Source organism: Nelumbo nucifera, chromosome 1 (genome assembly GCF_055504915.1).
Source record: "Nelumbo nucifera cultivar China Antique chromosome 1, China Antique-T2T, whole genome shotgun sequence".
NCBI classification, from domain to species: Eukaryota; Viridiplantae; Streptophyta; class Magnoliopsida; order Proteales; family Nelumbonaceae; genus Nelumbo; species Nelumbo nucifera.
In genome coordinates this window covers 63205325-63277413 of record NC_142649.1, presented here as the reverse complement: position 1 = coordinate 63277413, position 72089 = coordinate 63205325, and the positions used below count along the sequence as shown (strand labels likewise).

General features: G+C 34.8%; 3 protein-coding genes across 7 annotated transcripts in view; 1 reads left to right on the top strand and 2 right to left on the bottom strand.

Annotated features, from left to right (window-relative positions):
- The window catches only part of LOC104594284 (RNA-binding (RRM/RBD/RNP motifs) family protein), a 3154-nt gene extending 1244 nt beyond the window's left edge, over window positions 1-1910 (bottom strand). Inside the window, exons 1-5 of the mRNA XM_010254516.3 lie at window positions 1648-1910; window positions 1488-1528; window positions 971-1134; window positions 395-494; window positions 72-241 (exon numbers count right to left, since the gene is read on the bottom strand). Coding sequence (XP_010252818.1) covers window positions 72-241; window positions 395-494; window positions 971-1134; window positions 1488-1528; window positions 1648-1733 — 561 coding nt within the window. The 5' untranslated portion in view covers window positions 1734-1910. The remainder of the gene's footprint in view (window positions 1-71; window positions 242-394; window positions 495-970; window positions 1135-1487; window positions 1529-1647) is intronic.
- A 20220-nt stretch (window positions 1911-22130) lies between these two features.
- LOC104594285 (uncharacterized) lies at window positions 22131-52060 on the top strand. Of its 5 annotated transcripts, none has more exons than XM_088896691.1 (10): window positions 22131-22531; window positions 24077-24120; window positions 26185-26290; window positions 26737-26875; window positions 27060-27733; window positions 34584-34968; window positions 36000-36267; window positions 36997-37152; window positions 40828-41331; window positions 51238-52060. In XM_088896691.1, the coding sequence occupies exons 1-10, from the start codon at window positions 22372-22374 to the stop codon at window positions 51529-51531; spliced, it is 2730 nt and encodes a 909-aa protein (XP_088752817.1). In that variant the 5' UTR covers window positions 22131-22371; the 3' UTR covers window positions 51532-52060. The 5 variants fall into 5 exon arrangements, with proteins under 5 accessions (XP_088752817.1, XP_010252821.1, XP_010252822.1 ...); XM_010254519.3 differs by having other exon boundaries at window positions 36988-37152; XM_010254520.3 differs by having other exon boundaries at window positions 22137-22531; window positions 34581-34968.
- A 3230-nt stretch (window positions 52061-55290) lies between these two features.
- LOC104594286 (Nucleotide/sugar transporter family protein) lies at window positions 55291-58566 on the bottom strand. The gene is made up of 7 exons (XM_010254522.3): window positions 58408-58566; window positions 57241-57392; window positions 56744-56952; window positions 56517-56610; window positions 56208-56374; window positions 55935-56105; window positions 55291-55769 (listed from the first exon to the last, which is right to left on the bottom strand). The coding sequence occupies exons 1-7, from the start codon at window positions 58490-58492 to the stop codon at window positions 55478-55480; spliced, it is 1170 nt and encodes a 389-aa protein (XP_010252824.2). The 5' UTR covers window positions 58493-58566; the 3' UTR covers window positions 55291-55477.
- Between the last annotated feature and the right edge of the window lie 13523 nt (window positions 58567-72089).

Below are 72089 nucleotides of genomic sequence, written 5' to 3'. Positions count from 1 at the left end.
TGTTGCAATATGAAGTAAAACCATATAGGTGTACATAACAATTTCCTGAATAACTTTTTCATTAAACTCACCTTGGTGCCTGCCATATCAATCATATTACCCTTGGATAATATATCATCTACAACTTGTTCAATGTCAAATATTATGAATCCAAAGCCTCGAGAACGATTGGTTGCATGATCTCGAATGATCTGATGATCCACCACCTTCCCATACTTGGAGAAGAAATTTTTGAACTCATCTAATATATTGCAAATGCAAAAAAAAAAAAAAACTAAATTAATATATTATTGCCATCTAACAAAAGAAACTACATGCATATGCAAGACAGATGCATTTAAAATGCAAAAAAAGAATAACATATGACTGGGGTATTGATGAGAAGAAATTATACCTTCAGTAACAGTTGTTGGCACCCCACCAACAAAGATCTTCTTTGTTTTAAAATCCTTAGATTGTACAGAGCCCTTAGGTATGGTTCTTTTAATTTCAACCTGTCAGCTCCAAAAACAATAGCATAAATTAACATTTTTCATTGTTTATCCATGTAAGTTGACAACTATGAAATACTCAAGTCTTCTCAGGTATGTACTTTTCATTCAGCATTTCATGAAGTTTCAGCCGTAACATAGAAAAAAACACCGTCGAAATAATAATTCCAAGCTATAAAATGTTAGGTAAAACAAACAACATACAGGTTACATCTCCAAAAGCTCTTAAAATTCAGAAAGCATCAGGCTTGCAAATAGTTAATATATTTTCTTACCAATGAAAGAGACCTGTTTAAGTTATTAATCTCATGGGTAAAGAGAACCCCACTTTTAATGGTCCATCTAACAGAATTCCCATGTTATTTCACCATCTCCCAAAATAACGAACCCCATAACCATACTAACGTGAATATAACACATTAACATAAAATATAAAACAATAACAAAATGAAGAAAAAGAAGCATAACAAGATACTTACTTGTTTTCCATTGATAACATGGGTCTCTTCGATAACCTTGTCAACAACTGATGGATCAGCATAGGTAATAAACCCAAAACCCCTTGGTTGCCCGGTGTATCGATCTTTCATTATAACTGAATCGGTTATCTCTCCATATTTTCCGAAATACTTTGTGAATGTAGCTAATTTCATCACAAAAACAAATCGAAAAGCAACGGAGGTTAAGACGAATGGTGGGCAAGTATAAAATAACCTTATCTGCTCAATCCCTAGCCCTCAAAATTAACTCTCTAGCCAAATTCACTAAGCATTAGAAGATGACAGAAATAAATACTACTAGGATTGTAGAAACTTAATAGCAGCAATAAGGACATATTCACTACAGCTAATGAGCTGAGAAACTGAACAACTTTTTTTTTAAATAAGCAACGACATTCAAATTATTTAAAGGAAAAGATATAGACAAAACCCAAGTGAGAAGAAAAATAACCAAAAAAAAAACTACGAGACAAGAAATAGCAATTTGAAAGCTCACCTAAGCTCGTGTCTTTCGCTAATCCACCGATAAAAATCTTTCTGTGGTGGATATGACATACAACTCAAAATCAGAAAAGACACATTTAAATAGCAAAGAAAAAAATAGATCCAACTATGAAAGAAAAATGAATATCAATGAAAACATCAGCAAAACAAACCCAGGACTCGCTCCCTCTCCCGTGTGCTGGCCGTCGGAGGGCTTTGAATCGTTTTCCAATGATGCACCCTTAGATTTCGAACCCATAACCTTTTACCTTTCCGGAATATCTAACGACCCAGAGATCTGATAGAGAACAAAGATCAGGAAATTAAGTTAAGTAAAATGGGGTTTAGGACTTGCAAAGACTTTGCGACCGCAGAAAAACGATAAAACTAGGGTTAGGGTTTCGCAGATGCAGAATAGAAGGGGGAGGCAACAATTAGAGAATCACGGATATATATAGATGGCACGGCACGAGAGGGAAAGGAACAAAGAAAGAAATAAAAAGATAAAAAATAAAAAACTAAAAAAAAGTCACGTGCTTAGCGAGATCGAGATGTTTTCGGAACAGAGAGAATTCGAGTTGCAACTTGGACTGGTCCAACCCAAATTCTAATGGGCCAAAACATGGTCCAGACTCCCATCTTTTGGCGTGGTAATTTCAGCCCGGCCCGGGCCATCATCACCCCTACAGTCTTGCACCGGAATTCCAGGCTAGGTTGAACATTGAACACGCTCTAACCTATGTTTCCGGAACTGAGAAAGCAATTTGGACTGGCCCAGCCTAAATTCCAATGGACCAAAACCAGATGCAGACGCCATCTTTTGCCCTTGAATTCATTTCAAGCTGGGTATGAATATTGAATATGCTATGGCCTATCTGAAATCTGACCTGATTTAATTAACATGGTGTTTGGAAGTGTAGGTGCTTTTTGGCACCAATTTTTAAGAAAAAATGTTGATGCTTCCAACACTTGTTTTCCAAAAAAAAAATGCTTCTAGTGAACAACACTATGTTGTTTGGTAAGGTGATTTTCATCATTGTTTTTCATGTATGTGCTAACGAGTAAGCACCACATAGGATATATATCAATCAACCGTTGGGGAAACGGTTCATCGATGCATGAAAATATCAAATTTTTGAGGCTTGAAACGCCTCAATGGGATCCCGATTTTCAAGGCATGTCCGATTTTTTATTAATCGGCTGAACCAAACAATGAGATACATGGGCATTTGTTGAAACACCTATGTGGATTTGACGTGGCACCGTTTTTTTTGAAAAACGGCCATGGTTCCAAACATCTCCTATAATTTTGGGTCATTTTGGTTTGCAGTTGGAATCGGAATCAAAATCATAATGGTTTATTTCTCTTACCTGTCCGATTCACATGGGAATTGGAATTGGAGTCCGAATCAATTCAAATGGCTTCTCATTCCCAAGTGAGGGGGAGGGAATCGTCATTTCTTCGAATCGGAATCAAGTGTAATTCCACCATAAATGGGAATGGGACTTCGATCTGCCCAACCAAATGGTTAGAATATAATTGGACATTTTCATATATTCTATATTTATATCTATATATCTCTACAAAGTGTATATTTAACTTGGTTTTGGTGTAGATCATAAAATTAAATTTGAATATATAATGTGAATTTGTATCTTTATGCTTTCCTTGAACATGTATATAGCATAACGTTTTAAAAAAATGACCCGGACGGTCCATTCTAATAGCAAAATTAAAAAAATAAATAAATAAATAAATAATTGTCAAAAACCATTGAACGGGTCAACGGGTAGACTTTTTCAACGGTTTTTTATCAGATTTTGGGTTTATGGAAAAATGGAACCAGTTGCCTAGACAGTTCCCGGGCCAAACAGCCCGACTGTTCGAATCAATGGCGGTTCAAAAACGTTGATATAGCACATACCCATATATGTAAGTATAAAAATGAAAACTGTTAGCATGAATATTATTTTAATTTTCAAGAAAAAAACCTTGACCACAGGTGTAGACACCCCATTTTTGCATCCATTCATACTTTCTACAGCACTCCAAGCTTCAGGCTTGCTTTAGCTAACCTCTCAATCGACTTGGGGTATTTTGGAAATTTTACAAAAGTTGGGGCCTCAAGGATCCAAGAACATGGGTACATAACCAAACCCCACAACACTAACATTACTCAAATTTGACACTATTTACCCATTCATCCTAAGACCCAAAATCTAAATCGATTCCAATCGTCCGATCGTAGTCATTTTGATCATAAAACTCATTTAACGTCAAATCAGAAATCCAAGACCATAAGTATGTAAAGCCTAAAAAACCAAACCCAATGGCACCAAGATCACCCGAATCCGACACCGTCTATCCCTTCATCTTAACACTCGGAGCCGAAACTGGTTCCAGTTGTCCGATCGGAATCATTTTGATCCTAAACATCATTTCACATCAAATAAAAAATCAGAGACCATAGGTACGTAAATCCAAACCTTTCTCTCAAGCTTTAGAACCTAGGGCATCCCACGACCAAACATTTCTCCCAAGCTTTAGAACCATCTTAAAATCCAAGACTTTGCCAACTAAGAGCATCCAATCAATCAAGCCAATCACTTAAATTTGGAAAGTCCAATTTAAGGTAAATTGGTGAAATCTTCCTTTCATTGTCTTAATTGATTGAGAGGATCTATTCTAAAGCTGTCTTGATAACCCATCAATCTCCCTTCAAAAACCCTTTCAATCTCATCCATTGATCTCCCTTGTCTCCTATCTCAGCCCTTTATACCCCCCTCTCAAAAAATCTATAAATACCCCCCCCCCCTTCTCACATTCTAGACACATAACCTAACATAGGGAGAGAACTCTACTCCCATTAGCCTATAGAATAACCACCTTCAGCCCCAAGCTTCCCTAACTCACGCCCCTCTTTCCCCACCATCTCTCACGTCCTTAGAGTCCCCCATACCGATATTACGGTCAAAGAATCCCTAAGTCATGATTACATCCAATGTAGTGGTTATGAAGCACTCTCAAAGTCAATATGTTGCAACAGAAAAATTACCATCAAACACCACGATTAGCCTCAAAAGAAATTGTTCAAGACATCATACTATCATAAGTGAGAATACATCGGCAAAGGGACAAGATGATTAGGTTAATTAAACTGTAGTGTTAAAGTCTTCAATAAGAATTCAAACGTTGTTGAATGTATTGAGGAAGGAATAAGGCATTATAAATCTATCATGAAATTGTCTTTGGCAGAATTCTGAATTCCAGCCCCCCCCCCTATAAGTAGCCCTGTCCCCCCCTATAAACCACATCCTGCCCGTGAATTTGGCATCAATTCACGGTCAGGATGCATTCCCCCTGTACTTTGGGCCTAGTAAATTCTGAGCTGGGCTGATTTGTACTTCTCCCTTGATTTTATCTTAAATTCAATTAGCAAATAATTGGCCCCACCATTCTCTTATTCAGTTTTGACTGTTTTGATTTTGTTGTTTTTTTGTACTACTTGTGTTGTTTTTCTTATACAATTACTCCATCGATACATTCATCCATTCTACTCTTTTCTAATGACAACATCCTCCACTTTAATTTTCACTTGTTAGATTAGGAGATTGCCGTGTCTTTACCATTATGCATAATAGGATACTTAACTTTTTGGTATACTTTAAATTCTATCTTTTTTGTGCCTTTACATTTCAACATCCAAAAGCATGTTGTTTTATGAAAGAAAATTTCTGTTTCAGTTAGTTTTTCTAGTCTAAGTAACACCGATGTAACCAGTAGTCAAACATCTTTCTCATCCCACTTTTTATTTGCATCCCTAATTCAATAAACAAATTCATGACTTAGGATGTGATTAATCTTTTTTTTTTTTTTGATAACCTTTCGGGTTTACTTTCTCAGATATCATCCCTCACTTCACACCACCAAACCATCTTCTATTAGATTCTCCATAGCACCTTTCATCAACACCAAACTCGGCTCATACCCCAACCACCTAGGCATTGGCCAATCTTTAGATCGCACCGTTTTAGTTATTTTTTTTCTTTTTCTATTTTTATTTGCATTCTCAATTTAGTTAAATTATTAATCATCATGAGTGTTATTTGTTAGTGGGTCATTTAATTTATTTATTGTTTCAGCTTTTTAGTTGCATTAATCATTGCCTTAAATCCCTTTAATATAATGTTTGACTATCCTAGTCTCTCTTTGATTTTCTATGTTTAATCCTTGATCTTATGCATTATTCTTTTCGTCTTTAATGATTTATCTTGCCTAGTTGTTAATTAAATACTTAGATTTTTTTTTTCTCTTGTTATTAGTGTGGTATTTATCTCTTTTGAGCCAAAAAAAAAAAAACTAAATGTTCCTTGGAATATTGGTGAAGTAGAGGCCGGTTTAACCGGGCATGTGTAAGGTGCCTAACACCTTCCCGCACCGTACCTTGGTCTTCAGACCTTAAGAATCTCTATCCCATTGGGAAATGAGTCACCAAGAAAACAAATTATATTTTCCTGAAATTTCTTAGGTTTTCCTAAATTCCCATTTCCCAAAAATTTAGGTGGTGACTCCAATCCATTCCGTCCTCCCTTTAAGTCAGGTAGCCACGGATAGCAACTCCAATGGGGATTTTCTAAGAGGACCAAACTCTAAAAACCGAGTTCCAAGGATATTTAATTAATTTTGGGCCTATACACATGTTGCACACACCTCACTCATGTTGCATTGCATTTTGTCCTTCCGACTCGACTATACTACTATATGCGGTCATTGGTATAATTGCTTAGGAATAACCGTCCTAAAAAGATGATGACCCTTCTCTCTTATCTCCGGTATATCCAGCCATTGCTTGAATAAGGTTGGTGGCTCTGAATTGATGAGGTAAGGCCTCAATAACATACCCAAAACTTGTTTTAAGGTATATGGACAGTCTGACCCGACTGAGTTTCCCCTACACCCCTTAAGAGCTTATAGAAACAAAGCCAAGCCCTTGCATCTAGAGCCTTAACAACTATCCTTAAGAGTCCCAATTAGGCATTTTAGAGCATTTGTCTTTTACTTGCACTTACTAGTCTTATTGTCTTGCATCTCTTTTTGTTTGCATTTGTATTCTTGTTTTTGCCTTTGCTTAAGCAAGCGGGTAGGAGTAGTTGCGGGTCCATGCAGGTACAATTCTTCATTTCTTTTAAATAAAAGTCTATATAACTGAAACCCATGGTTACAGCCCAAGGTCAACCTAACCCAAGTATGGACTTCTCCCAATATATAAGGGTTATCGAGCAAATGTGCCAGAACCAAATGGATAAATTCCAAAATCAAATAGATTTGTTCAAGAGTCAAGTCAAATAGCTCTAACCCAATGACCAAACCCAACCCAACCAGGGGCAATACAACCAAGCCCAAACTTCATGATCCACATGCTTGTCAATTCAGCCCAGCTAGGGGGTAAATCACTCAAGCCCAACCTTCATGGGCCTTATCTATGCCAATCCAGCCAGGCCCAGCCATCATAGGCCACATCTATACTTGTCCAGCCCAACCAAGGGCAATACAACTAGGCCCAACCATTATGGGCCACATCTATGCTAGTTCAGTCCAACCAAGGACAAAATACACAGGTTCAACCATCATGGACCTAAGTTTAGCCAAACCGAGGGTAACACACCCAAGTCCAAACTTCATGGACCATAACCATGCCAACTTAGCCCAACCAGGGGCAATATAATCAAGTTCAACCTTCATAAGCCCCTCATATGCTAGTGCAGTCCATTCAAGGCCACCCAAGATAGGCCTAAGTATCAAGGGCCACAGTTCCAATGCAACCCATCCAATGGTGTTCTTGCCCAACCCAACCCTCACCAATGCTAGTCTAGTCAACCCAAGCTCAGTTCAATCAAGCTTAGGTCCCTATGCAAGGGGCAACAATAGCCCAACCAATCCAAACCCAAACACCTTGGTCCTCTACACTGACACACCCATCAACCCAAAAATTCCATGCAAGGGGCAACGTTCTTGCCCGTAACTCCAATTGATCCAAGGTTTGACCAACAGTTAGACCACCTAGAGCAAATTGCAAGGCAAAAACTTGAGCTTAGCAAACCTTAACTCGACTATTGGACATAGGTTACCCCAGGCTTCAAGTGGCTTGACATGGACAAATATGATGAGACAAGATGTCCAAGGGCCCAAATCAGAATGTATGAACAAATACTAAGGCCCATGGGCTTAACTAATGAGATTTTAGCTCAATTGTTCTTAAAGAACCCAATTGGACATGTTGCGACTTGGTTAATGAACACCGGCCCTAGCCAAGTGCAGACTTGGCCAATTCTAGTTGACGCATTTGTAATCACTATTCATATAACACAGACATCTTATTGTTAAGACGTAAACTAGAATTGGTCAAGTAAGGACCAGAAGAATCATTCATAGACTTCACAACTAAGTGGAGGGCGCAAGTAGCCCAAATCCTTAAGAGGCCTAGTGAGGAAGACCAAATTTCAATGGTCTTAAAGAGAATGAATATAGAACATGCTAGCAGATTGGCATTATTTTATCATCCTACTTTTCAAGCCCTAGTTTGTGCAAGTTGCTAAGTGAAAGACTCCTTGATAATTGATAATACATTCACCCTCGAAGTACCATCAACAACAAACATCTCATCTAATAACAAACACATTACGGGGGTCAAATCTTTAGAAATCGAGGTGGACCAACTAGGAAATTAGCTTCAAATATAAGCAATGATCTACAATGCAATCAATCAAACTCAATAAGAACTTTGTGAGAATTAGTTGATCCAAGCTCTATAAGAGCAACATCAAATCAATCCTTAAGGCCCTGAGAAAGAGAAAAAAGCCCTACCAAATTATCAAGTCAACACCATGCAACAAAAGAACCAATCATTTGGCCCCACTAAGTACATTAAGCCCATCCAATCTGTGAAGGTATTATCAACAACTAAGAAAGATAAAGCTTTTGATCCAATTCGACTCACTAAGTCGATCCAAAGGTCAGGAAAGGAGCCCCCAAAATGGCAATGCACATTATCACTATGGTAGCCGAAGACCGAAGAAGATTAGCCCTTCGGTCCAACTTAGTTCATCAAGCCCATAAAGAAAATACACATCAATGAACTGGTTCAAAAAGAATATCATAATGTGCAAACCAAGCATCTAGACTTAAAACGGGATTCTATTTCCTCAAGTCAAGTGATTCCCTTAAACCAAGGGCAAGAAAACCCTAGTATAGGTCTAGGCTAGAGGCAAAGTTAGGGGTGTAAATGGTATTCGAAAATTTGAATTCGAGATTCGACATAATCGAATTGAATTCGAATTATTCGAATGCCATTGGCGGTCGAATTTGAATGAAGTGCTTTTTCTGATTAATTAATCGAATCGAATTCAAATAGGAGTCGATTCGATTCGATAATATATATTATATGTATATATCGATTTTAGTGATGCAATTATATTCATATTAAATAAATATATTAATATATTATTTTGTTGGAGTACAATGAATGATGACTTTTGAAGTTTTCTTTTATAATATTATTTTAATAATAAAGAATTGAATGAAGAAAGAAACGCTATGATTATTTTCGATCAAATAAAGTAATATTTTAATACTTGTTATATTTGAATAACAAAAAGTTGAACAAATACAGATGTCATGATGATTTTTGGAACAAACAAAATAATATTTTAATATTTTCTATCAAAAGGCCTACATTTCATTAATTATTTTGTACTTTTCATTTATTATTCATCTTTTCTTCCTCAATTCTTATATGCAACATTTCTTCTTCGCAAGTTCTCTTGTTTTGGTCTGCAATTTGTAAGTTTTAACATTAATCTCGCTTTCTTCATTCCATTTTTTTAATTTTTTACATACAAGTGTTTTTTTATTCTTCGTTCCTTAGTCGCTTTCTCTCTCTTCCTCTCTCCCTATTTCTTACTCTCTTTCTCTCTTGATGTTGCAGAGCACATGAACATGGTGGACAATCTCTCCGTTGCAGACCACACTAATGGCGACGCTTGTTGCAGTGACACCAAATAGATGGCTATGATTCAACAAAATTTTTAATTTCTTCTTTTTTCTTTGTTTTTTGAATATTAGATGACAGGGAATAAAAAAACAACTTCAAACCAAGTTTCTTCTTCTTCCCCTGGTGAAGAGGTTGGTGTTAAAAATGTATTTTGAATTCGAATATTCGATTATTTAGATGAATTCAAATTCGATATATTGCTTTAAGAATCCCCCATATATCAAACCGAATTTGAATATTCATCTATTTAATCGGTTTCGAATTCGAACCAAGCATGATTCAATTCTAATTTGCTCCGCTTATAGCCCTAGGCAAAGTTATACCCTAGAATTTCTACAACCCACCTATGGATTTGACTAAGAAGACTAACATGGTACATGGTAGGAAAAGCTAGAGCCTAAGCAAGTTGACCTAGAGCTCATCTTAAACACATGAACAAAAGACTGGCATGACACAAGGCAGGTAAAACAAGAGCATTGACATAACAATCTAGAGCCAACCCCATCACTGAATTAGAAGTCTGGCATGACACAAGGATTGCCAAACAAGGTCAAAACTAGGTTGGTGCAGACCCCATCATTGGTATAGAACCAAAAAATAAGCAACATCAAGAGCAAATTAACTATGACTTTGGTCGACCCAACTTAGGGGTAACGTTCAACTAGAGTCTATGGATGCATAATGGAACCTATCGGGATGCAGAACGGGTTGGCCAAGACTTGGATTGGCCCAATATCGAGCCCATTTTATGACTCAGATGTAGAAGAAATGACCCCATATCTTCTACAAGAAATTAAGCAGATCAAGCTTCTCCTAGGTTGGACCGATTCAAGTCTTGTCATGAACTTGGACATCAAGATAGAACTCTTAAACCTCCAACAAGGTATGCCTCTTGAACCTCCTGACCCACCATGGGTGACTCCTAAGTTCATCTTTGATTAAGGCCCAAATCTGAGACATCAAAACTCTTTACAATTATTTGAGCAAGACCCAACTTTGGATAACCTTTCATTAAGCACCAATCTACTATGGACTGGTCTTAAGCTCACATTTGGCATTTGCTCAATCAAAAGGCTTCACAATATTTCACAATTGCTTGACCCACCATGGCTAATCTCCAGCCCATCTCTAGCATAGGCCCAAATCCAAGGCTACGTAGCTTTCAACTACATCAAACTTCGAGCTATACTCCTTTTGTTCAAACATGAAGCAGTTCAACCAAGGGCCCGTTACTAACTTAGGCCCAAGCTTGGAGCCTTTACACTTTTTACAAGATGAAAACACTACCAGTCAAAGAGAAGATCATGGTCTAACGAGATTACCATCACCCAATAAAAATATATCAACACTTTCAATCAAGCAAAATACAAAATCATGCATGATTCTTTTTTTTTTGTGGTTGTTTCTCATCTTATTTTCATCCCTTTATGTGGCCTAGTCAACAACTTTCATATTCAATTTGTTTTTGCATTTCTTTACTTTTTTTTTCTCTATCCCCTATGCATTTATGTCAACCTTGACCCCCATTGGATATAATGAGTCAATTATTCCTCCAACTACATTCATCTTCAACCATAGAGACTCATTTCTTAATTCAAAGTGCCTAAACTTTCTCAAGCATCCCCCAACAGGATTCTTTATCTTAATCTTTGATCCAAGTGGTTACCATGTTTCAAAATGGGATAGCTTTTCTTTGCATTAGTTTTTTCTTTATCAAAAAAATCAAATATTTTTCTTAAAAACAAAACAAAATAAAAAGTTTCATAATACAAAAATATCAGAAATTTTCAAAATACAAAAAAATCCTAAGAAACAAAAAATAAAAAACTCCATAAATTCAAAAAAAAAAGAGTTTTCATTCATGCATCTATTCTCAAAAAAGAAGTTGGCATTTCATTGTCTCTAAAAGCAAGGTTCGAATAAGGCTATGTTTTGTTTAAAGGAAAAGGTAGATAAAGGAAGGGAAAGATATGGAAACTTTTACAACCCTTGTATTGGTTTCCCTATCTTTCCCTTCTTTTCCCTACATTTTCCTTCAAACCAAACATAGCTTAAAGGAATTCATTAGCATTGAAATACATTGAAAATGATTCAACCTATTGACATGGGAAGATAAACTACATAATAAGATCAAAGGGATCCTAGAAATGTTGAACTCTATGACTCTCTACCATGGAAAGTTGGTCAAGTGTTGGAATCATGACAAGAACAAAAGTGCATCATCATCAATCACCATTAGCACACTCATCATCTGATCAACACTTGACATATTGTCAATCATTAGTCTAGACCACAACATGGCAAGTCACTAGCATGACAAGGCACCATGATCCGCATCGTGCCAAGACATTTGATCAGAATGACAAAATCAACATCGTGAGATCTTTAATGTGACAAGTCAACCTATCAACTCTTAGTGTAATTGCTCAGCATGACATCTAAATAGAGCCATATTCAACAAGTGCTAAGTGTGTTATCAATTGTGGTACGAATAGGCTTCTTAAGCTCAAAGTGCCTAAAAAAAGAAAAGTAAAAAGAGCAAAAAAAAAAGAATGGAACATGTCATTTCCATCCATTCCCAACTCTTTTGAGACTAGGAGCAAAGTTGTTGATTAAGGTTCATCAAAAGACCACCTTTGGCCAATTGTCACCCCACTGAACCACTTATGTTCACACATTCATTACTTGAAACCCACAAATGGACCATGAAATTTGACCCCTAAACCCTTTCCTAAGTGAATAACTCACATTTTCAATTTCTTTGAGTAATATGAAAAAAAATAAAAAAAAAAAACAAAAATTAAGTGAGACAAGGATTCTTAAAGCTAACCACCTATCTCTAGACAATGGGCAACGAAAGCCCCAAGGGATCCACAAAAAAGGAGGCCATCTTTGCACAACACTTACTCCAAACCACCCATGATCACGTCTTAATTCCTTGCAAGTCACTTTGGACCTCACCTTTCATTTCTAAAACCTCAAAATTTTCAAAAGAAAATCCAAAAAGTATTTCCCTTTCTACACCCTTCCTTAGGGTCCTTTTGAGGATTATTCACCCACCTCCATCCAAAATAGGGGAAACATGGTCATGAAAAAAATAATAATTTTGACAACAATTTACTAAAAAAGCTAAAAATTCAAAGAAAAAGAAGAAAAATCCAAACAAAAAGCTAAATCAAAAGTTGTAATCCATCATGACCCCAACCATCCAGTCACTCAAGTGAGGTAATACAATTTGCTCATAACCCCTCAATAGGCCCTTAGGTGACACATTCAATTATAGCCATTTATCCCTTCCTTTCTTCACCCAATATTTGAGTCACATTTCGTCCTAAGGAAAAGTCCTCCTCAGTCCCATAGGCGATGAAAGCCTCAAATCAAAGGAGATAGGTGGTACAACTTTGAAAAACTCCTTTACTCGAAGAAAAAAATTGGCCCTACAATTCTCAACAAAAAGGTGACCCTTGAACACTTACACCCTATTGTCCTTTTCACAAATCCACAAACCATCAAAGCAACCTTATGTCCCCTATTTTTGAGGCCTTTTATCCTTCATTTTCCTATTCTAATTGCCAAACCAAATTTTGTCCCAAACAAAGTCCTCTCTGAATCTTAAAAAGCTACCAAGCACCTATTATTAGAATCAACTTCCTAGAACTATGCTGACTTGATCCCACGTTGGGTATGTAAGCAATCTAGACCCTTGATCTATATGCAACCATTTTAAATGAAGGACATATCCCTACCCTGTTAAGTTGAAAACCCGAATGGGTGATTCAGGCAAAAAATAGGGCACAAAAATTAACAAAAATAAGAAGCAATGAAAAAGAAAAATATGCCTACAAAATCAAAAAATAAATGGCATGAGCAATGAATCCCATATCCTTTCAAGTTGAGCTTACAAGCTACACATATATGAGAATAAAGGAAATTCAAGCCAAGGGCATGACTTATGTTGAGTTTTGCTACAAAACCCAAAATTGGAGAGATCTTGAATGATTAGTTTGATGACAAGGCCTAGACCTAGGTAGGTTTGGGTGACATGTATATCTTGAGAAAATGGCTAAGCTTTTAAGTCAGTAGTTTGGATCAATTGTTTATGTACAATGTGTCGATAACAACTCAATAACTCAAGTAATGCTTTTAAGGCAAGAAAGTTCCAACAACAAAAAAAGTGTTTTCACCAAGTTATGTATTAACATTTCTCTAAACAAAAAAGGTGTTTTCATCATCTCATATAGTCCATTACCTATCTACTCCATCATACATCTCCAAGGCATATCGGTTATAGTCAACAACATTAACACCAACCATTGAGCTTCAACACAGGTAAGCACCAGGTATGTAATCATCAATTCAAGCATCTCCTCATTGCAATCACGTTGTTTCATCTTACATCATCATCATCAACATCATTATCATTATAGCAATGCATCCACTAGGGGAGCTCTGAGTCCCATACGATCCTAATCCTCATATTAGGTGGCTAACCCAACTCCCAACATTAGAGCATATTTTGGACTTCAAATCCAAATGCCCAAAGATCCATACATATTGACTTGCCCATGTCAAACATGCATGGCTCAGGTGTAATAACCTATTGGATATCTTTCAATTGTTCTTAACAAGGAAATACACTAGAATGACTTTCCCACACTCAACATTTTTTTGCAAAAAAGATTTTCTCATTGACAAAGGTTATCTTTCTTTTTTTCATCACCTATTTATCAAATCATGCATCTCGAAAAATCTCAGGGAATTGGCCAATAAGAGATTCCACAATTCCTCTGTTGCAGGGCCGACCATAGTCCTAGATAGCCATAGAAATGTTGTGGGTGAGAGATTTCATTTCAAAAACCCCTTCGGGAAGATCCGATGATTGGCCTATGTATGAAAATCCTTTTGTCAACAATCGAACGAGTACTAGACAGATATGGGAGCATACCATAGGAGGAAATTCTAGAATAATCATTTTCAGTAAAAAACAATCACCTTCTTTCAATCATTAGCACTTTTGTCGTGAAAAAGTTTTTCAAATAGCATTCTTTTGAACATGACAGTCATTCCATCGCATTTTTGCACAAAAATGGGTCGTCTCCTCAAGCTTTGTTGTTCGAATTATCATCTTCGAACAAAGGGGAGCAATATGTAGACACCCCATTTTTGTGCCTCTTCATACTTTCTGTAGCACATCGAGCTTCAAGCATTGTTCAACTAACCCCTCAACCGACTTGGGGGTATTTTTGGAATTTTACACAAGTTGAGGCCTCAAGGATCCAAGACCATGGGTACGTAGAGCCCAAAAAATCAAACCCAATAACACTAAAATCATTCAAATCTAACATTGTTTACCCATTCATCCTAAGACCCAAAGTCAGAACCGATTTCGATCATCCAATCGGAGTCATTTTGATCCTAAAGCTCATTTGACATCAAATCAGAAATCTAAACCATAGGTACGTAGAGCCTAGAAAACCAAACCCAATGACACCAAGATCACTCGACTTCGACACCGTTTACCCTTTCATCTTAAGACTCGAAGCCGGAACCGATTCTAATTGTTCGGTTGAAGTCATTTTGATCATAAACCTCATTTCAAATAAAATCAGAAACTTGAGACTAGAGGTGGCCACGAGCCAAGCTTCTCATGAGCTATTCGATCTCGGCTCGACTCTATTTAAACTAAGCTTATATAGGTTCGTTTTCTAATCGAGCCAAGTTCGAGCCCAATGAAGCTCGACTCGTGAGGCAAAGGAGACTAGTATAATAAATAGATAATTTTTTATTATATACATAATACATGCATAGATATACATATACATATAAATATATAATAAATATTTTTTATTATATATAATAATATTTTTATTTTTTATGTATAATAGTAAATAATTTGTATAACTCTTATTATTTGTATGTAAAATAAAACATTTTTATATGTATGTTTTTTTATTTTTTATATGCATAATATTAAATACTTTTTATAATTCTTAATTTTTATATATAAAATAAAAAACTATTTTTATATGTATACTTTTTTATTTTTTAGAAAACAACTTGGCTTGCAGTCAAGCTCAAGCCAAGCCGAGCTCGAGCTCAAGTCTCTAGCTAGAATCGAGCTCGAGCTCGAGCTCGAGCCTAACACAGTTTCGTCGAGCCGAGCTCAAATAGCCAAGTATTCGGCTCAGCTCGGCTTGAATCCACCCCTAACCGAGACCATAGGTACGTAGATCCCGAAAATCCAAATCCGATGACACCAAATATATATTATATATATAACCCAAATCTGACACCATTTAACACTTCATCTTATCACTCAAAGTTGGAACCGATTTCGAACGTCCATTCAAGTTATTTTGATCCTGAATCTCATTTCACATCAAATCAGAAATCCAACACCATAGGTATGAAAAACCCAAAAATCCAAGTCTAACGACACAAAGATCACCTGAATCCAACACCATTACCCCTTCATCTCAAGACTTGAAAATAGAACTAATTATAATCGTCTGATTATGATCAATTTTGATCTTGAACCATATACCATATGAAATTTGAAATCCAACCTCATATATGGATAGAGGTCAAAATTCCGAGTCCAACGGTACCAAGATTGTCCAATTCCGATATCGTTAACCCCTTCATCTTGGGACCCGAAGCTTGACTCAATCTGGGCTTTCCATTTGGGATCCTCTTCACTACAACTTCAAACCTAGGGCATCCCACGACCAAACTTTTCTCCCATGCTCTACCATCTTAAAATCCAAGATTTGACCAGCTAAGAGCATCCAATCAATCAAGACGATCACCTAAACTTGGAAAGTCCAATCACCGGGCCAAAGCTATTTATTTTAAAAAAATGAAAAAAAACTTAAAATTTTAATTTTATATGAATTTTGATGTATGCAATTGCTTATGTATACAATAATTAAATAAATTAGTATAATAAAATTGAAAGCAATTGTTTATTTTATTAATATATTATATACTATAGTATTATATAATTATAATTTATTTAATATATTATATGTTATATATATAAATTATATATATGGGTTGTGTTGCAGGCCATGGATGGCATGGCCCGCTAGCGGCACGGCTTGATTTACACATCTAGAACCCATCCTAGGAGCGTCTCCAAGGAGAAGAAATTGTTTGTTTTAATTTCAAATTCAATTAGAAATAGTTGTCCCCACCATTCTCTTAATCGTTTTTGAATGTTTTGATTTTGTTTTTTTTTTGTACTAGTTGTGTTCTTTGATTTTTTGTATTACTTGCGCCAGGGTGACCCAGGGGAGCCATAGCCCCCCCTATGGTTAAAAAAATATTTGCAGTAAAACAACTTTTTATGTAAATTTTCTCCTCCCCTACTCTCCACCTCAATGGTTGGCCCCCTTATGGGTTCATCCGTACTTCATTTAGGTTTTGGCCCCCCGTATAAAAATTTTCTGACTCTACCCCTATCCATGGATACATTCATCCATTCTATTCTTTTCTAATCCATTTTAATTTTTAGTAGTCTTTTCGTTTTTTTTTTTTCTTACACTCATTAGATTAGGAGATTGGCGTGTCTTTACCATTATGCATAATAAGATACTTAGCTTTTTTGGTACACTTCTAAGATTTCCTCCAAGAGAGCTTTAATCAACACTAAGGAATCCCTTCAACTTGCAGGTCATTGATTTCTAAACATTGGGTCAAGTAAAGCAAGAAATTACGTCCCAATTGAGGATACGTCCAAAGCAAAAGGCTCCAGAAGAATTGCAAAAAACAATCCCTATACTTGAGGCATCACTTGACGTGGCACCATCGAAGTTAAGTTTTAACGTATCGCCCAAAGGTCTTGACTACCGCACTCTTTTAGCCTACATATCCTTTCCATTAGTTCTTAACAGACCCCACCTTCTATTTGATTTTGAGTTGATATAGTGATAGAGTGTGCATTTGCTAAAACTCCTTTTAAGTGTTATCTTACACCGAGCTTTCCAAATGTGCTATAAAACTATAGCTCTTGCTACTTCTGGGTTGTAAATGCAAATAGGACAAATATTTTCTATCTTTTTGGATCTTTTAAGGGCCTCCCTTGTAGGGAGCATGTTATGGATGCACTGCCAAATTAACATGTGGGTTATTGGTGGTAAACGATAAATTCGCCAGAATTTGCTCCAAGACATTCATAAAAAAGCATTACCCACTGAAAGAAGATTGAGATTTAGCAAGTCTTAATGCCATATAAGCCCCGATTGTCGTTAAAATTCCTTTATCCAAACGAGCTTGTCTTTTAAGCAATTTTCATACGATAGGACTCGAATACGACGAATGGCTTCACACATCTAGTTCCATCAAAATAGAATCTTACCACCTCCTTATTCCAATGCCCATTCTGTAAATCCATTAATTAGCCACTTTCAAATGAGAATTTTGTGAAGAAACACCACCTAACTAAGGTGGTGTTTGATAAATCTAAAAATTCAGATCTGAAAAGTTAAAAAGATATTAAAAGTGTCTGAAATCTGAAAAGAGACATAGATGTTTTTTTTACTTTTTTAGAGGCTCTGAATCCATAAGCTTGTTTGTGTTGGATCAACCCTTTAACATAAGAGATTTACTAATTTTACTATTTTACCCCTACATCATACTATTTGTAAATATTGAGTTCAATTTGCATTATCTCATGAAAAATAATTTTCAACCTCAAAATAACATTGAAACAATATAAATAAAAAATAATTAATTAATAATTAATAATTAATAATTACTAATTAATAAATGAAACGATTAAAATTAAAAAATAATTAATAATTTACACAAATAAAAATAAAATAATTTTTAAAAACTAATGAAATAATTAAAAATTACTATTTAATAAAAATAATTAATAACTAGTAATGTTTAATAAAGAATAATTATTAAATATTAATAATTAATAAAAATAATTTACAATTAATAATAATATTATTATTTCTACTCATTGAACCGTCACCGCTACAACTTGCAACAACGATGGCGAGAAGACAGGGGAGAGAGAGAGAGAGAAAGAGAAAAAGCGAAAGAGAGAAGGAACTGCCGCCTTTGCAACTTGTAGTGGTGGTGGTAGGAAGACATGGGAGGGAGATAGAGATAGAGATAGAGAGAGAGAGAGAGAGAGTGAGAGAGATAGAAGGAACCGCCACCGCTGCAAGTTGCAACGGCGGTGACGGGATGACAAGGGGAGAGAGAGAGAGAGTGAGAGAGAACCACCATCGCTGCAACTTGTAGTGACGGTGACGGGAAGATAGGAGGGGAGAGAGAGAGAGAGCGAAAGCGAGAGAGAAGGAACCGTTGCCGCTGCAATTGACAGGGGGGAGAGAGAGCGAGAGCGAGAGAGAAGGAACCGTTGCACTGCAACTTGCAGCGGTAGTGGCGAGAATATAGGAGAGAGAGGAGAGACAGAGGGAGTGCAACGACGATGGTGGCGGTGGAGCTTCGTAGGTCGCAATGAGGGTTCGATTCAAGTTACATGAAGGACAAAAACATGTAATAGTAAAAAATTTTTTAGGGCATTTATGTCTTTTACGCACCTCTCAATTACGTCTGAACGCATAAGTGTCAGGCTACTAACTTAAAATTTCAGATCTGAAAAAATATTTCAGATCGATTTTCAGACGCAACACCAAATGAGTATGGTGTCTAAAAAGCAAGTTTTTCAGACACTAGACCTCTAAAAAGTGTTATCAAACGAAGCCTAAGAGTCTCCCTTATCACATGTGTTTACATGTAAAATATTCTAAATTTTTCATACTATTTCCTACCCAACATTTTTGCTACCATATTTATGATGCATGTATATTTAATAATAACAAAATGGGGCCAAAGAAAATGGATAAACATCATTAAAGTTTGAATTATTTTATGTAATAAATGTTTGAAAATGAACTCACTTAATAAATGACAGCGAGTCCTAATTTTTATGTAACCATCATGTGTCATATGCACTTATATCCAAGAAGTTCCATTTATTTTTAATGTCATTATATCTTTTCATATAATACTTGATACTTATTTATTTTCAATGGCATTGCATTGTTGGTATATGATGATGCGCAATCCGGCCGGTCTTAGCTGTCAACGACCTTGCCTCTGAGTTGAGTAGTAGGGAACCTGAAACGGAGGGGATGAGGAAGCTTCGGGGAGAACCCGGTGTAAAGGCTCTGAAGCTTAAGTTAGAATCCTTTAAAGGCAAGATAAAACCAGATAGTGCAAAGTTTGCATCCCTCCTCTTTGGGGGAGTGGAGAGCCTTTTATAACCACCTCGCGCACTCACTCCTAGACTTCTGTCAAGTCGGGAATGATTACTTCCGTGCTTCTGCCAGTTCGGGCGTCGTTGCCTCTGCTGGGGCAGAACCGTCACTGCTGTTTTTGTCGGAGCCATCTCTGTAACTGGAGATGGCGATGGCAGGTGACGGTGGCAGGTGGCCGTTGAAGTGCGGCCGTCAAGTGTTAGATCCCAAGTCAGTCAGGTGCGCCGCCCCTGGATACGGACTCCTTCGGTGTCAAGTACGGTGTGGTTCGTCCAGTTCAATGCTTTGGAGGCGAAGTGCCTGGAGCGGTGCGCGAGGCGAAGTCTTGAGTTCGGATAGGGGGGTGTCCCGAACTATCATGAGACGGGCCAGTTCGGGTTTTTGCTTTGTGTGACGGGGCCAAAGGGAGAGTTCGGGCTCCCCGTAGGGAGTTCGAGCTCTAAGTAGGGAGTTCGGGCCCTAAGTGGAGAGTTCGGGCTCCCCGTAGGGAGTTTGAGCTCTAAGTAGGGAGTTCGGGCTCTAAGTAGGGAGTTCGGACCGCTGGTCTCTCCCCTTTGGTGTTTTGTACCCTCGGTACGCTGTTTTAAATGCTGAATTGCTTGTTTTTTTGCCACGTGGCGTGATTTGCGAGATCGGGCCAAATCTTCCTTCATCAGTATATAATGGCAATATTTGCCTTGGGCCTCATGTCCAAACCATCAATTTAAACATTTAACCCCCTCCTATCTCTCTCTCTAAGTGTGTAGATAGCTATGCCCTTGATTATTTTGTTATAAATAATTATTTTTATCCACTAAAAGATGAAACAATGAATTTTTCAATCTAGCAACATTAGATGTTATCAAATGGCCCCTGAAAATTTCAATGTGACAATGTTGTATTTACAACCCAAAATGACACAACGCATTCATTTCATAATTTTCATTTTTCAGAGTTATAGTCACGTGTTAAGCCTTTATAAATGTCTGTAATTCCATAATTAAAACCATGAAATAATATCACATCAATAAAAAAACTCTCAACACAATGTTGGTTGAAAGTGAATGTAATAATAAAGACTGAAGATATGTGTAATTAATCTAAACAAATCTCACTTTATTATATGATTGGGACAAAACAGGTAAAACATCGTTCCACCTGGAAAATTAATAAGGTAGGTTGACGATGAAAGTTCTCTACTTTGACTTTGTTATATATCTCCATATATTGAAAGTATACCATTTTTTGATATTAATTATCAGGGAAAATTTTTGATGTGAAAATGATATGGTATGAAAAGAGTTTTGATCAATTAAAATTCATTCATTCATGAATTTTGATAAATAACACCTGATTGTCTATCCCATTTATGATTCTAATAGACTAATCAGAAGTTTTTAAGATATTATATCTTCCCCATATCTTAGTTTAACCCAAAACATCAAGCTCAGTTTGAAAAGAGCACAAATGCAATTATATACAATATAAATACATATAAAATAATACAAAATATACGGTTTTACACTCTACAAAGATATGGTATGAAAAGAGTTTGGGAGAAGTATCAATAGATCAGAATTTACTAGGCCCAAAGTACAGGGGGAATACATCATGACCGTGAATTGATGCCAAATTCACGGGCAGGAAAGGATGTGGTTTATAGGGGGGCAGAGGGCTACTTGTAGGGAGGGGCTGGAACTCAGAATTCTACATTGTGTGTTTCCGTACTTTTCCCAAAGAGTTTTGATCAATCAAAATCCAACACCTGATTGGCTATCCCGTTTATGATTCTAATTGATTAATCAGAGGTTTTTAAGATATTATATCTTAGTCGAACCCAAAACATCAAGTTCGGTTTGAAAAGAGCACAAATGCAATTATATACAATATAAATACATATAAAATAATACGAAATATACGGTTTTACACTCTACGTCCTCCCAAACTGAGCCGAAATGCTTTTAATACAGAGGCAACTATTTAGTAAAGGGATTTAAAAGTAGAAATATGGGTATATAAGATTAAATTGAAAAAATAAAAAGGCAATATATAGTTTCGCAGGCCTTAGGAAGAGCCGAAGAGGATCCGACGGCGGTGCGAGTCCCATGAAATCGTGATCTGGGTAGCACGAATCGCCCATGATCCCCGTTTAATTGGACTAGTCCATTCTTGTTCCACGTTTATTCCAATCCTAGGGCCAGTGATCTGTCATCATATTTATGCATGTATGTATATGTACATAAGAATAATAGAATAATAATATTAACATAGTACTTGTACTTCATACTATCAAGAGCAGACTAAGGAAAATGTGAAATAAATATTAGTGTTCACTATTTTGCAACTCTCTTCCATGTCTATTTGTATTTTTTTTTTCTTTCCTTTTTGATTTTGATCCTTCTTCTTCCTTCTTCTTGCTTCCTTTACTTTCCACAAATCAATTCAAAGCCCCAAGCTCTATTTCTCTTTCATCTCCCTTATATTTCATCTTTGTCTGTGTGCGTCTGAATTCTTGTTGTTCGGTCTTGCTACCTTCTCCCCCTCTCCCTTGCTTCATCTGTATCTGTACCTCTGTCTCTCTATAAACATGAGCGGCGGTTCTAGGGTTTCAATCCCGAACAATGTGCGCAAAACAATCCAGAATATCAAAGAGATCGCGGGGAACCACAGCGAGGAGGAGGTATATGCAATGCTCAAGGAGTGCTCGATGGATCCCAATGAAACTGCACAGAAGCTCTTGTTTCAAGGTATTTCTGTACTCTGTTGCCTGCGGTGAGCTCGTCTATTTCTTTATTGGGTTATTTATGTTTCATCTCGATTTCATTTATCTGGCTTGCGATCATGCTGCTTGGGGGTTTGATTTGGTGTCGGTGTCGTCGCTCTTCTGGAGACATAGGACCGTTTGGGTTGTGAAATTTGAGGTGTTTTTTTATGGGCTTCAATTGGTTCTAAGTGTTCATGTAATTTTGCAAGGATGAGCTAGTTCATGTTGGTTATTGTAATATCTTTCTTCAGAAGAAAAGCTGGGATTATGACCACTTAAGTTTTACCGGCGTTGAGAACTTACTTCTTAGTATAAAGGTTTTTAATGCAAACCTGTTTCCTAATCCATGTTTCCGTGGGGAAATTGTGTTCTAGGTGTGAACAGGAAGTCATATTATCTTAAGAGTCAAGACTCATTTCCCATTAGTGACATACGGTTCCTTTTTTGGTTTTAAGTAAATTTTCTTCGTATTTTTTTCCCTTTTAATTGTTTTTCGCATGAGTGAGCTATGGAATTGGGATACCAGGGCGTCGGAATTCTCCCTGTCCCTGCCATTTCTTTCTTTCTTTTTTTTTTTTTCTCAATGATAAAATCATGGAACAGGATATTGACTAGGGGGACTGCGATAAGATTGATCAATAATTCTTACCGTGGATCTGTTTGTATTCATTTCACAGTGTGATTCCAGTTGATACAGTGACGATAATCAAGTGCTACTAACAAACTTTTGGTTATTGGTTCTGGGGTAGTTATTGACTTTCAGTATCCATAAGAGGTTTCTGGAGTTGACTTTGAAAAATTGATGAAGTTGTTGAACCACGTGATTCATTACTGACTAAAAGTTACATGTTATTTATGATCATCTCTCCGTCTTTCAATAATGTGGTGTTATGCAATAACAGTGACATTGAGCTTGGTTCCTTCAAATTTATGGAGTTTGTAATCAAAGACTAGTCAACCTTCATTTTCGTTTTGGTAAAAAGTTAAAGGGTTGTTATCAGTTGTTAATATTAAAGCCTATGAATTATACCTACATCCAACAAGTGCTTCTTTTCCGCTTATGGTGGTTGGCAAAAGAAAATTTTTAGGATGTCTGGGACCGTTAGGTGGTTGAGCATTTTTTTACAATGAATTAGCCATTTGCTGGTATTTACTCATAGTCCTTTGTAGGTTGTTAGTTTTCAAAATGGGGTTTCTTTATACACATTTAGTAATGATATTTGTTCTCACTAGTCAAGCAATTGATATGAAGTTAACATTATGACTTAGCTTGCAAAACAGTAAGTTATATGACACACCTCAATAAGTTGTTACATTTTTACATGAATCATCATTTGTGTTTAAAGTGAAATATCATGTTGTTTTGTCTATGGGTTTCCTTAATTTTATTCCTCACTCTTCCTCTTTCCTCTTCTTTCTTTTCATGAATAAGGTATTCTATTAATGCCATTGGATTGTTTATTATTTCTGATATTCTGACTGGCCTTGTTGTTCTACAAAGTGATGCAAGTATTTGTTTTTATAACAGATACATTTCATGAAGTCAGAAGGAAACGTGACAAGAGAAAAGAGGTAAACTTTTTTTGTCAAGTTACTAATAAACCCTTAAAATGCTTATCCCTTTTCTTTTTTTCTTCATTTTATTTTCTATTTCAAACACAAATGATAACCACAAGACTGTTACAGTTTTTTAAAAGTTTCTACGACTTTCATTCCAATGCCATCTTGCTAGTTTTTTTTTTTTTTAAATGATATATATTTTGCTGGACATGAATGGTGTGTACATCACTTATTTCCTTTATTTCAGATATGGTTGGTGTAAAGTATAAACATAGTGTATGCTTTATGAAAAAGTACACAGAACATGGAAATTAATTTTGAGTTAGTTTTGTTTGATGAATGGGTTAAAATTTACCATTTGAATGGGGATGTGGAGCTGTGATAATCAATGTCTTTCTTTTCTTTTCTCTTCTCAAAACCCTTGTGTAAGTACAAAACATAGGGTGTACGTGTATCGACACACATACTAATAGGATGCAGCCATGTCAATAATACTACAAGTAGGTGACTGCCTTGTGATTTTTGTTGCGTAGGTGGGTGTTTAGTTGCCTAGATGAACACCTTTAGTCACAAGTCAGGGTTTTTAGCTTTGGTGCCCTGCCAAGGATGCCTAGGTGATGCCATGACAACTATGGCGGAATACAATTCCTACTTACTACTTTGTAAGTTGTAACAGTTGTGAAAGATAATAGTTTTTACTCTTCCTTCTCTTTCTTTCCTTTTTTCTTTTGATAGGAAACAGTAACTTTCATTTATGATTTAAAAAAATGTGTACAGTTATCACCACCCACAAGATGGCTGGAAAAACCCAGAACAAGAAAGCCTTACAAACAAGCCCAAAACAAAGCCTCCCTAATAACTCCTTGCTTAGCTAAAGCATCAGCCATTCCATTTGTGTCCTTCTTACCCATTTAAATTGCACCCGAAGCTCCCTTTCTAAGCTAATAGTCTCTCTTAGAGGCTGTCTAAGTGACCATACTCCCAGGTTTCTAAATTGCATCCACCCCATTGTTTCACCAATCTCAGGCCTTGGAGTAAAGCCATGACTTCTGCCCTTAAGGAATCTTCCACCCCAATCGGGCCCGAGTAAAGGGCTAAAACTCTTCCTTCCTCATTTCTGAAGACACCCGCAACTCCAGACGGACCTGGATTACCTAAGGAGCTTCCATCAAAATTTAATTTCACCCTGAACTGAGGTGGTGGTGACCAACTCTCTTGAACTACAGGGGAGTAGGGAGAGGATATAACTATAGAACTCCAATTACAAGGGAGTAGACGGTGGTGATCAACTCTCTTTGTTTCCTTTTTTCTTTAACCAGCTTTTGCCTGTGAATATTGTTATTGATCCCCATGACCCTTACTCATGGGTATGAGGCTTTCTTTCATGATTTAATATAAATTTCCATGTGCCTCTAGTTAAAAAAACGGGGCTGCAAACTGAGAGGTTTGAGTCAAAGAGGAAGGGTTTTTTTCTTTTGGGGGGGGGTGACACCCTTAGCTGTGATTTGGACCATGTGGTCTGAAAGGAATTCAAGACTTTCTGAAAACAAATATGACTCAGAAAATTCAGTTATGAAGTTTGTTTTGGGAACAATTCATTCTTGGGAAGTCATTAATATTCCATGCACACAAATTTATTGTGCTGGGCATTGTAAATGTTTTGACTATACTTAATGCAATACCTTACTTTTTCTCAAAAAAAAAAAAAAAAGAAAGATTCAATTATGGTAACAAATTTCTGAAGAAACGAATGTAAACAAGGTTAGAGAAATAAGTAAGATTTGGTAAGCTTTTTCAGAACACTTTTTACTTGATTCATTTGTGATTTTGATAGTTCTGTGTCTCAAATCTGGTGTCATTATTGAAGATTGTTTTATGTGATTTTTACTATTCAATTTTTTGGAATTTGTTATGTGGCTTTGTGCATAATTTGATGTTTTTTCCCAAATAAGCACATCAAGGAAATTAGGGATCTTTGTTGTCCTTGAATCTGCTTTTCCATTTCTCAAAATTGTTATTTAATTTGATACTCCACTGGTTGTTTTAATTATATAACATTTGTGTATAATTTTGCAGAATGTGAATAGGGAGCCTGCTGATTCTAGATGGAGACCAAGCATGCAAGGGCGAGGGGGTAGGGGGGTTGGTCGGGGGAATTATTCTCCTCGTTACATCTCACATGGTATACATTTTATAATTAGGATTTCATATTTGTTCAGGAAATCATCCATGATGGACTGATCTTGTGGTATTTGATTTCCTGGTTTCTTTAACATGATTATATGTATGTTTGTAACATCCTGGAAATGTGCACCCAACTATCCATATCATAGATTCATTGCATTAAATATTGTGAGTCTTGATAACAATGCCATTGTTGTGTTTCTTTGGCACAATGCCATAACTGCTTTGCTGTCCACTTGGGGGGGGGGTGCTAGCCATTACCTTTTGCGTCTTTAGTTTCCAATGCAGAAAATTTTCCCCAGAACATCTGGATTTTACTTTGTCTTTACTAAAAAAAGGATCTGGTTGATGATGGGGGGAAGACCGGTATTTCTCTCTGTAGTGACTTATTCATGGTGCATGATGGATATCATTCACTTATGTTTTGTTTAACCATTTTGTCAGATGCTGGTGGTGGGAAGAGCACTATTACTGGGAAGGAAAATGGTGTCAATCAAGGCACAGAGAGAGGTTTAGGTGTTACATCCTCTTCAGTGCCTCCATCTCAGGAGACAGAAAGCAAAACAGTAACTCCTGGGTCAAGGTAGCCATCATCAATTGAATTCTGTTAAATCTTGATTGCTAACATCTGTATAATTCAGTCATGTTATCAAAATTATCAAATTTATTCATATGTCAACTTTGAAAATTTGGGTTTTGTGTATTGTTGTCTGTAACTGTATATGTGGGGTGGGTATATATTTAAAGTTTCTATTTTTGTTCTGCAGCTCTGTGAATGTCATGGCAAATGGCTCTGCCGATATAACTGTCAGGGATCCCAGTCATGGCCATGCCTCCCAATTGCCCCCAGGCAGTGGAATCAACTCACCTGAAGAAAGTTCAGTAGTTGATGCTAATAAGTTAGTTAGTGCACCACCAGCACTGCATGGTGATTCAAAAATCATCCCTGTGTCTGGAATTGGAGTTGAATGTGTGCACCCTGCACCAAGTCCTGACATGTCTCTAGCATCTGGGTCAGTGGTATATTCCTCAGATTCAGATCCTGTACTGATTCCATCCTTTGAATCACGACTTCCTGGTGCACCGGGTACAGTTAAATGTGAAGTACGGAGTCAGTGTGCAGTAATTGAACAGAGTGCTAAAGATCCTGCTGAGAGCAAATCAAGTGCCTCTCAGGACTTCACCAACCATCTTCTGATGAACAAACTTGTATCTTGTGAGATGACTGACCCTGAGTTGTCTTCATCCATAGATGAAAAAACAACTTCAATTGGGAACACCATACCTGTAAAGATTTCAAGCAAGCACCAGGGAGCTGAAAGGAATCAACTACCGGAGTCATCGGAACCTTCATCTTCATCTACCTATGGTGGCTCTTCGGCTAGTAGGCCCTCTTCTAACTACAATAACCGGCCACAGCAACTTATTGGGTCTCAGAAAGGTAATGCACCATCATTGCCTGTTTCTGTGGTTTGGTTTGTGTGAACCTAGATCAAGATACTAATGAAAATTGTAGTTTGAACTTTGATTCATATCACAGTCTTCTATGATGCATAGAGTTTTTCTAATTAGCTTTTGGGCTTTTAGTGAATTCTAATTATTTTAGCAAAGCATGCTTCTTGGAAGCAAAGATTGGTTTTAGTTTGTGAAGAATAAGTATCTCTGATGATTATCCTCTTACTTGGTGATATATTGTGCCACAGATGCCATGTTTATCCAATATGGTTCTTCTTCATTTAGAAACTGATTAACCATTGGATGATATGTAAAAAGAAATTTCAACCGAAACTTTAACATTCTGTGTCCTTTTTTGATATGTATGCATGAATATCATAGTCCAAAATTAAATATTCTGCAGGGATGTTTTTGTAGTCATATATATGGCGCAAGTTACTTGTCTAGGACTTGAACTGAACTTTATGATATATGTAGCTTGTACTTACATTCATATGGCTTTACAATTTTCCATGTGTATGAGCTGCTTATGTATATCAAATTGATCACAAGAGGCAGTGTTTTAAAAGGTGTGCCTAGGAGCATAGGCAAAGCACATGAATGTGCCTTGCTTGAACCCAGGCATAGCGCATTTAAAGCACCTTATGCCTCAGCCGAAGGCCCCAAGCACACAAATATTTTAAAATGCCTTTTTTGCCAACATTTCTTTGTGCGGACATTGCTCCTTAGCCTCGCTCTCTTACCTCCTTTTTGATAGTAACCCCCCTTTTAGTGGTGTTGTTTTCTCATCCTTCTTAATACATGACATGCTTCATTGAATGATATCTAATTCCTAATTCGAAAATGGAATAAACTGCAATTAAAATTACAAAACCATATATTTGAGTCAATCTCTTTGTTTAGGAACTTTCCTTGCATGGACTTGTTTGGGCTTTGCCTCAAGGGGCCTTTATAGAGGCAGAGGACCAATATTCTAGAAATCACACTAATTACTTGAAGCGGTGTGATGTGGACGCGTATTGGGAGCAACAACAGCAATGATCCGGTGTTCTCATCCTATCCAATTCGGCAGCAACAGTCTTGTCCATTCAGCAGATTAGATTAGACTATCTTGTTATTCTTATCTTATTAAGTTAGTAGATTAGATTGGGATTAAGAGAGATTATCTTATCTTATCAGTCTTATCTTATCAAGATAGAGTTGGAGGTCTCCCTATTCAGCAAGGAGTCTCCCTAAGAGCAGGACTCTTGTAATCTCCTATTTAAGGAGCCACTATTATTGAATAAAGGCATCCAAAATTTTAGTCAAAGAGAAGAGTAAAGGAGAGTTAGGGTGATCTCTTGGACAAATCACCCCTTAGGTCGCCACGATAGGGTCAATACGCAAAGGGAGGGGCAAGGGGAAACTAGAGGTTCTCCCCGTGGACCGACCCGTGACGAGATCCTATGCCTGGGCCCATAACATTTTGGTATCAGAGCAAGGCGTCATGGGTGATCTGGAGCAGCTGTCGTCTAGGGTCCACGAACTCGAGCACTGGCTCATGGAGACTAGCTCGGAAGTACGGGAAATCAAGGACGAAGTCAGGGAGCTATGGCGTCTGATGGAGTTATTCCTTTCTAGCAAAGAGAGGAACACAGAAGGGGTGATAGCCACTAGCGGCCGCTGACCAGATCTGCCGCAGTCTTCCGGCGAACAACAGTTCGACAACCAGGGGGCCGCAGTCATCCCCAAGTACAACAGGTTAGAATTCCTGTCGTACAACGGCAACGGAGATCCCTTGGGTTGGCTGTACTGGTGCGAGCAGTTTTTTCGAAATCAACAGACAGACGACCGGGATAAGGTAAGCCTAGCCGCCTTTCACTTAACAGAGGAAGCACAACTTTGGTTCTATCGATTAGAACAGGAAGAACCTGGGCTCAGTTGGACCCAGTTCAAGTCCTACTGCAGCAACAGTCTTGTCCATTCAGCAGATTAGATTAGACTATCTTGTTATTCTTATCTTATTAAGTTAGTAGATTAGATTAGGATTAAGAGAGACTTATCTTATCTTATCAGTCTTATCTTATCAAGATAGAGTTGGAGGTCTCCCTATTCAGCAAGGAGTCTCCCTAAGAGCAGGACTCTTGTAATCTCCTATTTAAGGAGCCACTATTATTGAATAAAGGCATCCAAAATTTCAGTCAAAGAGAAGAGTAAAGGAGAGTTAGGGTGATCTCTTGGACAAATCACCCCTTAGGTCGCCACGATAGGGTCAGCACACAAAGGGAGGGGCAAGGGGAAACTAGAGGTTCTCCCCGTGGACCGACCCGTGATGAGATCCTATGCCCGGGCCCATAACACGGTGCTACCAAGAGATAAATAAAAAATAAACAAATTGAATGCTTTACATGCTTGAATTGTTGAGTGCTTGAAGCACTTTTGTACAATTCACATATATTTGGTTTTACTTCTATATTTTCATGTTGAATGCGTTTTACATGTTTATGTATTTTAATTTGAGCCAATAGTTTTTTTAAATATTTAATTTCTTTTAAAATTGAACTTTTCATTTTTGTCTATATATATATATATATATATGATTTTTTAATCATCATCATCATTCATTCATTCAAGCCTAATCTCAACTGTATGGGATTGGCTACATGAATCCTATGTCGCCATTCCGTTCTGTTTAATGTCATACCCATAATTAATTTATGGGCATTTTAGTCATTTCTTACTACTTTAACCCATGCCCTTTTTGGTCTACCTCTAGCCCTTCTAGCCCCTTCAACTTGTAACAGATCATTTCTTCTTACGGGTGATGCTGATGGTCTTTTATGCATGTGACCAAACCATCTTATTTTTTGATTTTTTTGAATATTTTAAAAAATTTGCACTTTGCTCGGAAAAGGTGTGTGCCTTGGGTTCTAAAAGGCATTTGCCCTTTTTCATGTGCATTTTGCTCTTAAAACACTGAGAAGTGGTCTATTCCTTCCATAGCCTGCATTTTTTTGAGCAATAACTCTGAAAAATTTCATTAATTAAGAAGCTTTAATATACAACAAGAAGTTACAAAGAAATCAGCTTAGAAGCTGACCCAAGACAGAATTACAAAAGTGCCCAAAACATATCTGTTCTTTGAACCCCTTGCTTTTCTAAGCTACCAGCCAAGCTGTTGGCCGATCTCCTAATCCAACCCACCTGAATAGACATATTTCTTGACATCCATTTGCAACCAAAAGTGCCCAAAACATATTTCTTCAGTTGCCAGGTCACTCCTTTCCCTTTTTGCAACCATTTTATCACAGTTTTTGAGTCTCCCTCGATGATCAGTCTATTAATCCCCAGCTCTTTGGCCTTCTCAACCCCATATACTGCAGCTAGAAACTCTGCCCTAGCTACATCACCCTCCTCTACAGGACCGGAGAACAAAGCAATAATGGAGCCATTTTGTTCCAGACCTATTTGTATATTTTTGTGAGCTGGTTAATTTCAACTGCTGCTGTCTGAAGAGATTAGTGGAATTGTTAGCTAGGTGGAGGTTGAGGGATCTAAACAAGAGAGCTGGGATCCTCTGAAGTGTCATATTGCTGCTGTTATATGGACTGTTTGGTGGAAGCCTTTTTTTATAGATACGAGGGGAATGGTGTAGGTTGATTTCACCGATGTGAATGAATCTTTTCTCATTATGTGGCTTCTTATTGTACATAAGCTATATTTGTACATGTTTATGAAGTTATTCTAATGCAATATCTTACCATAGTTGTCATGGCAATGCCTAGGCAACAAGGTGCCCACGGAGGATCACCCCCGTCTCATTTTTTTGTCCTCTATTTTTTTCATGAATATGTTGATTTTCGATATTTTAAATGAAGCTTATACATTTTTATGAAGATATTGTTATTCTAATATGCATTATGAACATATATACATTTTATGTATGTATGTATAAATTTATCACTCTGCTAGTAATTAAGCACATGCATTGCACATGGAAATTTTAAATTACAATAGTAGTAGTAGTAGTAGTAGTAGTAGTTTCATCTGCATTATTTAAATAATTTTTTATTTTTTGTAAATATATAACATTAGATATGTGCCCAATTTTTTTATTTTTTATTTTTTGATTCTTTGTATCTTCTATTTTTATTTGACTATGACATTATTTCATTTCTAGGTTGATTTTAAATTTGGCATTCCATTTTCATCATTAATATAAATACTTCTTAGAGATATGCCCAATTTTTTTTTAATTTTTTGTATTATATATTTTATTTATTTTAATTTTTATTATTTAATTATGGCATTATTTATTAACCCATTTGAGCCCAAATGGTTGAATTTCTTACCTACCACCGAGAGGAGAGAAAATGATTTTATTTTCAAATTATTTATTTTTGTCCTGTTAAAATTAATGTTGTGGATTTAATTAGTAGAATTTAATGATGAGAAAATATATCTTAAATATAGGATTTAATGAGAGAATATACCTTAGATATGAGATTTAATGAGAGAGAATAGGAAAATAGTTTTATTTCCAATTGGTTTTAAATTTTACATTTCATTTCTATCATTAATAAAAGCATTTCTATATTCAAAGCACCCTTATTTATAGGCTGGCTTTTGCTACCTATCTCGACTAGATTTGCAATCCTTTACAACTGACCTGGAACATGTTAGCCCTTTCTGCTCCTTATTTCACTATTGTATTAGCCAATGCGTTAGCTTCTCTTTTTACGCATGAGTGATTAATTATCACATTTTTTTCCAGCTCTCTCCTCTCATAGTGTGTCTATATTCCAAAGCACATTCTTGACATTCTCACAGCCATCCAGATGCGACATGTTTGACATTTTCAAGTAGAAGATGACAATGGGTGGCTGACTCTGCTATAGCCAAACTGGTGCTTACAGGCTATATTTTGATCACTGCAGTTTGGTTTAATCCTGGTCTATGAGGCATTTGAGGAGTTATTAGAGACAACAATGGGTGTATCAAAGCTATTTTCTCAGGACTGGTTGGCTCTGGAAACTCCACAATTGCAGAATTTTTAGCACTACTACATGGTATAAGATTGGGGAGCACATTACTATGGTCATAGAAGGGAATTCTAGAGTACTAGTGGGATGGATGAGAAATGGCAGTAAAGGACCTTGGCATAATAGAAATTAAATCAATAGCAAGAACATTGAACACCACACGTTCCTGGGTTCATAGATCACTAAATGGTTTTGCTGATACCCTGGCCAAGGAAAATGTCAATAGAAATCAAATTTTTTTTTTTTTTACTCATAAAAGAAAGAAACCCTTCTTTTATTGTAAATTTGCAATGAATGTATAAATTGGGATTAGGTTTACAGCCTACCCTTCTTGTAAAATGAAATGGTGATGCTATCACCTTCTGGGCTGTCTGGTAGTTGTCTCAACATGATAAAAACTTGCTGGCTAGAATTGTGAGCAAGACATAGTTATCTTTTGATAGTCTTAACCAAGTAAATATTTCCTACGGCAAAAGATTGCCCTTTATATATGCATCAGAACTGGATTTTCCTATCACCTTTCACACATTCATGTTACATGCTCTCTCTCATTAAAAAAATGAGAGATTCCTAAGCTACTTCTTTTTTTGATCAGCAAGAGAAATTCATTCATTAATAAACTTAGTACAACTGTTATTTGCAATCCCGCCAGTTCATATTACATCAGATAACAATTTTGCCCAAAATAAAAGAGGTTTATCAACTCCTTGTTTTACTCATACATCTGCCATCCCATTTGCAGTCCTTAAGCTACTTCTTTTTCTTTACTATCCTTTTCTACAATCTCAGTTGAGCTTCTGTAAAATTATTTGACTCAATAATCAGTAAAATGTCTGCAATGAATAGCAGAAACATCACCATGTCATTGAAAACCTCAAATTCCTTGTTGACTATTGTTTTGTTTGTGTTTTTTTCCTGGAAATAGCTTTATGTTGTCTTTGTGTTGGTATTCAACTCGTTAGTTCTGTTTCTTTGATTGTAAAAAGAATATTTGTTGAGTACACTTGCCACTGCCAACCTTTAGAGCAATCTAGTATACTTGTATCTATCTTGACTTTGAACTTTGAAGTCAACACACAGATGCTTTGAATGCATATATGCATAGAAATCTTGAGTTTGAAAAGATATATCTTCTTCCTTGTTAGCACTCTTGGACTTGGATATGCAATTACTCTTATGTATAAATACGTATAATTAGTTTATTTGGTATTCTAACACCTCTTGTCCAGATTCTATTTCCTTAAACTGCTCACTTTTCTTGGGAAATTTCTATTCAGTTTTTATGTTTAGGTTCATAGTATGCACATAATTTTATTGATGCTGATTACTACTATGCTGGAATTTTGTTTCTTATTACACATTAGACTACCTTTGGCGGTGTTTGGTATTGTGGTGTTCCATTTCCATTTCAACCACATGTAACTGCCACATAGGCCATTTATTATTATTGTTGTTGTTGTTTTTGTGGTAAGATAGGCCATTCAACTTTAACATTAAAAAAACTTATTTGGTAGAACAGATTTAACTTGGAGCAAGAACACCACAGTTTGCATTGGTTTCCCACACAAGGGGCATTGGAAGAAATCCTGGAGGTGTTCCTACTTCACTTTCTTATGTGTTTGACACAATAATAAAACATTTTGCCCCATGTTCTGTGCCAAAATGTCTCTAGCTTGGAACACTTGAGCTTGAACACCATGGTACCAAAAAAAATTATCTTTGTTTATGGGTTTGTGTTTGAAGCTGTTATGTTTAACTTGACAAAATTAGCCAATGGAGATCATTTGGTAGTAACTGCTTTTTAATCTTTAGCAGTTGGCACCAATAAGGAGTGGAAACCAAAGCCTATAAATTCTGCTCAATCATCTGGAGCTGTTGGAACAAGTGAGATTCAGTCCATCACAGTTGAAGCCGTTTCTTGTTCACTGCCTGCAATGTGTTCCTTTGCCTCAGAGGATCAAACTTCAAAATTACAGCAGAAGATAGGAGAGTTGCATCTGTCAGATAGTCAACATGTTATCATTCCACACCATCTACAAGTCCCCGAAGATCAAAGAAGTGGGTTGAGTTTTGGAAGCTTTGATGCTGGTTTTTGCCTGAGCACAAGCTATGCCAATGGCCCTGAGAGCAATAAAAGTTCCACACCTCCATCTGAATCCTCTCAGGGGATTGAGGAAACTGTTGAGGAGCCTTCCTCAAGGTCTGTGCAATATGCTAGTAATTCTATTTATATCAATTAGGTCTTTCAATTCTTCCATCTTGTACAAGGTGGTTTTGGGTTTTCTTTATTTTATCTTCCATGGCTAGGAGGTTGCCCAAGTACCATTGTCTGCCAAATGGTAGTAATCCTTCAGTATTGGTTTTGGGTTTCTGTTCTTATTATTGTTTTTATCACTCTTATGTTCTTACTATAATTGTTATTATTTTTTGTTGTTAAGATTGATATGATGTTAATTTGATTATAAGGATGATGAAGTAATGGCTTAGTAGCATTTGTGATGGATTGACATGCAAGGGGATTGGGGTTTTTTCATTGTAATAGCCCTAATTGCAAAACTATGCAACTGTAGCCATCAATTTTGTTGCATTATGTTAGATAACAAAAAAAAAAAAATTGAAAGGGGAGGCAGTGAAAAGGAGGTAAACGGGATGGTTAGGTCATCTGAGCTGCTCCATTCATAATACTATGCATTCAAAATGTAACATACAAGGAGGGTCCACCATCCTATAAATGCCGCAAATGCTTTGCTAAGTTCTTCTTTGCACTCAAGGAAGGTCCACCATCCTATAATTTACTACTTGCTGAGGATGATATATGGAGGGTTCTGTTTTTCCTTTTTTTTTGTCTAGTTATTTACTAGTGTCTGTTAAAGTAACATGTTGATTGAGGGTGTTTCTTTCTGAATCATTTATTGGGTGTTAATTCTGGTTGTGGATTAGGGCTCTCCTTGTATTTTGTTGCAGCTGAAGAAGTTAGGTTTTGGGGATTGGATTCATGAATGGATTGTTGGACTGTCTGGTTGGGTGTGGAGGGTGTTTTTTGTATTTTTCTTTTTCCTTGGGGATTCCTTCTTACCTGTTTTGTATTCTTTTCTAATGAAAATCTGTCTTTATTATTAAAAAATATTTCTGATTTTCATTGTCTTACATAATGAGGTCTTCTATTTGGCACGTTAACTTTCCTCCTTTACAATCTGAGATATTTATTAGTATTATTATAATTGGCTGCAGCAATCAGAATGCGTCTTCAACTGTTCAACAAGAAGATTATCTTGATAATCCACAGTCACCTGGACACATGCCAGAAAATCTATCTTCACGGGAAGCTGAAGTATCATCTACTGCAGTCACAGAATATGATCAGTCAAAGCCAGAGACAGCTTTGCCATCTGGTGGTCCTCAATATTCAGTTGTTCACACTGCCCCAACCTACAGCTTTGGGTTCATGCCATCCATGCTAGGGAACCAGCTTGCACCATTTGAAAGCTCTGAGTCTCAGGCATGTGATGTCTCTCAACTTCCAATCATTATCATAAGCCTTCAATTCTTTGGTTCTATATGTCCCCTGTTAATTGAGATTCCAAATTACAGTCTTTTGCCCACCCATATATGCCATACATTCTTTATCCAGATATTAAGTATACAGTTTCAATGTTTTTGAGATTCAGCTGCTTTGTCCCCCTTTTTTGACTTCTAGGCCTTCATTTCTTTTCCCATCATGTTTCTCCTTTGTCTTTGCTACCCTTATGGAAAAATCCATCTGTTATTTTAATAAAAGTAAATCAGTAACAGTATGCTTATTGGCACTGAACAGAGCAGATTGGCGGAGCAGGATTCACATAGCTGATCCCCTGTAGTTGTGATAAGGCTTAGTTGAGTTGAGTTGATGTTTGTTGGCATTAAAAGGCCACCATGTTGATGCTTTTGCCAACCCAAGCTCCTATTGTATGATTACTCTGTTGAATTGAGCATTGTGCTTTTTTGAAATTTTTTTTGAGCTGAAAGATAACAGATTTCATTAAAAAAGAAAGGGGTACATGAGAGTATGTACAAAAAGAGGCGTGCTTTATTGAAAATTTCTCTTTCGTAATAGTTTTTTCCCACTACCAATTTGGGTTCAAATTGAAATACCTAGTTTTGAGATTAACCCCCATTAGATCTTGTTTTTAGTTCGTACTTTCATTTAAGAATTGTTTGGTAATAACAATTTTCCATTCAGGTTCAACAGCCATTTGATCCGTCAACAAGCTATTATACCCAATTTTATCGGCCAGGTGCAGATATTGATGGCAGATTCTCTCCCTTTCTTGCACCTGGAGCTGTGACCAAGTACAATGGGAATATTACAGTGTTATCCCCACAGACTGGTCAATGTCCACAAGAGGTTTGCTCTTTTGAAGAACTGTAACTTTTCCCCTAGTACATGTTAAAGTTTTGATACATATATATATATATATATATGTATATATTTTTGAAAAGAAAATTACAACTTTGACATGCATTGGAGGTGTATTTAAAAAATTTTATTTGTAACATATTTTATCAGGAACTGTGTTTATAACTCAAGGTGATTTGAAGCAGTCCAATGGCCATACTGATATGTAATAAATGGGGAAAAGTAATGTATATGTATACAGAACATTTTTTTTTTTATTGATAAGTAAAACATGTGCACATAGCCATATATAAGTGATGATCATGCCTGTCAAATATGTACACCAAGAATGGGTAATTGGGCATGATATGTTTCTATGGAGAAATAAGAATAGGCAACTGGGCATTGTTAAGAAGATAAACCATTTTAATCATCATTACTTGTGCTTGCAAAATACACATGGGACTCAAGCTAATAAATAATTGTATGAATCCTTTTGTTTTTGATGAACATAATTGTGTGAATCTTGTTGGACACATTATTTTTAGGAAATGAGGACAGGATTTTTCTTAAGAGTCAGAGGAAAACATAGAGGTCTCTAGCTTGTATGTATGGTGGACCCTTGCAAATATATCAAGTTTGGAAAAGGACTCCTATTTCTTGGAGTTTTTTTTTTTTTTTTTTTCTTTTCTTGGGGGGGGGGGGGGGGTAGGGTTCCTTAATGGATGTGTGCATATGTACAGAAACTCTTTGTACAGAGGACCATGTATACTTTTTGTTCTTTAGTACAACTAGTAAGTGCGCACGTGGTAATTCTAGATGATGATAATGATAGTAATAATGCATCCAATTTTTTATAAACTTTATATATTCTTTTTTTTTATATTTTTTGTTTTTTATTATTAATTGAACGTAGATTGAAAACCTAAATCTGATTACATAAACACCTCATCCATCGGATCGAGTTGTGAAGTTTCAAGTATCATTGCTAGGCATACTTGCTTTGCCAGATTCTTCTTTTTTTTGTAATATTTAATATTATTGGTGTATCATGTTTTTTGTTCATTTATCAAAAAAATGTAAGATTTATATAGAGGGAATTGAATGGGGGTGAAAAGTAGTAGTTTAATTTACAATTTAAACCTCATAATTAAATAGGGACTAAATTCAAAAATGAGTATTTTAGTCAAAAGAAAGTTCCACAATCTTATTCATATTTTTAATAGTGGTGTAAATATAGAATTATAGATGTGTTTAATTTTTTCTGTAACTTTTTTGTATTTTTGTGTGTAAAAATATTCTAATATGGTACACTTACTTTTTGTTTAATGTGATAAATATATGATATTATACATGTGCCTAAATGTTTTTTTTTGCAAAATTTATGTATTTTTATATTTTATTAACTTTTATTATTTATTTATGACATTTTAACATGTTTGACCCAAAATTTGAACTATTGATCTTTGCCAAACAGTAAAATAATTTTATTTTTGATCAATTTTAATTTATCTATTTCATTTTCATTACTAATAAAAATAATTCTTGTTTATTACACTTATTTTTTAATTTGATTAATAAAAATATCATAAATGTGTTTAATTTTTTCCACATTTTTTTGTAAGTTTCTATATTTACTTCTATTTTAAAAAATTTATTACCTAACTATGACTTTGTAGGTTGATCATTTTGATTCGGATGGTTGAATTGCTTAGCCACCACTTGGATTAAAAATTGTTTTGTTTTTGAGTCAATTTTAAAATATATGGGTTTATATTGTTAAAAGTATTGACATATCTAATTTAGTAAGAGAAAATGGGAGTTAATAATTTAAGTATAAGACTTGATGAGAGAGGATTAAATGAGGTGGGAAGTAATAATTGAAGTTACATTTTCAACCTTACTATTAGAGGTGGACTAAATACACAATTATGGGCATTTTAGTATCCATTAAAGTTGGCATTAAAGTTGTAATAAAATGGCTTTTATACCACTTTCTCAAACAAAGAAGTAGAGGATAATTTTAGTCCAAAAAAGTTTCACATTGCATTCACACTTTTATATATAGAGTAGATTATACTTCACATTTTTTATCAAAAATGTTTGGAAAAGGACTCTGGGGATGGAAATTCACTTCTTTTCAATAATATTTTAGGCCCTGTTTGGCGCGTCTTTCCACGTGGTCTTTCGGCTGTTTACAAGCTGGGCAGACCGCGCTGCGGTCTTTTTCTGTTTGGTTCGTAATAGATCTAGCTGCCAAAAGTCGGTGCGCCAAAAAGGCGCGAGAAGCCCGTTTTGGGCTGATTTCAGGAAGCTCCAAATGGAGCTTTTCGCGTCTTTCTCGCTTTATTCTTGTGTGGAATGACATGGAAAGATGCGTGCGCGGTAGCCAAACTAGCTCTGGGCTGTTCAGATCTTCATGCAAAAGGTCAATGCGTCTTTTGACTGTCAGAGCTACCAGAAGATTTTCCCAAAAAGACTTGCTAAATGGCCCCTTAGATTTCCTATGTGTATATAAGCAACAAAGGCATAATATTTTCTTTAATCTCTCCTCTCTAAGGTACTTGGAGAGGAAGGCAAAATCATATCTCAATAGCAATTGGCTGATGGCCTCAACTAATCCAAGCACAAAACAGATTACAGATGTCCCCCTGGGATCGGAACCTTCCATTCTAATTCTTTTTTTGTTAACCCTCAACCTGGCTAGACTATCTTCTAGTGCTAGGCAGTTAGCTGACTTGGGAATCTGAATGGATGAGATAGCCAATGCTTCTCTTGTTTGACATTTTAAGCACCAAGATCCTTCAGCCTTGGATAGAAACCATCTAATCACAACTTGACTATCTCCTTAAATAAAGGAGCTACTTCAGTCTCTCACCCATGTAAATCTTAGTCCAGAATAAAGGGCTAACGTATCTGCCCTTGGAGAGCTAAAAGTCCAGCTGGACCCAAATAGCTAAACAACATATTGTCATTGGTATCTGTGGAAACTCGTATGCCTGATTGGCCTGGGTTCCCAAGAGAGCTGCAATCAATATTCGGCTTAATTTCTCCTTGTTCAGGTCCATAGCATAGAATTAATCAGTCTTGTAGATGCTGCTGCTTCTTTCCATGTAGCTGACTCTGTGTGGTTGGCATAACCATAAGACTGTTGGGTTTAGTATGTTATATGAATATGCTGAAAGGCATCATAATCTTTTTTTCGGATAATTTAGCTTTATTTTTTATTAAATATAAAACAATTAGATGGGGCTAAAATCAATGACAAACAAATGATGGGGATGAAATTGCTACAACATAGCCACTATTGTTGGCATCAATTCAAATACTGTTTCCCTTTCTTTAGTACATTTTTGGTTTAAAAAAGAATTTAGAACAAAATAATATTTATAATGATGTCATTATCAGTAATAATAGTTCTTGCAGCCATGATTCTGAGATCCTCTTGTGCGTGCTAGTTATTCTGTCATGTTTGCTGGTATTGAATTACTGTTGGTGTCCTGTCTTTTCTTTAAAAAGCTTGCTACTTGTCTTTTCATTTTAAGGATTTCTAGGAAAGTTCTTAATTAGTAATGTTTCATAGCTCTGCCTTTGTATATTCACTGTTTGATTGTTTAACATTGTAAAAACATTTCTTATTTCTTTTTCTTTCCTCCAACACTTAAAAAATGTTTCTTATTTCAGAGCGGGAATTCTCTTGTCTTGTCTACAGGGGGTCCTACCCCCATTGTGACACAAGCTGCAGGAGTTATGCAGAGCTCTATTTCTGTGACTCAGCAACCAGTTCCTGTTTTCCGGCAGCCTGCTGGGGTACACATATCCCATTATCCTCCTAGCTACCTGCCATACAGCCAGTACTTCTCTCCATTCTATGTACCACCTCCTATTCACCATTTTTTAAGCAACACTGCTTTCCCTCAACAACCACCAGCAGGAAATTTATATCCACCTCCTGCAGTGGCAGCAGCAGCTGCAACAAGTGTCAAATACTCCTTTTCACAATACAAGCCTGGAGCTAATACAGGCAACTCAACGCACATTGCAATGCCAACTGGATATGGACCATACAGCTCCTCCCCAGCTGGTTACAGTCCCAGTCCAGCTGTGACTACTGGAAACTCAACCGGAAATGAGGACCTTGGAGGCTCACAGTTCAAGGAAAATAGTGTCTACATGACTGGACAGCAGGTTTGTTTTCCTCTTTTTTTGAATCTCAGTCTAATAGGATGGCAAACATGGCCTTCTATAATGTCGCCCTATAATATTTACCATGATTTTTTTTTCCGAAAGAAATATTTTAAGTTAAATCTGTGAAAAGAATGACAAGGAATTAATTAACAATGGGTAAACTGAAGAAAATAAGAGGATTTATAATAATCTTGGCGATGGTTATTATTGTTTTCTATGATCTGTGTATACAAGCATCACAAGCCCTCAAAATATAGAAGCATGGACATGGCTATGCATATGCATATATGCATGTATATATCATAGAATGCATACTTTGTGTGCTTCGTGTTTAGCCAACTATAAGGAAAGAATAAATGTAGGGGGTCGCAACTGAGCTGCAGATTTTTTTTTTTTTTTTTGATAGGTAGCAGAAAATATTTCATTATATAAACAAGAATGTACAATTGAGCTGCAGATAACACTTTTATTTACATTTTATTTTAGAAGTAAATAAAGGTTGACAAGTTTATTTATGCCAGAATCCTACATATCTAGCTTATCCTCTTAGTTTTTATTTTAGATCTTTCTTTCCCCTCCTTCCTTAGCCCTTTCTTCCTTCCAACTTTTCCTGTATGCCACTATATGATCCTCTTTCTGCCCTTTTTAAACTTGATTGTTTTTTGGTTCCAGGTGTTGGTGTTGGATAATATATAAATATTCATTGAATGTTTTTCATGGTTTAGTGTGCTGTTTCAAGTAAATTTCCATCCTTATTTACTAATCCAGAAAGAAGTAAGCCCCCACCCTGGCACCCTCTGTGCATGTGTATGCGTAGGCTTTGCTATATTTCTGAATTTTCTGGTTATCCAAGTCCCAGATTAATGTCATTTGAGCTTTCATCTGTTCAACTCTGTAATATTTGACCAAAGTTTGACAGTGGATGTGATTGCCATATGATAGCTTTGGTGTAAATATTGGAAACAGAGCCTAGAATTTGAATAGAACATTTTTTTTGGCTAACATGTTTACATTTGAGCCTGTGGACTGGTGCTGCACTTATCACCTTGGGATTGTAGATTTACAGTCTCATAGTGGGAATTTTATCTCCTAAAGAATTAGAGCATGAGGTTGATGCTGCAGGCTTCACCTCAGTGTTTTAAAAGTGAAAGGCACAAAAAAAGCGCAAGGGCCATTTTGTGCCCGAGGCGCAAGGCGAGGCACATGCCTTTTTAAAGCAACACGCAAAATGCAAAAAAAAAAAAATCTAGAAAATTCAAAAAATGCCAACAAAATGCCAAACAGTTCAAAAAATGCAAATTATTAAAATATTAAACACATTATTCATTAAAATTATAATCTTAGATTTTAAAATAAATGCGTTACAAAACATATTATCTCAAATTAAAAGATAAACATAACAAGTAAAACATATTTAAAAATAAAATCAAGCATAACATATAAAACATATTCAAGCATGTGAACTCTTAATCTCTTTATCCTTTTCCCAATTGCATTACTTCAAATAGCTAATGTGATGTTAAACATTATGCATTCTTGATTCTACAAGCTATCTTTGTACCAAGCCCCCCGAGGCAAGCTCAAACAAGTCCATATTATGGTCTAAAATTCTTAATCCCTATAAAAAAAGAAAGGTTTTATAACTTTAAGTGTCTTTTAAAAATATCTTTTATTAGGATAAATGAATGAGCAACAGTACCAAATATGGGGTTTTTAGAGCTCAGAGCGGATAGAACCCATATATGCTAATGTTGCTCATTCATATATCCTAATAAAAGATATTTTTAAAAGACATTTAAAGTTATAAAACCTTTCTTTTGTATAGGGATTAAGAATTTTAGATCCAAATATGGATTTGTTTGGGCTTGGTCGGGTACCCTAAAATTCACATTGCCTATGCGTCTGAGGCACACCTTTTAAGTCATTGGTTCACCTTCCTCAAGTTGTTGAGTGGCTCAAGTCTGAAGAGGCCCACTTTTTGCCCATGAACCGTGGGATATATGTTAGGATCACAAGGCTATTTGAGTGATCTATTTCTTTTTCTGAAGAGTTTAACCGTAACTAGCGAAATTTCCCAAGATATTTTGCATTTTAATTACTTTCAGAATTTTGCTTTATTAGGTTATGCATTTTATAAGTTGGGTCTCTTTATTAGGCTTGTTGGATACATTTTCTAAAAAGGCATGGTCCTATTTCCTTTTAGCTACACATAAACAAGCTTCCACCCCAGACACACAGACACCAACTAAAGTAGGGAAATTCTTGAGAACTTTGTTTACTTTCTTCAGGTAGTTGGATTCTTCCCATATTGGTGAAGAAACCATCATTCTCTTCCTTTGGGTTGGTATGAGTCCATTCCAATTGAAGGGTGGCACAACTATACCAAGATTGTACTGGTAGTTTTTCTTTTTTATTGCCTTTCTTTTCTTTTGCAAATACAGATTAGAACTATGACTTTAAAACCTTGCAACCCTGGTACAGAAGCTGCTCTCCCTTTCCCCTCCCTTCTCTTCTAGTTTTTGCCTTCCTCTTGCTTATTTTTTGTGTAAAACAAAGTTAGGCTTTATATCCCAAGTACAATAGTCCATCTTTTCCTTGGGCTCTGTTTGGAAAGAGTACATATACAAATATGTACAGTACAAATACATACAAAATACAAGGTTTTGCACTCTACATATTTGTATGTGTACTCCTTCCATACTGAGCCTTAGTTTGGGAAGAGCGCAAATGCAAATATGTACATGCAAATACAAGGTTTAGAAGTACTGTATGCAAGGTTTTGCATTCAACAATTTTGTATTTGAACTCTTCCCAAACTGAGCCTTACTGTTGGATTATCTTTGCATTGGGTACCTTTTCTACCTTGTTTTTATTGGAAAGCCTACAGAGGTTCTTTGTGGCCTTTATAAACATGTATATTCTGTTATTTTATGGGGCATTTAACATCTTATACTACCCAGTGTTTTAAAAGCGCAAGGTGCAAAGTGAGGTGCACGCCTTTTTCAAAAAGGCGCACAAAATTTTCAGGAAATTCAAAAAAATTGAAAAAGTATATAAAAATTTAAAAAAATCAGAAAAAATACAAAAAAAATACAAAAAAAATACAAAAAAATACAACATAAATTTCTAAGAGTTAAGAGTTAAGAAATGAGTATGACAATGCAATTTAAAGTTCTATTCATAAAAAAATGCAATCTAAAGTTCTAATTTATATTCTAAAGTCTAATGTTTTAAACAATTAAATAATTAAAATAGCATACTAAGTTACTAACATAGTATCAATTATCAATGATTCAAATAATGAAATAATCATATTATAAAAAGATGTTAAGCAATGTCACCAATGTGCTTATAAATTACAAAGAATATAAATATCATGAGTAAGATAAGATACAAAAATACCAATATAAAAGAAGTTAAAAAGACACTTACCTCTCTAAGTCTCCAATATCCATGGCTCACACATATGAGTTATGTCATATAACAAAAATTAATCATTTACAATGAACAAGAAAATGAGGATTGGCAAAGTATTTAATATCATAATTTCATAAATAATGAACAAGAACACAAACATAAAAGAAGTTATTAAAAGAAAACTTACCTCTCCAAGTCCAAGTCTCCACTCTCCATGGTGTTAAAGTTAAACAATTAAGCCTCAATAGTCAATACCACTTATGACTTGGGGCCTATTCGTTTCCTCTTCACTCTTATCTCTTAAGAGGAATCTTTTAACTTTAAGAGAAAAATGGTTGTTCGTTTCCTCTTATCTCTTATCTCTTAAAGTGCAATCATACAACTTTTTGTTTTCTAATGATACCCCCAAAAAGACAAACAAAATCTCTAATATATGGGGTCAAAATGGATATTTGATAATTTTTGGAATTCAGAATTCAGAACAACATTCTCTGCATTCAGAGTTTAGAGGAAAGCAAAGTTCACCAATACTAATATACCTCTTAATGTAATTATTGCACTTTCAGATGTCAGATTTCAGAGCAAACGAACATGCCCTTAGTGACTTACCACAATCACTAAATCTGAAATCACTACATCTAATATCTAGTAAGTGGTAATCAATAAATTCACACATGACCCAAAATTCACATTCACATCATTGATGATTGATCAGGATTCAAGATCAATAGTCAATATTAACAAAAAACAAGTATGGCGTGATGTGACTGGCGTCAAAATAATAAAAAAAACACAAGTCAGTCTTAGACAAAACAAACAAAAAAAGAGTAGATCTTCATTCTTTAAGCCTTTAAAACAATCTGGCTGAAATAAATTACTCTCCAAGTGTCACCGATTCACTCTTCATTTCCATAATTTTCTTCCTCATCATCTTCTTCATTTGGAAGTTCAACTTCATCATCCTCCTCATCATCAGAATTATAGTATCCCAATGCCTCTTCCGATTCCTCTTCCTCGAACTCTTCATCTTCCAAACGAAGTTGAGAAACTGAACCCCTTCTAGACCTTGCATTGGCTGATGTTGCTGCTCTTGCATGAGAAGTTGAAGCTACACTTGAACGTCTATTTCTTGTGCTCCTTATTGGCTCTTTGACTCCCGAAGCAAGAGCCACATCTCCCCATGTTAAAGAATCATCATTGAATACTAAATCATTTTCAGCTCCACCATCTTCACATGCCATCTCCCCTAATAACCATTTGTTACTTTCATCTATATCTTTCAAAGATATATGGTCAGCGACACTACGTGAATCAAAGTTCTCTTTAAGCAATTGGTTAAACTTATGAAGACTTAAAGTCATTCAAGTGCTTTTGATCCAACCGATTCCTTTTTTTGGTATGGATTTGCATAAATTCATAAAACATAAGATTGATTAATAAAATCAAAAGTTTAAAACTAAAAGTATTAACACATAATGGATTATAAAATGTAAAAATATAATGTTAAAATCTTAAGTGGAGTTTTAATTACATGCTCAAATACATTCTAGTTTCTCTCACATCCAGATGCACTACATGTCAAACTAAGAACTTTAATTGCAATCTTTTGTAAATTTGGAGCCAAAACACCATATGAAACCCACCAATCAGCTGTAAAAAATTAAATAATAACAAAATATTAATTAAAATTTTATTTAAATACATAAAAAATATACTAAATAATTAAATAAACAAACTATGAAGTCAATGTTACTTACCTACTTCTTTCACCTTTCTTTGTCAAATAGCCATATCAAGACTAAAAATACCCTTTGCATTTTTATATTTGTTTATTTCATCAGTGATTACATTGATCTTGTTTTTGTCATTCTCAAACAATTCAATTGCTTTATAGAGCTCAGTGATGACTTCTTCATCTGAATCAATCCTTTCAGCATCATCATAGTAAAACTCTGGATTTAAATAGAAGCTTGCTGCGTGCAATGGTTGGTGGAGTTGACACTCCCACCTCTTATCAATGATTTCAAGAATGTTTTATATTTTCCTCATGTCCACTAAATGCACTTGCAGTGGCTTCCTTTGCCCTATCCATGGCTTCATAAATGTAACCTATTGAAGGCTTGTTCCCATGGTTCACCAATCTCAAGACCTGCACAAGTGGACTACACACCTTAAGTGTGAAGATGATGCTGTTCCAAAAAGTGGGCATCATCACCGTCTCCCCTACCCTTTTCCCCTTTATTTCCTTCACCCACTTGCTTTCATTCCAATCCTTTGAATTAAAAAGATCTCTCAAGTTCTTCTGTTTATAAATGCTTTGTAGAGTGAGAAAGGAAGTGGCAAAGCAGGTCTTTACTGGCAGGAGTAATTCTCTTTGGTTTGTGTACTTCCTCATTAAATTTAACAACCCCGGGTGATTATAAATATATCTTGTTAGTGCAATGGCCCTTTCAATTGTTTTCCTTATAACCGACAACTTTCCAATATCTTCCAAAATCAAATCCAAATAGTGGGTAGCAAACGGGCTCCAAGTTAAATGAGGGTGTTTTTCCATAAAAAATTTCCCTAAAAGGCAATAGCACAATAAAATAATCAAACATGTATAAATTGAAAAGATAAAGACTACAAAAAATAATAACAAATAACAATAAAGAAATTATAAAAGTAAAAAAATTTACTAGCTAAAACATAGTTTGAAGCATTGTTTGTGATCACTTGAAGAACATTCTTTGCCCCTATTTTCTCCACCATCTTGCCAAATAATAAAAGCAATCTTTTAGTTGTTTTCACCTCATTTGAAGCATCAATACTTTCTATAAACATGGGTCCTGGCATGACTATGGACCAAAAGTTTATGAGGGTCCTCTCTTTTTTGTTCATCCACCCATCAGACATTAAAGAACAGCCCCACTTTTCCCACGCCTCCTTGTGGTGCTGCAGTAATGTCTCTGTGTGTTCCACTTCTTTTTTCAAAAGAGGAACTCGCATCTCATAATAGCTTGGGGCTTCGTATCTCGGCCCATATTGTCCAACTGCCTCTAACATTTTTTTTTGATCAATAACATCAAATTCATTAAATTAAGAGAATAGAGGGAAAAGAATACAAAGGGAGATAAAATAACTTAGCTCCCCAAAAAAACAGAAAGCACAGGGAAAGCAAAGAAAATTAAAAACTAGCCCAAAAAACAGCCTCCCTATTCACTCCTTGCTTGGCCAACCCATCCGCAAATGAGTTGGCACTCCTCTTCACCCAGCTGTACTGAATCTCTATGTCCCTACCCAGCCATAAGAACTGTTTTTTCTCATTGTTAAAGTTCCACAAACCACTGTCCTCTGTCTTCAACCAATTCAACTGCCTCCAACATTGCCTCAAAACTTTTTAAATGAATGGTATTCAGAGGAATACCTGCTTGGTAGAACCATCTAGCAACGCATATAGAAACTTGTTCTCTTGCCTCTTTGTTATATGCATCGCTAATGGTTGTTTGCTTCAATCTTTTCTGTTCCATTCTCATTTTCATAACTTGTTCTGGGCTAGGTGTAGATATAAATTTATCTATGGGGCCCCTTTGTCGTTTTATGGGTAGTGGCCTATTGGGTTTAGAACTTGATTCCTTAGTCATAGACCACAAAGGCCTAGTCTTTGAAGATGCATTTACACTATTAGATCTCCCTTGGCCAATAACTCTAAGTATGTGAACATCATCTCCCAAATCATCTCCATCTTCAACCATATTTTCCAAGTTATCAAAATCTAAAATGCGAGTGCCCTCTTCTTCCCCACTCATACTTTCTTTCACATGTTTTTTTTCGTTCATATAAGACAAGATCTCTTCCCTCACATCTTTAGGACATTTAGAACAAGTTTTTGTATTCCTCCTATCACCAATGATGTGTTTCTTGTCTCTATAAATTTCTCAATTAGTAATTTTTCCACAAAAATTACATGCCCCTGCATTGGTGTTCTTGAGATCTTGCAAGTGACAATATTTCCAAGCTGGATCCCTTCTATTTCCTTGAGTTCCTTGGCTTTCTTCCTGATTAGCACTCATATCAGCTGTTTTTTTATTAAATATTCTTGCACGGAACTACGGAAGCACCTTAACCCTAAATCAATGAAAAAAATTAAATTAACTATTAAGTTACAACTACGACTGAATTGAAAAATATATAAAAAAAATAACAACTAAGCAAAGATACAACAGAACTATAGAAGCTGAGTGTGTTTACCTGAACTGAATGTGATGTCAAGATCACAAGATTCACAACAAAACACTGATAATAAAACTAAAATAAATCAGTAGAAGAAATAAATAAATAATGTGTAAAATGATAAAATCAGTGGAAAGAAAAAAAAACAAGAAAGAAAGAAATAAAGCAGGGAGGAAGAAGAAGAAGGGGGCTGGGGGTGGAGCCCCTGTTTTCCGTGCAACTGTGCAAACTAGTGAGGAAAAAAAATAACAGAACAGGGAAGAAGAGGGAAGAAGAAGAAGGAGGAGGATGGGCGGAGCTCCTGTTTTTGATGCAAATACAGTGAAGAAGAAGGGGTGGAGCCCCTGTTTTCGGTGCAAACCAGTGATGAAAGAAAAGAAATGAATAAGGAAGAAGGAGGAGGAGGGGTGGTGCTCCTGTTTTCAGTGCAAAACAGTGAGCAGAAAAGAAAAAAAAGTATACAGTGTAGAAGAAGGGGCGGAGCCCCTGTTTTCGGTGCAAATGAGTCCACATCTGTGCCCCACAAAAGGGGTGCCCCACAACATCCCACAGCACATCCCCGCCGTGCATTGGGAACATCTCTCGATGATAATACCAGTCCTGATGATGTCATCATCGGGAGATGTTCCCAATACACGGCGGAGATGTGCTGTGGGACACTGGAGTGCCCCCTTGTGGGGTGCAGATCTGAACTCCAAACCAGTGAGGAGAAAAACAGAAATGAACTAGGGTGGAGCCCCTGTTTCATATTCCAAAACAGTTCTGGAAGAAGAGTTTGAATCTGCTGCTGTTCCTCTTGGAGTTCGAATGAAGAAGGGTTTGCAATTGTTGTTGTTCCTTCCTCTTCCAGCCTTGAGTTGAGTTTGAAGACAACTGTTCGTCTCCCTCTTTTGCTTTACTTGTTTAGGTAGTTTTTGATATTTTCCCACTACATTTCTTTTTTCTATATGGTATGCAATAGGTGTAAAAAAATAAAAGAGAAACACCTTTTATATATGATAACAGTTATCTATAAACTAAAAATACAAAATTAACCCAAAAATTTCGAAAATATTCATTCATAAGGTGCTCACCTGGGCCGCCTGGCACCTGGCCTGAGGCGCATGCCTAGGCGTGCCTGAGGTGTGACTTCTAAAACACTGATACTACCCTTGTTTAAACAGATTATCAAGAGAGCCTCTATTTACTTTTTTATTATTAACTGTATAACTTTATTAATATGTGAAAAAGAATGCGTACAAGTACAAAAAAAAGGTTAGGTGAGCATTGCCACCTAGCCCAATAGTTCCCATCTTGCATTCAAGTATTCCAACTCTCTAGGTTGACAACTCCCCAATACAACTGATTTCTGCTTACCCCTTGCCTTTTCAGTGCTTTGCAGTTACAACTAGGTTGTGAGCTTGTTTGAGCTTACAGTTTGGCCAATTGGTTTACCCACTCTATTTAGTCAGTTGTCTGGGTTGATATATGCCTGTTCATTTTCTAGTCTAGAGTCTCTATGCAGTTCCAAGTGGGACATATTAGATGCTATTTTACTGTCTTTATTTGGGAAAAATGCTTGCATTAGGTTTTTGGTGGTTATTTGTTTCCTAAACAAATTCTTTTGGGGACCATATTAATGTCTCTTTTGGTTGTACATGTGTAAAGAACATATGCAAAGACAAGATGACATGTCCATATTTTGTAGAATAGATTCCTGTCTTCTACTTGGGAGTTCCTCACTTAATTTTGTGCATCACTTGTATAATAGTTTGTAATGCATTTTTTTGGTATGTGGATCTTATTCTATATTTGTTCCTTGCAATATGTTAGATACAAAATACGGAAAAGTTTGTGGATGGAGTGGTAGTATTAGCAATCTTACCAATTTACCATGTTGCAAAATGGATATTATTACAGAATACTCAAGGCATCTTTCACGTTAATCAAGTTTAATGTGATATATATGTCTAAACCCAATTAATCAAGTTTATACATATTACAGGTACTCGGGTATCTTTCACTAAATGCAAGATGATTGAGTATGCTGTTACATGCATGAAAGATACTTTGTGTTATGTGGATGAATTTAGTTGCACTGTCATATATGGTTGGAATTGATCCCTTCAAAATGTTTTTATATGTCATTTGCCTTGTCATTTTCTGTTTTTTTTAGGGTGTGTACTCACTGTTATTGTCAAATGGGTACAATTTTCACACCCCAAAAATAATAACTTATAAGCTTTGAGCATATTGGAAAAGGATTTTTTAAATGACAAGGTGGCTTTGTTTTTACAGAGTGAAGGTTCGGCTGTCTGGATTCCTGCACCAGGTAGAGACATTCCCAGCTTGCAGCCAAGTTCTTTCTACAACCTTCCTCCTCAGGGGCAGCATGTGACATTTGCTCCCACACAGGGAGGCCATGGTGCTTTTGCTGGAATGTTTCATGCTGCACCGGCAGTGGCCACCGCAACTGTTCACCCACTGTTACAACAGTCTCAGACAATGGCTGGAGCTGTGGAAATGGTAGGACCCCCAACTGGTGTTTATCAACCTCAACGTGCACAGATCAATTGGACCAATAATTACTGAGATTAGAGAAACTCCTATTGGCGGCTGATAAAACAAAAATATAAATCAATCTCAGGATATTTTTGAGAGAGCTCTGATGGGGGTAATCGGGAAGAATGTAGGACTCACCCTAATTTGAGTGTACATATATATATGAAATGTGGTTATGGAATTATGGGCAATTGTTGTGCTGGAGGATTGGATGGTGATTTTCACCTGACTGATATTGACCATTTAAAGCTAGTTCTGGGAGGTTGTGTAGGTCCTTGCGTTGTTGGTATTCTTTTCCTTCTTGTCTTGCCCCTTCGTTTTTGACTTATTATCTTCCTAAATTAGGTGAAAAGAAGTTCACTTAGGCTTTTATTTTTGTTCTCTTTACTCTTTGAGGTGATCTCTTAGGATATTGGAAGGTAAGATACATATTTTTTCTTTTTTGTTGTCCACTTTCTTACCTGTAAAGTAAATTTTGATAGTAAGGAGTGATCAACGATGTATTTTATTACACTGTTGTAATGGGTATTAGAGAAAGTAGCACTTGCATTTCTTTCAACTCATTGATCCAGTTTTATTATTCTGATACCCGGGAAAAGGTTTTTAGGAAAAAATTGATTGTTGGACTGTTGCAGTCCCAAATGTGTACTTATCGTTCATACATACATACATATATGTATTTATGTACGTTTGTGTGTATATGTTAGGCTTTGGTCAATATTGAAGAGAGAACTTTAGAATATTGTGTTTTTCCGGTGATATTTTTTTTACATATAATCTTCTTAAGGTTCAAAATATCGATGCACCTTGATGTAGCGGAAGGGGTGTATCATCACTTTGAACCCTGTACAACCTTATATTTTAGTCTTTTTTTTTTAGAAATGGGTTAGGGGGTAGGTCTTAGGCCTTCTACCCCCTGGAATAGATCAAAACTCCATAGTTTATTATTTGACGTATTGTTGATCCACCAACATGATACAGCCGATATGTAACAAAATTTTGAACCTTTGAATGTAGTTTATAAAAGACTAGCAAAAGGTACTCGGGAGGGTGTATTGACTGCTTGTATCGGTGTTTTTTTTATGTTTTATTTATTTATTTATTTTTAAATCGGTTCAGAGGGGTTGGTTTAAGTCTTTGATTATCTTTTGAACCATGGTTTGATCTGATACACCCCCTGTAAGGGTGTATCGGGAAGGCCCCGTATGATACGTATCAAATACATAACGATATTTTGAATCTTGGGTAAACGTAATGAAAAATGATCTAAGTACTTGCATTCTAACAATGGATATGGAACTAGATAGAACAAATGACAAACGGGATTAATGTAGCTAACGAGGCTTAGATGAGATGATGAAACCAAATGGTCAACTGTTAAGAAACTTAGAACCGCTACATGGCAGCGCTATGGCGGCCATGAATGGTTTATTTGTTGCCTGGTTTTTAAAATGTTGACTTCGCCGAATTTACTGCATTTGCATGTGCTTATGGGCCATAATTTTTATTGTTCTATCTTGTATGGTTATATATTGACGTGGAATAGTTAAAAAAATCTATAATTATTTCAATGTTTTAATATTCTTTTTATCAAAAAGGTTTTGTTCTGTCCGAATCTGAACATTCTATAGAATAATGTTAATATATATTTCTTCTCACGGGATGCCATTAAAAATTTAAAATGCATAGCTGATGCTAACACGTTTGGGAGGGCTTTCTTAGCTTTCACCATTCTTTTTAGACATGGAAAGGTGCAAAGCAATGTGTCGCTGTTTGGTGAGGCAATGGTCGTTTGTTAAGGTTATGTTTGGTTTGAAGGAAAAGATAGAGAAAGGTAGGGAAACCTATACAATCTTTTATAGGTTTTCTTACCTTTTCCTTCCTTTCCTTGCATTTTCCTTCAAACCAAACATAGCTTTATATTGAAGTTTGAAGAGTTTTCACCTCTCAAAACCCTCCCTTTTTTTGGTATGACAAGTGTTTTTCTCCACTCAAGTTTTCATTAAAGCTATGTTTGGTTTGAAGGAATAGGTAAGAAACCTATACAGGGTTTGTAAAGGTCTCCCTATCTTTCCCTTCCTTTCCCTACTTTTTCCTTCAAACCCAACACAGCGTAAATGTCAATAGTTTTATGCCACTATAATCATTCTTTAATTGCAAAAATAGCTAAATGCTCATCAGTGACCGACGACCCTCTTCGGTCTTCGCTGCTGTTGTTAAGCCGCTTAGCTCCAGCTTAAGCCTTCCCACACGGTTAATTCCCTTGGGTTGTGCCACCACTATCATTATTCTTTAATGGCTGGTAGAAATACCTAAATGCATGCTCTCCAATGCAGCAATGCTCGACTCTTTTCAGCTGCTGTTATGAAGCCGTTTAACTCAATCTCTGATTCCAAATGGTTAATTGCCTTGGTTCATTCAAGTCTGGGTGATGCTCGGTGCTTATAGAGAAATGGTCTGATGGTCTATATATTAAGGTTCCATTTGATTCGTGGGAATAGGGGTCTGGAATCGGAATTGGAATTGACTATTCTGATTCCAACTGTTTGGTTGGGTGGAATCGGAATTCCATTTCCATTCCTGCTGGAATGACATTCCTCCATTTAAGGGAGTGGCAATTCTCTGCCTCTCCCTTGGGAATAAAATCTCATTTCTTTTGATTTTAATTTCCATTCCCATTATTGTCTGAACCAAAGAGATTATAAGAATGGGCCATTCCGATTCCAATTCTAAAGATTCCAAATTCGAACTAAATGGGACCTAAATATTAAATTCTAGCACGGAATTCAGCTAGTGCATTTTCCCCGTATCATTTGGCATACAAAAATGGAAATTAAGCTTTCTTTTGTCTTTATTTAAGAAAAGTTGTTAGTTAAATATAACATATGAAAAAAATAAAAGATTGGACTGCATATAGCAATGCAGAACTAACTAAACTCATGGTCTTAATTGAGGCATTCAAGATTAACTAACCAAACAATAAAATATAAGTTCCGATTCAGGGGATGTTTACCAAAGCGAATGGTTTTGTTTTTCTAAAACAAAAAAAGTTGCCATGACAGTGGTAGTTTGTTTTAGTATTTGGTGACTTGGTGTGGTGAATATTCCCTTTTAAGGCCTTAATTAATGTCAAACAAATATATACCAAGTAGTCCCAACTAATTGAAATCGGATGGCCAATATGATGGCAATAATATGGTTTTGAAAATCGGACCGGATCGGTTGACCCAGAAATCCGTCAGATAACTAGTTCTGTTTTATTTTAAAATAACTTTTTGGTCAAAAACTGTTGATTTAGTCAACGATCTGTTGATATGGGTTGTCTAATATGATTTTTTGGCTGTTTTTTATTTTATTTATTTTTTAAGTAGAATGGGCCATCTGTTCGAACCAGATGGTCAGACCATTCAACCCAGAAACGGGTCTCCAAAATGGTTCCGTGTCCGGTTTGATTTTTAAAACCATGGGTAGAATGCACGAGGGAGGGCCAGCTTACATGATTCTTAACCTGTTATCCTGTAACCCTTGTTGCTCACGAGCGGTTTGAGGTGTTTGAGTGGGCAAGACGGGGAGAACGTTGGCTGTCAACAAGGCTTTCCCTGTTAATTCAGTACTGATTCTGTTGGAAAGAATCTGTGTGAACTAATCTACCCTTCAGGGAGAGTCCTATTGACAGTCCAGGCTGTCAAACTTACAGCAGCCGCATGGCAGCCATGGTGGTCAGTGGTCAGTGGTCACAATCTCTCTCTGAGTTCTTAATGAATTGTACTCTCCATAATAATCCAAATATTGACAAAAATGAAGAACATCAAAGTTGATTTCCAAAAAATTGTGGACAGTCACGTCTGTACATGATTCTTTTTCTACCCAGAAGCCAACAAAATAATACTACGGAGTAACTAATAGCTAGGAAAATGACAAAAAATTTTACAAGCCTCAGTTTCCTTCCCCCTTTTGAGAGTCTCAGCTTACAATCTTAGACAGTACTCGTGGTAGTGCTTTTTACATCTGGTTTCTCAGTGGAGACTCCAACACTGGTCTTGGGTTTTGAAGACGATGAATCCAGCTGTTTTGCCAGTTGCTTACTACTACTCTCCTTTGACTCCCGCAAGTTGAGTGAGGTGTAAACTGCCATTCCACAGAGTGCAACAGTAGCCCCACAAATGCTCATCAATCCTGGGTCTGAATTGAAGATTAGGTAGCCTCCGAGCATGATCACACAAGTCTTGAACTGGCCCAAAACAACATGAGAGGTTGCAGATGTTGCACTGGATACACATTACAGTAATAGTTAGAGTTCATGATATGATGCAGAGCTGTTTGTATTAATGTTTAAAATAAGAAAGTAATTAGGCTCTAAAAAGTAGAAAAATATCTATGCTTCTTTTCAGATTTCAGATTTATTGAACACCACCAACAGAACAGAGTCTCACCCAAGTGCCAAAGCTCCAGACCATTGAAGGAGAAAACCAAGGCCAGCAGATATAATGATAACAGATGTACTAGTGAGATCCCAATTGAAAGACAGAACTCCTGGTGGGTCAAGCCACGGCATCAACACCAACAAGAAGAAAATAGTCACAGGTGTCGTCTTCCACATCAACCTACACTTAAAGATATGCCACTTCATTTACTACTACATAGATGGAGTATAATCCTTATATATCCTACTGTAAACAATGGGAATGGAGATATTATTCACTCACGCTAGGGCTGTCCAGTTGCCTTTTTGTTGCATATTAGACCATAGAATTTTGTTCATAGCACTGGGGATTATCCATGCTAACGAAATACAAGCGCCAAAGAAATTGAATTCTAAATCCGTTACGGTTGCCACTGCTACACCTACTGAGACAATGGAAAGAGCAATAACCTGCAACATTGAGTGCAGAAGTAATTTATACCTCTATATGTATGTATTAATGGTTTATTTGATTTATGTTTTTAGACTCTCTCCCTCTCTCTCTCTCTCTCAACTAAGATAAAGTCTAGGCAAAACAAAAATCCATACCCACCTTATTGAAAGAAACCATTTTTCTAAAGAGAAGGAACTCTGCCAAAACAATGGTTGGAGTAACAGATATCTTGGCCATTTGATAGAAACCAACACTGCATGCAAACACATGATAATAAGAAAGTTTAGTGATGGAATAAAAAAAAAAAACATAAAAAAAGGAAAAGTAATGCAGTTTAATTTCATTAGGAAGCTGCAAAAGAGAGGCATTTCTAATATATATCTTGCCTGTTATGCTTCAAGCTGACATTGGCAAGGCCAGTGGACAGTGCCATGACTGTGCCCAAGGAAAAGAGAGAAGAGAATGGTGTGGATTTGGCAGGAGGAGAGGTCGGAAGTAATGAAAGTGCTTTGAAGATGGCCAGTAGAACCCATGAAGAAAAGTAGTGGATTAGTGTGAGAAAGATTGGGAAATTAAATCCAATCTTTCCCATCACCTACAAACAGAATTTTAACAAATAATTCGATCAGAACAAGCCAAAACAGAAAGAGATCTTGAATCTTGATCTACATGGGATGATGGAGTAGTTAATTATTAGGAACCACTGGTCGTCCCAGAGTCCCCCTTCTTTATTAAGCTATGTTTGGTTTGAAGGAAAAGGTAAGGAAAGGAAGGGAAATGTATGAAAACCTATATAAAGTTTGTAAAGGTTTCCTACCTTTCCTTTCCTTTCCCTAAAAAGAATGATCAGAAATAGAAATCAATGAATATAAAATATACAAACCAATTTGTTAGCCATGATTATCCCAACAGCAACCAAAAAATTGAAGGTCATTGCCACAGTGGGTCCACAAAGCCGTTGTTGTTGTCGCTTGGCCCCTTCTGATGTTCGAAGCTCATTGTAGAGGGAGCTTCGCAGTTCCTCCAGCGCTCGACCTGGAATATCGGATTTTTGTCCAACAAAATCAAATTTAGAATTCCAAGACATCAAAAGAATCAATGTAACGCGTATATGATATTAGAAATATCGTTACAGAAAACTGGAGAAACTCTGAGGCATGTCTAAAGAAAATCCAACATATGATAATAATAATAAGGTGATGAGATGAAGCAAAGGAAGTGAGACATGGCTATTATCTTGATATGGAGATAGAAGAAATGGTATATAAATGTAAATTAAGTTAGAAAACAAAAGAAAAGAAAATCATATACAGATCATTTTATAAGATTCCACACAGCCTTTCTATATTTTTTGATAGATAAACTCAAATGAAAAGATGAAGCTGGGGTATTAAATGGTTTAACATTATTCCATGCAATTAAGTAAGAAAATCAAGGGTGATTCTTCATATAAATGAAGCAACCCAGAACAAGAACATAAATGGAAATGAAGATAATGAGTCCTACAAGGAATCAGTATATTGGTAGCAAATAGTATATATCAATTAATTAAAGCATAGTTCATCAATAGCCATTATGCAAATTGGAGAGACGCTCAATCATACATTAATTGCATCAAAGCAAAGAAAAGGGAAACAACAACAAACCAGGTACACGATGAACTTCCATGGAGAAGAAGTAAAACACAACATTATTAAAACTAAATCATCAAAGAAGATTTCGTGAACATGTCTGTCTGTCTGTCTTGAAGAAACATTAAATGTGCCAACAACGAACATGAACACAAAACAATATTAAATCTGGAAACTAGATCACCATAAAAAATTCGTCTATTTCAATGAATAATAAAGCATTAAATATGATAACCAGCAGCATGAATAGCCCAACTGAGTATAAATAATAATCAAATGGAATCATCAAAAAGGAGAAAAAAAATTTGAAACTCAAATACCCACATAGAAAATTGAAATTGAATCTATAATAATAAATAAGTAGTAATTATATGGAAAAAAAAGTCGTAATAAATTCCAGACGAAGGTCGAATAAAAACCTGCTTCGCCTGCATCACTGTCTTTCCGTTTGATGAACTTTCTTGCATCTCTCCCGATCAAAAAATCCAAAATCCCCATATCCATAAAAGCTAAGCGTCAGCTTGACAAATATATATCAATTAGCAACGACGTACTCAAAACACTAAACTAGAAATAAATATAAATAATAAAAAAGAAACAAAAGAAGAAGCTTCGTGGATTTGTTTTTATCTCGATCAGTCATTAATGATGAACGTGAATCATATCATACAGTAATTAAACAGTAACAAAACAAAGAGAGATAGATAGAAACTCTAGCCTACCTATAACGTTAATTATATGAAATAAAATTAATGGGAGTTCAAATTAATTTATACATTATTAATTATACGTAAGGATTAAGTGGACCTATGTTGGCCGTAGATTTATCAATATCTTTGATCTTTCATAATATAATATAAACTATAGCTGTGGGTGGGGCTTGACCTGAAACCAATGATATCTGAACCATCATTAAAATGGACCCCTTGATAGACTTGGATAGGATGATTGATATAATATCAATATCCAGTCACATCGAACATTTGATAGTGTTTCACCTTTTTAATTCTGAATGAATGAATGAATGAAATACTATTAATCCTCATCGCAATCTTCGTATTGTAGATTTGGATTAATTCAAATTTTGAAAGAGGAGGCGAGATATGAGGAGGAGATTGAGCTCAAAGATAGTACTAATCGAACAATTAATGCAAGTTTAATCGGGAAATTTAGTTAAGAGAGAATACATCATTCATTGGATCAGTGGAAATTGACTCATCATCATGAATTTGTCAAAATATCAATAGAAGATTCAGTCATCGTAGGGGTGCAAATGGATCCGATCCGATCCAATCCTATTTGGTTGAATTTAGATCACTCCTGATTTGATCGGATCTTCGGATCAGATAATAGGATTTGATTAGAAATCCGATCAGATTTGGATTACCCCTATCCAATCCGATATATATTATATATTTATAAATATATATAATATGCTATTTATTTATTTATAAATTTGTTATATTATTTACTTATTTTATATAAACATGTATATATATGATGAAAATAATTAAAAAATACTTGTATTTTTTGTTTTTATTTTATTTAAATTAGTATATTTTATTTTTCTTTTAATAATTTATTAATTTTTAAAGAAAAGAAGTTGGATTGGATCAGATCCGAAGATCAACTTACCAATAGGATTCAAATTCAAATTGAGTCCTATCTGATTAGATCGGACCGGATCCGACATGAAAGTATCAGATCGGATTTGAATATACCCTAATTTGAATCCAATCCAATCCGTTTGCATCCTTAAGTCATCGTGTTATTGTTGCAATTAGTGAATGACCCCGTACTAAGTACGGGGAATCGGTAATGTTAAATTTACATTATGGAATCAATAATGTTAAATTTATATTTATCAATATTTTAAATAATTATTAATATTTTAAGAAATATTTATTTCAAAAAATAGTTTTTCAATCATTATTAGAATATGGATAGATTTCTTTTGTTATGATAAGTAGAGGGTTAATGATTAACCGAGATTGATAAAATGTAACCAGAAACGATTGTGGATAATCACTTTTGCATTTTCTTCATTTTTTTTAGGAATGGATTTAAAATAGTGGTAGTGGGTTGTGGATTTTAATTGCAATTTCTGAGAAAATGTCACATGTGACATCTATTTTTTAGAAAATAAAAGGTCACTTGTCTGAATGGTAATAGTGGACTGTGGACTTTAAAACAACTTCTCAAAAAATGACATGTGTCTAAATTTGAAAAAACCATATGTTTGAATTGTGAGAGGGCTGTAGCCTGAAAACCTTCATTTAATATGTATACTAGTGGGGACCGTATGATGCACGAGATTTGTTAAGCGAAAGCTAAATAATAGAAATGGTCATTTACTAAAACACCCCTTATAGTTTCATGGATTTACTAAAATTTATCCTATAGTTTGTATTTTACTAAAACACCACTTATAATTTACTATGGATTTAATCAATCTTCCATTAGATGATAGTGGAAAATGACAATGTCGACCATAATGTTCATTTAAATAAATTTTAACAAAAATAAAATAAAATACCATTTTTGCCCCTAATAAGACATGGACAACCACTTTATTGACTATATTTGGTCAATTTTGTTTTCTATACAAAAAAATGATAAGGGTATTTTTGGAATAAAAAATAATGGCCCTAATGGAAAAACAAGCACTCCTTAATGAATGGTTGATTAAGTAAATAAATTGTAAAATATATGAGATATTTTTTTTTTAAAATAAACTATAAGGTAGGTTTAAGTAAATATGTAAAACTCTAAGGTGTGTTCTACTAAATGACCCTAATAGAAACACATAAGAGTATACAACTATTTTATATTTTTAAATCTTCAAATAATTAATAATTATTCATATTTTATATACTATTTTTAATAAATTTTTTATAATACAAAAATAACAATAATTAATTTCAGTTAAGTTTATTCATTAAATTGATGAAACCGACCAACCCGATCAACTTGACCTAACCATATTGGATTAGTTTCGCTTTGGCCATTTGTAAATCTACCAAAATCGGATGACTTGACCATTGATATATATATTAATATTTATATTTTAAATATAATTTTTAATATGGAAAAGTGAGAAATTTCCCATATTTCTTAGTCTAAAATGTTTTATATCATAAATTTAATTTTTAAATTTCTTTTGAACCAACTGACCAAACCAAAAAATCGACCCAAATTGATACAACTTGAGTGGGTCGGTTTTCACAAATGGTCAGTCAGTTTCAACTGACCAGGTCAATTTGGTTGGCAAAACAACCTACAACTGAACCGAACCAACTCATGAACACTCATAGTTTCAAATAAATTAATAGTCCCATCTTTGATAAATAACAATATTTTAATCTCCAATAATTGTTGAAAATTTATAGCGAAAATACACAATTATTGAACAATATATTGATAATAAAAAAATACAATAATTGAAAAAATACAATAAGTACTAAAAATATATTAAATTATTTAATAAATAGTATAATCTCAAATACTAGTATAATCTCTAATAAATATTAATCAATAAGTTATATAAAAATACAATAAGTACAATAAACAAAATTTAAAAATTTCAATAATGGTAGTTTAATCTCTAATAAATATTGAAAGTTTTTTGATAAAAAACAAAACAAAAATAAATTTATACATAATTATATTGAAAATAAATTTATCACAAAAAACAATAAATAATTACTAAAATACAATAAATATTAATATTAGAATATATAATTATATAATAAATATATATTAAGAGTTTAAAATTATTATTAATAAATATTAATTTTTATGAATGTTATTTTCTTGAATTATTAGTTGATATAAGTGAAATTAGTTACTTACAATATTATGTAAAAATATTAAATAATTGTTAAAGTTATTTAATTATTAATTTTGTAAAATATTAAATTATTATTAATTTCAATATTATGTTATAATTATTTTTCTACTTTTCATATTTTTTTTAAATTTATTACATAACTTCTTTATTTTAACTAATTTAAAATCTAGTTATGTTAAATATTTTGTCATTTAAAATATTTAGTTACCTAACTACAAAAATAATATGTAAAATATTTAAATTTTAAAATATTAATTATTTATTTAATTTAATAATCCATGAAAATATGATTTATACTATTATTACATAATTTTATTATTTATTTTGTAAGATATTGAATATCATTAATTTCAATAATATGCTATAATTAGTTTTTTACTTTTAAGATTTTTTTTAAATTTATTACATAATTTTGTTATTTTAAATATTTAAAATCTAGTTATGTTAAATATTTAAATAATATGTAAAATATTTAAAGTTTTTTTTTATTTACTGAATTTAATAATCCATTAAATTGTAATTTATACTATTAATACATAATTTCATTGTTATTTTTGTAAGATATTAAATTATTCTTAATTTCAATATTATGTTATAATTAATTTTCTACTTTTATGATTTTTGTAAAATTTATTACATATTTTCGTTATTTTAACTATTTAAAGTCTTGTTATGTTAAATATTCATTTAAATATTTAAGTAGTAAGTAAAATATTTAAATTTTTTTTACTTGAATTTTATTTATTTAAAGCTATTAGAAATTACTAAATATTTTAATACATAGTTATTTATAGTATTTGTTATTTATGATATTAATTTATTGAAATATTTAAATAATATTTTATTTTTAATGTTATGTTTTTATTATTTGAATAACATTTAAATTGATAATCCGGAAAAACAGAATTTAAGTTTTTAGTATATAATTTCGTGATATATATTGAAAAAATATAAATCTATTTTTTTATATTTTTAGTAAATATTTTAAAGCTATTATATAATTTTATTAGAATATTTAAATAATTCTTAAAATTTTTAATCCAAACTTTCTTTAGATAGATATAGATAAAAAGTTGGGGAGAGGATAAATAGGAATTAGAGATAATTTAGGATAGAAACGCTCTATTGAATTAGAGATAATTTTTGAGATAAATAGGAATTAGAGATAATTTAGAAGATAAATAGGAATTAGGGATAATTTTGGAGAAAGTGGGGGATAGTGGGGGAGGTAATTTAGGAGAAATTTTAGGAGAAGAGATTATTTAGGTTATTGGGAAAGTGCATCTCATTGGTTGTTTCAAAAATGACATGGAAAAAAAAATAAAAAATTCAAAAAAAGGAGAAAATTTCTTGACCACTTTGTTTTAATATATAATAGCAGGTAGGGGTGTTCACAGGTTGGGTTGGGCCGGTTTATTGGGGTTTTCCCAACCGACCCGACTTGGTCGGGTTGCCTGAGGTGGAAATCGAAACCGACCCACTGATAGGCCAAATCGACCTGGTCGGTTTGAGTCGGGTTGGGTCGGTTTCGGTTTTGCTCCTATACAAAAAGACACCTAATTGAATTCTAATTGTAATTGCCTAATGGGTTGCCTATTTGGTGTAAAAGATTATAGAAAGTTAGAAACTAGGATAGATTGCCTATTCTAACTGTAATTGCCTAATGGGCCTTCTAGTTCTAGTAGAAGACTAGTTATAGTTAAGTAGGAAACTACTCAAACTAGGAATCGGGTTGGGTTGGTTTCGGTTTTCACACAAGAAAACCGAAACCGACCCGATATATCGGTTTATATATTTGCCCAACCCGAAACCGACCGATACTGATGGAAACCCGACCGACTCGGGTTGGGTCGGTTCGGGTTGGTCGGGTTGGGCATTCTTATGAACAACCCTAATAGCAGGGACCTGTGTGATGCACGGTAAAATCTGAAAGATTTAATAATTTTATTTTTCATTTAATGTTGATTTATAAAAAATAATTATTGTTAATTGAATATGAACAAATATTTTTTTAATAAATTTAGTTTTATTAATAATTTGTAGTAATTTTAATAATTTTTGTTCTTTTTATTATTTTTCAATGAAATTTTGATTAATTTTAAAATAAATTAAAATAATTATAAAAGCTAACATTTTTATTAACTCCACTAATAATTAACAATTATATAGGAATGACAATGGGGTGGGTTCAGGGCATGGCACCCCATCCCTTCCCCTGCTCCATTGTTAAGAGACTCTACCCCATTCCTGCTCCGTCCCTAGTGACATGTGAGTTCAGAGCAAGGTAACCACTCAATGTCGGGTGAGTTCAGGGGCAAGGCATCCCACACCTCATCAAGGATGGAGAATCCTCGAATTTCCCTACCCAGTTCCCAATATTGGGTAGGCTCAAAAGATGTGTAAATTGGGTCATGCTGGGTCGGCACTACACGACCTGCATGTGGCCCGCACAAAGTGCAAGTTGTGCCGTGCTGGCCCACGAGGTGTCCCGGGCCATGCCTCCCTCCTCTATGATAATTTGGGGGGTCGGTTCGACACGGACCACGGCTCGAGCCCGCACGAGCTTGTGCCATTCCGTGGGTTGGGCTGGTCCATGGGCCAGACCATGCCGCACACCTAGCCAAGCTCAAGGCAAGGCACCCACTCCCCATCCAAGGTTTTTAAAATTGGACTAGATAGATAACCGTTCTAGGGTCGAATGGTCCGTCTATCGAATGGATGACCCGCTCTGACAAAAAATAAATAAAAAAATAGAAAAACAAAAAAAGGCCAAAAACTGTTGTCCGGGTTGACAGTTCAACTGCCCATGTTAGCGGTTCGCTAACCAAATAAATGGTTTTTGGACAAAAAGCGGTTTTGAGGTGAAATGCTGTCTGATTCCCAATTTTTTGGTCTAACCATCTGGTTTGATCAAGTTTTGAAAACACTGTCCCCGTTAACCCAATATTCAATTTGAAGATAGAAATGATTAAAATGATATATTGAGTATCAACCACATGGTAATTTTGAAAATTTATTCAAATTTATTTAAATTTTATTAAATAATTTATTTTCTTTTTAAATGGTTTACTTACAAAATTATACTAATTTATCTTATAATTTCTAATATAAACTAACCAATAATTTCCTTTTTCCAATATTATACTACTTTATCTTAATAATTTGTGTAATTATTTGTTCAAATTATAGTTTTCCATTTCCCATAGTCATTTATCTTTAATAATTTTCAATAATTTGCAATGAAAATTACATAATTCTTCAATGGTTTTCCAAAATCTATCAAATGTAATAAATTTTCCTAAAATTTTCAGAATATTCTAATAATTTTCAATAATTATTTAATGCATTTTAAATAAACTTTCAAATACTTTATATCTTTTAATTTCAAAAATGTTATTTTACAAAAATGTAGTTTTATGAAAATTTTCTTACATTTGTGTAACTATGGGATTTATTGAATTTTTTTTAATATTTTTTTATTTGGTAGTTTACTAACAATATTACACTAATTTATCTTTTATTTTTCAATATAAATTAATTAATAAAATTCATTTTATAACATTATAATATTTTATTCCCCATTTGTATTTGGTTATTAATTATAATAATAGCAATAACTAAAACTTTATACATTTTGATGATTGTTAAATATAATTCTCAATTTTATAGAAATTAATTAAAGAATTTTCAATTACTATAAATGTTGTTAATGAGTTAATTAATAACAATATTTATTAATTTTTGGTAATTTACTAACCGTATTTATTAACTTTTGGTAATAACAATATTTAATACTCATTGAATATAGGTGGAATTAAATATTAACCATATTATCTATTTATTTATTAATATGAATATTTCAAATGAGGGAGAGTGGATATAGATTGGGGGGATGCATTTTAGGAATTCATTAGGGAGTGGGGTAACATGATACTTTCGTATTGGTTTAAATGAGATACCTTAGAAGAGAGATTATATGAATATTTTTAGGTAGTTGGGTGATATGGCTTAATGGGAGTGGTGGAAAGGGGAGAGGAGAGAAAGTCAAAGAGAATGTAGGGTGGAGATAATGGAGCAAGGAGAGGCATGGAGATGGAGACCCGTGCTTTTTTAAGCGAAAGTTAAACAATAAAAATACATAAGAGTATATAATTGTTTTATATTTGAACTTTTTAATAAACAATCCAATCAACCAACCCGAGTTGGTTGGTGAGTCTACACTCATCGCAATTATGTAATGACTTTAAACTCATCACAAGTCCGCACGGGTCCGGAGCTCATCGCGGTTCTACGATGGATTTATACTCATCGCAAATCCGTATAGGTTCAAAGTTAATCACAACCTGTTTCAAGCATGAGTTTATCACAGATGTGTGATGAGTTATAAACTCATTACAGATGTGCGATAAGTTATGGACTCATTACAGGCATTCGCATAGTATTAGTTTGACACCTCCTCTGTTCGGATGGTCTAAGTGACCACCATTTACTTACAATTGCACTGTAATTTTTAAAATTAAATTAAATTTTTAAGTTTATATCTTTTGCACCAACTGACCCTCTATAAAAACCGATCCAAACCGATACAACTTGAGTGGGTCAATTTTCACAAAAGGTCAGTTTTCACAAAAGGTCAGTTTGCTTCCGCTGACCAACTCCCCAACTTTACCAGGTCAATTTGGTTTGCCAAATAGCCTACGACATGTCCAAACCAACTTATAAACACTCATAATTTTAGCTAAATTAATAGTCATATATTCGATAAATAACAATAGTTTAATCTCTAATAATTATTAAAAATTTATAGCGAAAACACACAATTATTGAAAATATATTGATAATGAAAAAATACAATAATTCCAAAAATTACAAAAATACAATAAGTACTAAAAGTATATTAACTTATTTAATAAATAGTATAATCTCAAATAATATTTTAATCTCTAATAAATATTAATTAATCAATAAGTTATAACAAAAATACAATAAGTACAATAAATTAAATTAAAAAAATTCAATTTTAGTAGTTTAATCTCCAATAATTATTGAAAGTTTTCTATTAAGTCAAAACAAAACAATTTTATACATAATCATTGAAAATACATTTATCACAAAAAATAATAAATAATTACTGGAATACAACAAGTATTAATTTTAGTATATATAATTATATAATAAATACAGATTAAGAGTTAAAATTATTAATAATAAATATTAATGTTTTTGAAAGTTACTTTCTTGAATTATTACTTGATATAAGTGAAATTAGTTATTTACAATATTGAGTAAAAATATTAAATGAATAATTTCAATATTATATTATAATTATTTTTCTATTTTTCAGAATGTTTTTAAATTTATTACATAATTTCTTTATTTTAAGTATTTAAATTTTAGTTATGTTAAATATTTTGTTATTTAAAATATTTATTTATTTAAATACTTAAATAATATGTAAAATATTTAAATTTTATAATATTAATCATTTATTGAATTTAATTATCCATAAAATCATAATTTATACTATTATTACATAATTTCTTATTAATTTTGTAATATATTAAATTATTATTAATTTCAATATTATGTTATAATTATTTTTCTACTTTGTAGAAATTTTTTAAATTTATTACATAATTCTGTTATTTTAACTATTTAAAATCTAGTTATGATAAATATTTAAATAATCTAAAAAATATTTAAAATTTTTTGTTATTTGAATTTTATTTATTTAAAACTATTACATATTATTAAATATTTGAAAAACATTTAAGCTGATAATCCAGAAAAACATAATTTAAATTGTTAGTACATAATTTCGTGATATATTTTGTATAAATATAAAATTAATTTTTGTGTTTTCAATAAATATTTTAGAGTTATTACATAATTTTGTTAGAATATTCAAATAACTCTTCAAATTTTTAATCCAAACTTTCTTTAGATAGATATAGATAAAAAGTAGGGGAGAGGATAAATTGGAATTAGAGATAATTTAGGAGAGAAACTCTCTACTAAATTAGAGATAATTTTGGAGATAAATAGGAATTAGAGATAATTTTGGAGAAAGTGGGGGAGGTAGTTTAGGAGAAATTTAGGAGAAGAGATTATTTAAGTTGTGGGAAAATGCATCTCATTGATTGTTTAATCTAATCAAGATAAGCAATGATTACTGTTTTATATTTATAGAACAAAAGAAAATAAGAAAAATATAAAAAATAGATAAATAGCTTCTCTCATAACCTCGGATACATTATAACTGTGGCTATAAATATCTTTTAGCCACGGACAAATAACTTTTAACCACGGACGAATTGTCCATAGCTAAAGCTAAATTTTTTGCCACAAACATCAAATTGTCCATGGTTATATCCCATGTGTTAGCTACGGTTTTTTTACCATAGCTATAGCCCCATTTTATTGTAGTATACCCTTGCTGTCATCTTCGGTAGCATCAACTTCTTTTTAAGAATCTCCATATGAACATTCTTCAATGTTGGTGGAAACATTTTGAGATCTCTCTGGTTCTCAATGAGTCATTAAATTCTCACTTTGTTGATAAGAAATTTACTTTTTTAGGTAGCTTCTAGCATTGGTTCATGTTCCTTTGGAAATTTTGGAATTCAGGCTAGATTTCTATTAAATATGAGAATCAGAGGAAGCCGAAAATAGATATGGAAAGTCGAGAATACCTACTTGTGTTTGGAAGAAAGCATGACCAGCCATAGAAACTACAGAGTGGTGAAAGATTCAAGTTAAGCAAGGTTGAAACAAAGATAGAGGGTAAGTTGAAAAGGGGATTCTAAAAATGGCAACATTGTAAGAGATTCAAAGGATTTTCTTCAGGAGAAATCTGAAATAGTAGAAACGAAACTATGGTAATGAACAGTTTCGCTTGGTATGACTAATGAAGAGCGGGTCTAGAAGAATAGTAGATTTGTAGCGAGCTCTTGAGGCATCACAATTCATGAGCTCTAGTAGAGGAAGAGTCATTGGCTGTTGCAAAATTCTTCTCTTATAGATAGCTTTAATCAGAAGGGAACAATTGTTAACCAACCAAAGTGTGACATGGAAAAGTAAATTAAGACCCATCTATTGGAACTGGAGTTTTTAAGTTGGTCGGCTTCTTGCCAGCTCTTGTGCTGCTTATAATAAAGGGAATATTTAGATTAGTAACCTATACTTTTTAGGGACAAAAATACCCTTCACCTATCATCTAATTTTCTTTCGATTCGCCGCCGGTGGCACCTCCGAGTTTGAGAATGATGTACAACCTCAATTCACGCAAGTGGGAGATAATACCAATCCATGCCTGGCATCCTCATGGGCTTTGCCGCCACCACCTGGCTCTCGATCATCGTCTCCAAGGGAAAACTCTTCGTGTTGGAGAAGACCTCTAGCGTCATTCGCACTTTTGACCCGAAGAAGAAGAAGATGTGGGGAGGTCTGTTCAATTTACACTTTCGACACGGAGAAGAAGCAGAAGTCACTTGAAGGTTTGGTCCCACCATATGAAAGACTGGTTGTTGTTGGGCTTATTATTAGAGATTGTAACGAAGAAATCCTCCCTCCATTTTTTCTATCTCAGGGCTTATTATTAGAGACTGGTAAGAAAGAGAACGAACAAGTGATGGAAGTGTTAGAAACCCTGAAGCAAGCTTTAAATAGTCTTAAGAAGAGGCCGAGCTTGGGAAAAGATGCGTTTGCCATTAAATCTCTATTAGAGCTTGAAACCGAGGCCGATAACATCCTATCCAACGATCCAAATCTGTGAAGGCTCTCCTCTCATTTCTCCAACCTCAAAACCCTCGTCGACAATCTCCAACGACCAAGTGTTCAATAGAGATTTACAGGACTCGCTTCTTAAATTGAAGGTTTTCTCGAAGCTAGCTTGAATGTGTTCTCTGCGACTCCAAGTGTTCAAAGCAGATTCGAGAGCAATTGTCTCTTGCTATGTCTACTCTGGTTCGCTTCAACAAAGACGTTTTCATGGGTCTAAGTGTTGATGGGTCCGACCGTATGCACATTGGTGTTCATGGGTTCAAATTCATCAATTCACGATCCTTTATTCTCTTCTCTTATCAAGTCAATCCCATTGTTGCTCAATGTCTCAATCTTAAGGTACAAAACAATGAACAATGTTTTATTTTCAAGGGTAGTTTTGATATTTTCAAAAATTTTATGTTGTACATGTCATCACGTGATAAGATAATTCATAAACTGTTAACGATAGGGATTAAATTGATAATTTTTAGAAGTTTAGATACTACAATGACACGATTTGAAGTTGGGGTACTAACTTATCACTGCCCCTAATGTACAGGATACTAATATGAAAATTTCAATATAATAAAATTTAGAAACACATGATGTTATATGTAAATGGTGTCATTTAAGTAGTTTAATGAAATCTCAAGGATATATTTGACTAATTACTCTTTGAAAAACTTTTTAATTGAACAAATATACCTTTAGCATGTGGCTCACTAAGTGAACCTATCAGCATTTAGATAGGAACCCATGGAGGTACATGCTGGTAAGAGAAAGAAAGCAATGAGAGTACCCTGAATGTTATCCCATACTAACACTAGTCTCTTACTATCCAAAGTTGTATTTTAAAACATTGACATTAAAGATATGTATAAGCTTGCTAACCAATTTGTCTCCCGCATCTAATAGTGGATTCCAAATTTTCAATCCCTTAATATGTGATATCACTAGTCATTGAAGCTAATTATAATACATTTTGTAGGGATTTTTGGCTCTAACTCCTGTACTTTGTAAAAAGGCCACTTTTGTGGTTGTACAATCGGAGGGGCCAATTTAGACCTCAAACTTAAAAAAGGCCATTATTAGCTCCAAAACACACGATATTAGTGAAGTGACAACATTCACAATTCATTAAATAATTGATACTATAATAGGAAATGCTAACATGATACTAATCAATAAAAATTGATAAATTGTAAGTGGGTCTCATTGAATAAAATAAAAATATTTAATGTATAATTAATAAATGTTGAACGATCGTTCGGACATTCGGCCTGTTCTAACAAAAATAAAATAAGCGATCAAGACCGTTCGAACGATTAACCACCCATGTCAACGGTTTACTGACCAAAAGCAACAGTTTTGAACAAATTTCCGATTTTGAGGAAAACCGAAACCGATCACCTGACCGGTTCCCGATTTTCAAGTCCGATCCGGTTTTAAAAACCATACTTTATACCATCCTAAGCTATTCAACCTGGTTCACCTAGAGAGAAACTGGCGCTGAAGGAGTTCTTTGATGGCAGCATCTCCATCTTGAAAACACCCAAGATATACAAGAAGCATAGGGATTTCATCATTAACAACTACAGGGAAGATCCTTTGCACGTGGAGGCTCACATTCACATAGGTATGCAAGTACTCGATTGATGATATATGTTTGATTCACATGATGTTTGGGTTATTGGAAAAATGAGGATTGATTAGTTTTGGAGTGCCAATAGAGGATTCGTCTGGTCTGGTGATGAGAAATTGAAGGGTAGAACGAAGGACTCCCTAGCGGAATTCTAATGGTCTTTGTTCACAATCCCAACAAAGAAGGTTGTGCTTTAGCACGCTATATGTCTTTTATTGGGGGATTTGTAATGTCTAAGGCCATGTTTGGTTCACTTTGGGCTTCATTTTTTTATTTTTTATTTTTACTTCTTGCTCGTTCTAGATAAAAATGAATAACATAAGGTATTTGGTTACAAAATTTTTGTTATGGGTCTCATTCTCTTCAGAATGAAAAATCAATCCATAGCACAAAAATTGAGATAGCTTGTAACATGAAAAATAAGCATGCCCTATCTTTTTCATTTTCATTTGTTAAAGAGATTCTATACCGGTGGACATAAACCACCAGCCTAGGTTTATAAAACTATCACCATAAATGTTTATTAGCGGACTGCCTTGGAAACTTATGCCAACGGGCATTGACTACTGGCCATCCACTAGTAAACATCTATAATTCTGGAGACCTAGGCTGACGGTTTATGACCGCCAACACAATTATTTTTAAGAATGAAAATGAGCAACTAAGGGCACTTGTCAATTTGAAAAGAATTCATTTTTTAGGAAAATAAGTGTTTGATTCATAGCAATATTTTTTCATTCTACTTATTTTTACGCATTCTTGTTCATTTTAGAATTTCATCTTGGATAAGAATGAGAGTTGAACCAAGCATGAGCTTAATGCTTAAAAATGAAAATTATGGGGAA

Bases quoted from the DNA above. Each gene is read 5' to 3' on its own strand.
- LOC104594285 (XM_010254518.3), top strand. From the start codon at position 22,372: ATGAGCGGCGGTTCTAGGGTTTCAATCCCGAACAATGTGCGCAAAACA. The intron at 27,734-34,580 runs GTAATGCACCAT...TTTAATCTTTAG, and splicing joins ACTTATTGGGTCTCAGAAAG to CAGTTGGCACCAATAAGGAG. The intron at 34,969-35,999 runs GTCTGTGCAATA...AATTGGCTGCAG, and splicing joins GTTGAGGAGCCTTCCTCAAG to CAATCAGAATGCGTCTTCAA.
- LOC104594286 (XM_010254522.3), bottom strand. From the start codon at position 58,492: ATGGATATGGGGATTTTGGATTTTTTGATCGGGAGAGATGCAAGAAAG. The intron at 56,611-56,743 runs GCAAGATATATA...GTTTGCATGCAG, and splicing joins GTCAGCTTGAAGCATAACAG to TGTTGGTTTCTATCAAATGG. The intron at 56,375-56,516 runs GTGGGTATGGAT...TCAATGTTGCAG, and splicing joins AAATGGTTTCTTTCAATAAG to GTTATTGCTCTTTCCATTGT.